The following is a 56,543-nucleotide window of genomic DNA, read 5'->3' on the forward strand; positions in this document are numbered from 1 at the left end:
AGGCACTGCACAAAAATGATATACCTGAAGAGCATTCTCGGAGTGTTCAATGTAAGATTCTAGTTAATTTTAAGCAATTAGCTTTGAGGAAATTTATCTCCCCTACTGTTCTTGGATGTTTTAAGATAAGAGTCATCATGCCTTTTAAAATACCACACACACACACACACACACACACACACACACACACACACACACGTAATCTCTTTATTAAGCATGAATGGCACTTAGTTAAGAAATAATAGCTCTGTTATCAACTAAAAGATGTTTTTCAATTCTACAGTTCTCTGTCACAGACTATGGAATTAGAGGTGTAAATAATAAAGGAGGGATAAGGATGTGCTCCAGATACCAGCATGAAAAATATTCAACAGGAAGTTAAATTAATCTCGAGTCTACAAGGAAGACAAAGTTAAGTTGGGCTAAGTTAACTGGTGGAAGGGGACCCCGTGACCACCCGACACGTTGCCTGGTTTGTGGTGGGTCTTTATCAGACATTCACGTAGAAGGGTGTAGCAAATGTGCTCGGACCCTGCCTGCAGTGACCTGAAAATGTTTTTAAATAGAGATCAACGATTCCACTTAACAATTAGAGGGAAGGGCTGGCAACACCAGCTCAATCCGTATGAATACACTGCTGGTTCTGAAGTCTTTTTGGATTTTGATTGTAGGGATGGGTGAAGAGCCGCAGAGCCCTGGGCCCCGGGCAGCGGGTTCTTGTCGGAGGCAGTGGGTAGATGGGCATGCGCAGCTAAAAGACAAGGTGGGGCCGTCTGGGCACCACCTCCGCAGACTTCAGAGCTGTGTCTGCAGCACCCTAGCACACAGAGAAGCTTGCATGGAGATACTTTCGTACAGATGAAAATGGTGATGGCTTTTTGCTGCGAATCCTGCAGAAAGCCAAAAGCGACCTTCGGTGTCTTAGAGTCCATCCCTTTCACTTTACAGGTGAGGCTGCTGAGGCACAGAACATAAAAGGATCTGCTGAAGGTCACAGCATGAGTCAGTAGCAGAAATACAGCTAGAAGCCAGGTGCCTCATTCATCCATTTAACACATTTGTTAACTATCCACAACTGGCCAGAAACTGTGCCGCTATAATTAGTATTATTTTCCTTGTGCAGTATGCCTGTGTACCTGGTGTATACCTGGAGGCTTCTTGAGGGGGTTGGTTGTTTTTAAAAATATGGTTGACTTCATATGAAAATTGTTTTAAAGAGATTCCACTAATCAAGTTATCAAAGTATACACATCTTAAGCTGCATGTATCGTTAGCTTTTGGGACACATCTAAAAATGGGTTAACCTACCTGGTTTGCTGTATTTTATTACAAATAAATGCAGCATTTTAGTACCCCCCTCAAATCACTGATGAATGATTCTCTACCTGGAATAATGAATCAGACTGGGAAATACTCTTTTCCATGACAACACTGAAAATTTGCCTTCAAGTAAGTGTATAGTGTAAATACCACAAACAAAATTCAACAATCCATCCAAAGTAAAAACCAAAGCAGTAGCAAATCCAGGCTAGTGTCCTTGGTACTGCAGTAGCTACTGTGTCTCCTGAGCCACCTGAGACCTATTTGCTACCCAATCAAAAAGTAGAGTAATGGTCCTTTTTTTTAACCTACATGAGGAAAGTGAGTTTTACTACTCTGGAGTTTTCTTTTCCTTTTGCTAATTCTTCTCTGGGTTGGGTTCAGAGACTGACACTAAGCTGGACAGTAGTTACCCAGGAAGGAATACTTTATTTTTTCTCATTTCCATTGCGAACCTTTATCCCAGGGTTTGAATGGCCATCTGCTTTGCCAAAAAGGGAGTTGATAACAAGAGAGCTGGCTGCCGGCTGAGGGACACCTGCCTGTGCAGAGCAGTAATGTGCTCACAGCAGGCTGGGCTCACCTTTCAGACAGAATAAAGGGCATCTGGTTATACGCCTTGTGCGGGGAGCTTCTGCATGTGGTTCCTTCTTCCCAGGTGAAAAGAACAAGTGGACAAATCTTGTTTCGTAGCTGAGCTTGGCTTACTCAGAAAACGTGGTCTAAACACAAGGTCCAAACCATGACATTGAGTACTTGGTAATTTATATTGTAATAGGGACCACAAAGTAAAGGTTGAAAATGCATTACTTCACTTTGGTTCTTTTCTTTTGCCCAGACTAATCAGAAATGACCTTGGTACATAGGTTCGAGGGGTCAGCTTGGCCATAAAATTGCATCCATAAACTTGGATCTGCAACTGAAGGCAGATGGGTGCAGCAGGATAAAATCCGGGAATAGATGAAACTATGATTCTAGCATCCACGAAAACCCTGGGTCTCTGGGGATTTTTGTTGCTGTTGATGAAGGGAGGCATTTATTTAACAAACATTTCTCTAGTACAAGTACTATGCTAAGCTGTGTAGATCACTGTGTCCAAACCAGCCTTTCATCATCACCTGGGGACTTTTGAAACATATGGCTTCTTCCACTGACTGGGCTGTGGTCTGGGGCCAGTCAGTCAGACCTGGGAACTCTTCTGGCTTACTTCCTGACTCCAGGGGCCTTTCCCTGTCCTCCCTACCTACCATGTCTCACTCCTATGGCGGGGATTAACCTGAGATACTGTAAAGATCTTAGCACTTAGATCTCAAGGGTGGTGAAGTTCTCTGCTATGGGTGCGACTCTTGGCTGTTTAAAAAGCTACCCAGGAAGTATAATGATCAGTCTTAATACCCAAGACTACAAGATGCCTGAAAAATAATCACACCACTCAGCGTACATAGTTACCTTCCCCAGGAAGGTGACCACTTAGTGTGTTTTAAACTCACAGCTGGCCTCTGGCTTGCCTTCAACCAGTATCACAAAATGTGCTTTCATCCATGTTTTTACAAAAACATTTGACTTTTTCCTTCTCCCTAGGATTATTCTGTTAAGAAAAATGAAGCGATAGACAGCTGCTTTGCTTCTGTGGAAACTAGATCAATTTGGAATTAAGTGTAAGATAAGAGTACACTTCCCTCTTTTCCCTGAGACAGCTAACTTTGTAGGTAACTATTCTGACTGTGTGATTCAGGCGCCACTAGAGAGATTTTCTGTTGAGGATTACTAGGATTTTATACAATTTTATATTATTTTTGAAATGTGAGTTCATGGTTTTATGGGGAATAATGAGCTCACGGCTCTTAGCAAAATTAGTATTTGTGTTATGTGCACATCCCGATTTGAAAAGTGGGCACACAGTCTCCATGGACAGAAGTCTCCGGATTACTGTAATTTTGGGGGAAATAGAGTAAAGGAAGGCAAATTAAAATAACAAACAAAAAAGAAAGAAAAATGAAAAGAAAAGAAAAGAAGAGAAGTACTTTGAAGGCACTTTTTCCATAGGAAAAAAATATTTTATTTTTTTAAGAACAAATTCAGTTTGAAACAGATGTGGAATGTGACTTCACGGATTTCATTTTCGGGGGCTAACTGCAATGTGAAACTAAAGCAGATTTAAAACCTATGACAGGCTATTAAAATAAAACAAAGAAAGAAAAAAATATTTATAACTCAAGCATAATACTGTGTTACTTACAAATTGGACAACGAAATTTTAAATAAATATTCATGGTACATAATTACGGCACAAATATGCAGCAATTTGGCAACCTTTTATACCATTTTTTCCTCATTACAGTGCAAAGGGGAATGACACTGCCGTTAAACAAGCTGTAGCTAAATACATTGCAAAATTCAGATTTTATACAAAACATCTTGCTTAGACTTTATAAAAAACCAACATTGCTCTATGTACACAATCTGGGTAAGAAAAGCCATTTCTGTCTTGTTTTCATGTGTATTTTTATTAAAAAGGTGAATAAGGCTACTGTAACACCCCAAATCCATAGACAGTAAAATCTGAACCTATTTACAGCATCTTCACTTAAACATGATGGTGCAAATTCCAAAGTCGGGTGACAGGGACGATCATACAAGCAAGGCATTTACAGTAACTTTCCAAAGCTAAACCAACTTCAAATAAAGGGACAGTTGGTAGATTGTCATATTCTGCACCAGACACAAAACAGACGCACAGAACACTTTTCAATTGGTTGCAGGGAACTCTTTTATCAATTCATCTGATTTTTCACAGTTTAGTATAGAACCAAAACGTAGCCAACTGATGATACATACATTTGATTTCATTAAAATCAGACTATTTCCCATTTTTCCCCTTCTTGCCCCTCTCCCCCATCCTAAAAGTAACTTCTGATGGCTTACAAGAAACTCTTGTACAAATGCACAGAAAGGAGAGGTTGGGGTGATGGAAAGAATTACATATGTACTGTGGCTGGTTACCACGGCAACCTTCCACAGAAATATGATATAGATATATATAATATATATTGTAGATATATATTATACATATATGTACACATGTATACCACACACCCACTCACACATACACACACGCACTTTGGACCAACATCATTTCCAGGTTCAGGAAATAGGGGATCATAATTTCCGTGACAACTCATTTTTGCAGGTACTCACTGGAGGTCTGAGAACCTTCAAATGCTGTCGCTACATTTTTTTCCCTTCCAATTCAGAAAGCAAAGTGTTACCATAGTAACAGGACTATGTTAAAGATGTCTATTTTGCATAGCACATAAAAAGTAGGTTTCCTGTTTACTCTTCTTGTTTCCCAGAAGGGAGGGGGTGCGGGGGAGGACAGGAGCAGGGAGCCAGAGCTAAATTGTCACCTGAAGCCCCCGGTGTGACCTGCTGGATTCTAGAGAACACTTCAGCCCACAAGGCAAGGGAAAACCCAACGCAGAAAATAAATGCCGGAACATCTTGTCATTGTTAAATGTATGATGCAGTCACATCGACTTCCTGGTGTGTGGGGCTTGTACTTCCTAGTCTACGGTTCCGTGAGATGCCTTCGGAGGACTTGGTTATTTTTGTATTTGCTCTCATTATTGTTCTTTTTGGAATGATGTTGTTTTTCCCAGAAGTAACTGTCCAATTTGTTTTTGTAAGCACTGAGCATTGGGACCACTTAATTACCACAAATGAATTTCACATCTTCCGGTGTGTACTGTGTGCAACCTTAAAATATATATTAGTAAAAATCTTTCATTTTATATCCCTTGTGTTCTATAGACCTATTATAAATACATCCTATCTTCCTTCTCCCCCTGGACATCATCATTTATTTCCGTCTTAAGGACCCTAAGAGGTTTGCCGTATGTGCTTCACCTTGACACAGAGCACCTGGCGCTGCAGCCTCCATCAGTACCGGCCCTGCAGCCCTGGCACCCAGACAGCACCGCCATAAACCAAAGTGTCGTAAGGCTCAATCCGGAGGGGAAGGGGGGCCCTGGGGGGAGGGGGATCTGACCTACCTTTTATAGATGAGAATTCTTTAATAACGACAATGATGATGGAATTACAGCCTGTTTGACCTTTGGCTTTTCAACTTTTAGGTCAGATTTGGCTCTCTGCTATTCTCCTAAATGCTTTCCCTGTGTTTAATAAAAATGTGATAAGTATAGCAGCTGAGTCTGCTTAAAAAATCATCCAAAGCAGACCGACTCTCCTACAGCTCGGAGCTGTGTATCTTATTGCCAGTACCACAACAGTCCTGCCCGAATATATCATCAGCGGCCTACTTTCTCCCTTCCCTCCAAGCCTGTTCCTTTCCCAACAATACCCGTCTTTGTTCCCCAGAATGAAGAGGGGCTTTTCTTCCTGCACTTCGCTATTTGATAACAGCGAGCGCCTCCCCGTACACTGGAATCCACTGTGTGTGCTGTCGTGTCTCCTACTTGCCTCTTAAATCTCAGCAAAACCAAAGTGCTGTGCTACCTAATTGCTTTTTTCTTTTTTCCTTTCCAACTTTCTGTTTCAGAGGCAGCAGCAGTGAGCTGCAATTGCAGCCAGCCCTTTCCCCAGCCCCACCCGCTTCTACCAACTCCTAGCCTTCCTCCCAGACAGCCTAGCATCTGGCTAAAGGGCACCTTGTTAGCAAACACAATTTCTATGAACGGATTTACCCATGGACTGAAGCTGTTGTTGCCAACGGCTGGAGGAGGGGACTCCAGACACGAGTGTTCCATTAGTGATACAGATGTGGAGTGGAGGTCTCAGGTGAGGTGCTGCAGAGCCCTGGGTAACAGAACGAGTGAGAGACAGTGAGGACTAAACGCTAGAGATCTTTGCAAACCTTAACTAGCCCGAGGTCCGTGTCACAAGTCCGATATGCACTGCGGGGGGAGACGCACCCCAGGCAGAAGCCGGCCCTTCCAGGCGTGGCGTCCTGGGGCACCTGCCAGGATGCTCACAGCCCTCTCGTCCACAAACCACCGTCTTCTCTTGGCTTCCGCAGAGGCCTGAGTGACCGCAGCACATGGCTTTGGGGAGGAGACGTGGGACGCGGCACAGCAGTCCGAATGGGGCCTTCTGCACAGTCTTCCAGCCTCCAGGGAGCGTGCGCGTGTTCACCAAGGCCGAGTGCTACAAGACTAGGTAAGCTGTCCAGCGCGACGGGCTCTTCCGAAGAGTGTCCCTCTCCCCCGGTGCTGTGCTTCAGTCAGTTCTCCAGCACGCGGGCTCTCAAACCCTCAAGGGAGGCATCGGGACAGTAGGTGTCCTCTGGGAAAGCACAGGTACTGCCAGGGCCCCTCTCAGACCTTGTAGTATATGTTCGCCGGGCTCTGCGGGGGCATCTCCTGCACGATGTACACCGGGTGCCCGTAGTCCCCGCTGACCTTCTCGTAGTGAGGGCAGAAGACGCTGTCCGCAGTCCTTAGCGGGATGATAATGTCACTGGGCTCCGAGCCGTTGTTGTTGCCGCTGCGCTTGGGCGTGGCCAGCGTGCTGAGCGACAGCGTGGTCGTGTGCTGCGGCGAGTGCTTCCTGTGTCTCCTCCGGTACTTCAGCAAGAGGACCACCAGCGTGATGATGATGACGATGAAGATGATGCATCCTGAAGCAATCCCTGCGAATAAGGCCACTTCGGAACCGAGGATGTTGTTCCCCGAATGTCCAGCGCTGTTGCCGTCTGTGCTAGAACCTGCAGACGCGGGGAGAGAAAAGGTCAGAGATGGTTACTGCTGTCCCGGTGCTGATGGACTGCTTTTATGACCCTTAAAAATGTGACAAATAAGCCAGGCTTATTACTAACTAGAAGCTGGACTTTGCCTCGCCAATACCCCGTCTACGAGCTCTAGGGGGGACTTTCCTACCCTCCCAAGCCACAGGGTTTCCTTTGTATCATTATCCAGCAAGAGCACAGACTGTCGGTGCCAGCCAGCCCTTGATCTTGCTTCATCCTCTAACCCGTGTTAACCAGCCTGGGGCAGCGGCAGCGAAGAAAAAGGGAAGTGGCCAATTCTCCAGGTCAGCGGTGAGCGCTCATGTGGTATTGCTCTTCCGCCTCCTTTGAGAAAGGGTGTTTCATGCGATACTTCAAAGGTCCTGCCTTCTAAAGAAGAGCCCGGCCTCCTGGCAGAACAGCTCGGGAACGCGGAAGGAGTGAGGGGGCCTGGGAAAATGTTCGGCTCGTAACTCGTCTGTATTATTTGATTTACACTTAAAATATATTTGGAAGGCAGCAGAAACTCTCACACTGAACAGACTGCCAGCCCAAATGGTAAGCACTAAAAAATTGCCTGGCATCATTATATTATCCATTTATCAGTTTGTCACAAGAATTTGACACATCTTGTCACTGAAAGTTAGAAATAACAACTTCCCTCCTTGACTCTTGGAAAGAGATGGCATATTGCTGCAGATGATAAAGTCGCACAACTACCAACCAAGCACACAGATCCCTAATACAAAACTGCTGATGTCTGCTCAACAGCTGCTCTATCAAACATTCATTAGCATGGCAACAAATACAGAGCTATTTGTTCCAAGACTGTTAAGAAAATGAAGGTCAATGACGGACAATTTTATCTGGTATTCTACGCTTCTGTCAGGGACCTGTTTAATATTTTCTTTTACATGGCAAATGTGAAACAAAATAACGATAACCACCTGAAAAAATACTATTATGCAATATTTAAAAATGTTAGCATTTAAAATTTAGAAGAGGATCAATTAGGCCCTCTGTGGATTAGATATAATTAGAGGAGGGATTAGCACATTAATTACATATACATTAATATCAGCTTTAAGCTGGCATTGACAACCAGCTTGATAAAATGTCAGCCAATGAAACCTTTGGCCTGACAGAGTAGTTCTAATAACTGGCACTTACAGCTCATGAATTCTACTCTTTTGAATGTATGACTTTCATTGGAATGAGTTATTTTGTTCTTATTGAGTGTAATTAATAATGACTCACTGACAGCAAAGATTCCTGATCACTGTAACTACCAGCTAATCCTAACTGGTTAGAAGTCCTTAGACTCTGCTCTACCTTTTAAGATACTACTGAGAATGTGGGCCCCTCCATACACACAGATCATGCTGTTATACCTGGATTTGGTTTTACAAAGGGACTTGTTGTCGAACTTCTTCCGTTTGTACCAGGTTCTAGTTCTGGACGTCTTGTTGGATCTTTATTCCTGGTTGATCCAGCAGAACCTGCAGCTACATGAAAAACAAATGATTAATTACGGCACAGACATCTGACAATATCTAGCTTTAGGAGCTGCATATATATTTCAACAGGCATGAATAGCAATGAACATAAGAGTGTTTATGCAAAGTACTGTGAAATACAAGAATATAATTTTTCTTTTAAAACAAAATGGTTATACTAGTTATTTCAGAGGTTTAGATCGTGAGGCCATCTGTGGAAACTATAGGGATTCTTGCATTTGGCAGGCAAAGCATTGCAGATGACATTTCAATTTAACTGAGCAAGTTGATTGACTACTATACCAATTTTTAATTAGAAGAATTATTTCTTTCTGTGCAATAGGTTATCTACACTGGAAAAGTCACAATGAACAAAACTCTTCTGTAGTCAAGATTCAGAAATGAGCAAAACTGCACAAGCTTTTAGTTTTCATTCTGGATATTTTGATTTTGAACCAAAGTGTTTTGCTTTTTAAAAAGAAATATCTATCTATCTATCTATCTATCTATCTATCTATCTATCTATCTATCTATCTATCTATGGCAATAGACATTCTACCTTGCTGACCTCAACTCTTAGAGAGATCTCCAATAAAAGCTTAGTACATTGACTTGAGGAAATCTGCCAGTGGCTCAAAGTGCAGAAGGGTTTGCTTTGAAAACTAAAGAGAAGAGCGAATGAAGGTGGGCGTCAGCAACACTAGCACCACACTAGCTGGGGGCAACACCAGGTCACAGTGGCGTCATGAAGCAGCAGATGGTCTTTACCTTGTCCAACTTTCATGAGGATCTTCATGGCTCTTGTCTGGCACACCCCTCCCTCCTGGTTATCCAGGCCCTCCAAAGACCCATTTGATGTAGCTGATTAAAAATAAAATGGACAAAACAAAAAAATAAAGAAAAATCAGGAAATCAATAAGCCAAGTTTACATGAACATGAAATGTCTGAAAACAATTTGAAAAATAAGAATTCACTCTTAGTCACAAGTTTTCTGAAAGTATGGGGATGCTGAAAGCCAAAAAGAAAAAGAAAAAGAAATAAAGAGAAATGGATATTGGAAACACTGCCGCATGTATGCTATCTGACTCCAAATTTATTTAGGCACTTTCTCCTTCCTTCACAAATGACTGATTTAATGTTAGTCTATAAATAAAAGGGATGGCATCTTTCAAAAAGTCTATGGACTCTTTTGGGGCCAAACTCAGAAGAGCAAAATAGTTAATGCAGCCATTTCCAAACGTGGTAATCATCCCCCCACACCTGCTTCCTCCACTGCAGATTTCCTGCTTCAAGAACAATTAGCTTGACGCTCTGTTTGTCAAGCATCCAAGTTCTGTAAACACTAGACCAGGAGCCTCCCACAACCCTTGTCTTCTTTCTTCAGCCTTATACATGCTTAAGAAGTATACCAGAATTCAGGTCTTCAAAATCTCCCTTTTCCTCCATCATTTTGTAAATCAGAAGAACACACGTGTTATTACTGCCAATGTCAACCTCAGTCAACCTCTTCAACCAAACTACGTGTTGCAGGAAAACTCTGGCTGAATAGAGGGTTCACACACATGCCCACCACTCGTTCTGGGTCCGGTGCAGCCCTGAGAGAAAGTGGGGACTTTTATCAGCCACTTGCTGGTGTTCACCAACTCCACCTCGGCAGTAAGGAGTGGAAGGAAGGACAGAATCATTTTACCATTTTCAGCATTTTCTTTTTCAACAGCCTATGCTCTATTTAAACACATCCTTGTTCTGTCTCTTTAGACCAGCGAGGTCTCTGAATAGCTTTGTAACTCAAGCTGTACAGAGATAGGCTGCCAGGTACTTTAATGAGACACAGGCTTTGAATTACAGTTCAAGTTCCAGGAGAGAAAAGAAGGTGGAGAGTGCTAGACGTTTTCATTCCCCTAAAGTTCAAGGGGCAAGGAGCAAAAGTGTTTCATATACATTTCTGCAATTTAAATCCATTTTCTACCTGATTATCGAAGTCTTGTCTTGTAACATTGTACTTTGCAAGGACTGAAAAAAGGATTGTTTTTCTGGTAAAAATAAATCCCAAAGACATTCTTCTAATGGGATTGTTTGTTTTCCAAATAGTGGGTCAGCAAACAAGTTCTGTATGCATTTATAGGAGAAATAGGCATTCCATGGAAATTATATTAACTACAAAACTAAGGCACTTATTTACTTGTCTTCTGGTCTTGAACTACTTTTACTTTCACTGTTTTCCTCAAAACAAAGGCTGCCCCTTCTGTGCATACATGTCACTGTGCTTCTCTGAGTGCTTGCTTAACCTTTACAGTCTCACAGTCGCATCTCATTCTTCTGTAACTGTGGATAAATTTTTGCTGGGAAACTGAGCAATAATTGCCATAATAATAATGGTCTTGGAAGGGTAGTAAGAAGCAGACGGTATCTGTTTGTAGATACAAACATTGTAGACTATTAAGAAACTGCTCAGCAGACAGCTTGAAAAAAATACCTAAAAATTTTGTACACTTCTGTGAATCTAAAAAAGGTCTTTTTTTCAGTTTTTTTTTTTTTTAATTATTTAATGTGACTATTAAAAATTTTTTTTATTGTACTTTAAGTTCTAGGGTACATGTGCACAATGTGCAGGTTTGTTACATATGTATACATGTGCCATGCTGGTATGCTGCACCTGTTAACTCATCATTTACATTAGGTGTATCTCCTAATACTAGCCCTCCCCCGTCCCCCACCCCATGACAGGCCCTGGTGTGTGATTTTTTTTCAGTTCTTCATTCTGCTCTTTCCCTTTTCCCTCCTCCAAATATGTGCCTAAATTTCAAAGTATCCTTTCCTCCCAAAGGCTTCAAACTGTGAGTTTCTATGAGCAGACCCTATTTCTGGACCATTTCAGAGCAGTGCCATATCTTCAATTAATTGTTGAGAATTTTCCTGTTTGATTTTTCTAACAAATTAGGATGTGTCTGCATATACAGAAAAGTGAAAAGCTGATGTCTGTATTTGGCTGATAGTTTAAAATGTTTGGTTTACTTAATTCAAGTGGAATCCCAATGTTTTTAAATGCACATGCACATAAATGAACCTACATGCAAAAGTGCACTCAAACTCAAAGTTAAATGACTTACTTTTTGTTGCTGAAAGTTTCAACACTAAGCTGAAAAATGACATAATGAGATCTGAAGGGCAGTGCACAGAAAGAAAGGGGAGGAATATACATTTATTTATTTTAATCTTAAGGGGAAAAGACAGTCAAAGATTCAGATCCAAAAGAAAAACAATTAAATGAATATCATGAAGAGAAAGACATGCACAGTAGAGCAGAGTTAATTGTAAATAGAATTGAGAACTGCATCTGCAGAGGGAGAAACTACTGATGACTTCTACTTCGTCAAACTGGAAGCACAAGAGATGAACATTATTTGACTTTTTTTCTTTTAATTTCTAGGTCAGTGCCTTTTCTGAATATCAATGCTTTTGTGTGGAGCTCCCTAGGTCTACCCAAAATGCTGTCTTGACAACCACAAATGTAAAATCTCTAGAGTATTAAAATTCAATTGGAATCTATAATTTAACATCCACAGACTATAAGACAGTAGGAGGAAGGCTATGTTGCATAAGAATGAAAGCGCTTTGCACCTTTAAGAGTGAAAACTTTTTTATTTCTTGGTTTAAAAAAAAAGTGTGGGGGGAAGAGGGAAACTTTCAAGTCTTAGAGTTGGATAAGGAAAAATCTACAGATGCTGCTTTTGTAGGTTCTTCTGAAGCCCCAGGCTACTGCTTGTTTGGGGGAGGGTGCTTGCAGGGTGGTGAGCAGAAGTGGGCTGAACAGTCTGAGCCAGGACGGTTTTTCAGCTATATTCAGGATTTTACTTCTTTTCCTTTTAAGTCAACTTGTGACTTGCAAAGGTTACTGAAAGATATTGAAAAATTCACTACTAACATTAAATTAACATCCCAAATGCTTGGTTGCTTATAAAGGGGCACTGAAAATACTGTTACACGTTCCACCAGGGAAGATTTTTGCCATAAGTTAGAAATGATCTAAGTTGTCATGAATAACCCTGTTTTAATTCAGTTAGTACGTGGGTACTAACTGAAACTCCAGGAGGTAAACTTTACAAGTATAACATAATTCAAAACGACTTCAGTCTATTTTATACTTGATGTAAGTATAACTTCCCATAGTGAAAATCACCTTTCTTCTCCCCTGCTACATCCTCATCACGGAATGTAATTCTTATGCCAAGCTTCCAAACCCCTCTCCTTGAACAGTGACACAGCTTCAAAAAAAGTCTCCTAACCCAATTGTACCTCCTTCCTGGCAGCGAACTCTGAAATAAAACCACAAGATTAATATTCTGATTTCTCCTGCAATAGTCACCAAGAAGCTTTGAAAGGCTTAGTGGCTGATTTTGAAAAACAACAAGAAAATGCTAATGCTTGGAAATAAAAAAAAAAAAATCTATTTCCATTTCAGGAGACAATTTTGCAATTATTTTCATTGTTCATTTGAATGTACTAGGAATTTTTAACTTAGAGAAAGAGTGAAAATAAATTGTTAGTTCATTATACTTAAGTTTTTCTTTGTATCTTTCTATCAGCATGATCTAATGCAGCCACAATCATAGTATTGCTAAATAGATGAAATTACATTTAATCATTCAGAGACAGAAAAAGTAACACTGTTACAACTAAGCTTTTAGTGCCCAGATATTTTTTCCCCCTTGGCTCAGTAGACTTTATACATTTAAAAATTACTAGAAAAGTTTCTCTATCCAGTTGGAAAATAGGCTTAATAAAGATACATGGGCATTTTACAGCCTGCTTTTAAAAGCTTTTGCTTCAGCAGTCTAATTGCATGTAGTAAGTATACAGAAGTCACTACATTGTTCCCCCCAGGGCCTAATTTCCAGTGGGCAGAGATTACTGCTCAGCCATAAAAGTTCCCTGTGTTCACATCGTCTAAAAGTTCCCTGAGTTCACATTGTCTAAAAGTTCCCTGAGTTCACATCGTCTAAGTTCAGGAGCACATCTGAAACCACACAGCCGCCATCTGCGGTTTGCCATCTATTTGCACCTACAGTTCTTAGTCACTGGGAAGAGTATACTGGTTATCTGAGTAGGAAAAAAAAGAGAACCAGTGAGTAACTATAAAGCAGACTCGAAGGGCAAGAATATTTCTGGCTGTGCTGTTCAGCCCATCCCCGCGAAGAGGAAGTAGTACTCCATTTTCACATGTCTTCATCTGATGTTCACTGCTCCGCTCCCAGGAGGCTAAGCTCCAGCCCCACATCTTGGCTGTGTTTAGTCCACCACATTGCTAAGCGTGTGCTAATCAGATGGGCAGTCAAACTTCTGGATTTGTGCCGATACATGGGTCTCACTGGCACAGAGATTCGAAACAGGGGAAGCACAAAAAAATCCTACAGAATAATGGTATCACAGTTCTTACGGAAAGAATGAAGCACGAAGAAATATAAACCCTACGGAGGGTATTTCAAATTATTTAAAAATGTACTGTATTTGTATAGGGCCGGGATGGAGTAGAGGGCTGATGGACACTTGAAAGCAAGTACTTGTATCAACTCCATTGAAGAAGTCCACCAGAGAGACATAATAAGCATCCAGGGTCATGAAAACCACAGTCGTAAGAATAAAAATGTTGCCCTTACATACAGCTGTACTGGACACAACTCACTCTCATGTGACCACGAAACAAGCAGCATTTTATGAACATTCTCTGTCAGTATCTATGGGAGCTATTCTTTTCCAGCATGTTCTCACATGCTAGCCTTGCTAATTTGGATTTCTTAGGCTAGTCTTCCTACACATCAGTTTCTGTAAGCTCGACATAGACTTCTGAAGATCGGAAGACTGTTATCTTGGCAAACTGAGGAACTAAAAAAAGCATAATCCAGTAACAACATGGAAAGCAAAGCCGTGACTTTAAAATAAACATAAACACAACAATATACCAAACTACATTACTGTTTTCTTCTACCACAGGGATATCAAATCTGAGTGTCCAAAAAAAAAAAAAAAAAGGTAAGTTGAAAAATAAGAAGGTTGATAAAAAAAAAAAAAATTAATGTGAATATACAACCCAGGAAGCTAAGATTTACCTACTTAACACCCTGACATCAATTCAAACTATGTACTCTAGAAACAAGAATTCAATTTCTGAAACTCAAATTAATGTAGTTGAATGCCTTGAGTTTCACAGTTATCTTTTAAGATGCTAACTTAGAAGAAAAGTTCTAAACATGGAAATGATAATGTTCACTGAATGCCAAAAATAAATGACTGTTTCTTTAAAGTTAATTAATAAAATCTTCTGAAACAGAAACATCTATTTAATTTGCCAAAAGGAAAAAGACAATTTTATTCATTTTTTTCTAACTTCTTCCTTTTATGTGTTTTTCACTGTGGCTTTAAAATGAGAAAAATGAGAAATATAATCATGTCTTTCCAAGGGCCTCATTATTTTTGTTTAGCTTAATATATTTAACAAATTCAGCATTACTTCAAATCACATAGCCCTTCATCCTGTAATACCAAATTTGCCTTATCTTAGAGCAAAAGTTTTATGTGGTATACTTCCCTAAATGGCCTCACTTGAAGAAAGAAAAACACAGAAGAATTTATTTTCAAAAAGAAAATTATATTTAGCAAAGTTAATTTAAACAAAACAAGCTCTCTACTTGATGAGACCGTTCTCACTGACATTTGATTATGCATGCAGGGAGCCACAGCTAAAACACTGTATAAACTATCAGTGATTGTAGGATGTGTGAGGTTTTCACCCGTGAAAACATTGTTCAATATGATAGGAAGAATCACTTGAATTAATACCATATTGCTATGGTTGTGTTTTGAAAATTTAAAGCAGTAAATCATGCATTAAGAAGTAATAACTGGCTTAGCTTCAGCGACTTTTCTATGCAACACAATTAATTAGTTTTCTGCACTAAACAGAATAATTTGGAAAAAGTAGATTCTAAAATTGAGTCACAATTTAGACCTCCCCTCCTGTTTGCCAGCATTGAAATATAACTGAAGATGCTATCAAGTACAAATGGATGCTCTTAAAGAAAATGGTACAGTCTTATTTCCTTACTTTCAAATATTCATGATGAACAATAATAGGATATTCTACCCAGAGCTCAGAAATAAGAGTGTTAAAAATGGAACAACTTTGAAGCAGTTTGGTAAGTTGTTTTTGTTTACATGTGCACTTAAAAGGTTTTGATGACATATATTACTTAATTACTTCTACTTGGGAAGAGAAAGGATACCAGCATACAGAACTGAGTTTGCAGGTGCCATCATGCTATGTGAGGCTTGGACACTGAGGGAGGAGGTCAATCTACTGAGAGTACAGTCACAAAATAAAGCAATAAACACCATATCTAGAACAGGAGAAATTATATCACAGCTTTCGCATAAAGCCTTTTAACCATTAAAAACCGTACGAATGTCAAGTAACACTCAGTGAAGACATTCAGGGCCATAGGTATCTTTGACAATACAGACCTGGAAAGCTACTGGCTATAGACACTCAGAGTGAAAAGGTGGAAGAGCAGAAAGCAGTGATGGCAGGTGCACATGTGTGCATGTCCACGTGTGTGCGTGCAAGCACGTGTACACATAGGGGGTATAGATCAAGAAAACATACCCTCCAGGCTCAGTGATGTACACTGACACTTTTCTGAGAAAGACCAGACAGTACTGGCAATAAACGTCACTTCCCCCAACCCTTGACTTTTTTTTGTTTTGCTAGAGACATGTCTAACCACATAAGATTATTTATGGAGTTGTTTCCCCTCAAAATATTGCTTGGAACACCTTGGTGTCTTGGTTTTTAATAAATTCTGTTGAGGAAAAACATCACTTTCTAAGTCTAAGATCTTATTGTTAAAAGTTATGACGATTTACGCAGGTGGAATCTCTCAGTTAAGAAAAAAATTTCAAAATAAAAAACGAAAAAAACAGGCTTTTCTTCTAGTATAATTTAAGGGACTGTTTCTTATTGCCACAGTAATTCAGAAAAACTTAACATAGTGGGAACATAAGAGTCAATGGTAAAGAATAAATAACTTCACATAGAAGAGCCAGCCTTAGACACACCTGAACATGTGTCTTGAGCTAGGGAATCTGGGGATGGCCAATGTGGAGAGTCATTCCTTGTCTAGGAGGCACATCTGAGCCCTCAGCCCATCCTGTGGAACATGGGCTGTACAGGGACTCGAGGTCCTAAGTTCTGGATTAAATGAAGGTTGCCAGGTGGAAGTCATTAGTGGGATGGTTTTAAGTGGAAATGCTATAGATAACTACAAGCCGTTTGCAAGCAGTTGCAGTTTTCCTGCCCAGCTCACTGCCACAGGGCCATGCGGATATCCTGTCCAGCCCATTGCCACTGGACTCTCTCTCTCTCCTGTGTACAAGCCCCCAGTAAAACCCCATGTCTTGGGAAAAAAAAAAAAAAAAAAAAAAGGTCAGCTTTAATATGCTTAATATGGGCCAAAATCTACTAAGACAGAGGAATTGTGTTTTAAAAATAGGTGGCCAGATGACCACTTCAATAGTAATGACTAAGCTCACATTTTTAAAGAAAAGAATAATGCAAGAGTTCTAAAGATAAAAACATAATTCCCTATTGTCTATATTAGCTATACTTAAGCATCAGATTTTTTTTTTTTTTTTTTTTTGAGACAGAGTCTCACTCTGTCGCCCAGGCTGGAGTGCAGTGGCCGGATCTCAGCTCACTGCAAGCTCCGCCTCCCGGGTTTACGCCATTCTCCTGCCTCAGCCTCCCAAGTAGCTGGGACTACAGGCGCCCGCCACCTCGCCCGGCTAGTTTTTTGTATTCTTTTTAGTAGAGATGGGGTTTCACCGTGTTAGCCAGGATGGTCTCGATCTCCTGACCTCGTGATCCGCCCGTTTCGGCCTCCCAAAGTGCTGGGATTACAGGCTTGAGCCACCGCGCCCGGCCAAGCATCAGATTTTTAAAAATGAAACTTCCCAGAGAAGGGATAGTAATAATATCTAATGAAAATATTTGCGACCACGAAGAAGCATGTGTTTGAGTGAATTATTTCCAGCACATAATCCAGTGCCTACTCTCAGGATTTTGACAGTCTCGACCCTTAAAATTTCCTTGCCAAAATACGAAAAGGTCGAGCTAGGAAAGGGTCAGAGTAAAAAGCTCATGGTGGGGAGGGTGCACATCCCACAACCCTCTAGCTCATTCTACTGTCACTAATTGCATGCAATGATATTAATGACCCAGTAATTGCAAGACGAGTGGCACTGAAGTGGAAAACACCCATGGGAGGCAGAGTTCATCTCTAGGCAGTGGGACTTCACCAGCGACCGAATTAATGTCTGCTGACAGTTTAGAATATAACACTGCCGAGGAGAAAACGCACCACTCTCATGGCATCACAGCTTAGATGGACATGTTGTTTGCTTGGACCATTTAGAGACCAGCAGTAATCCCAATCAGGTGCCCCTGTCTAAATTTGCCCTACACATGAACCTTATTCCGTCCAGGGGACATGTTCTATACTCTAAGAATCCAGAGCAATTTCCCATGTTTGCTTCATCTCCTGTTTAACATCAGGAACAACAAAACGGGCTACTTCACCAATGCAAAAAGCCCCTTGCAAAGAAGAACTGTCACCCAGCCTGGCTCCTCTGTAATGAGATCAATTACCCTCCAGCTTGAGGGTCTGCCAATCCATCGGTCCGTCTATCCAGCCAGCCAGCCAGTCAGCGAAACTGTTGCACTTGTAATTGGCTAAGGCAATTTGAAGTCTCATACCACCTCTACTTGTATGTTTGAGAGATTTTTATTTTTAATAACTATATTATGTAGCAATTTTCTACTGAGGGGCTCAAAGTACTTGCTAACACAAAAACACAAAACAGTACAGACTTACTGAAAAAATGGAATTAAGAGTATGTCTAAAAAAAAAGAAAATTCATAAGAGCTAACAAATTGCCATCATAACCACCTTTTCCCCATGGCCTTCCTTTCCTAGTACCCTATAGGATTTTTAGTTGAACTTTGGGGGCAGATGATTGCAAGCTGGTTATATGTTACACAATATATGACAAAGCGTCAGTACCAAAATGTCTGACACAAGCAGCGAGTCCATCCTTTATAGTTCATGAGCTTCTCTGCTGTTGCTGTGCATGCAACATGTGTGTACATATAGTCCGCTGTCTCTGCATATGTGTTATGTATGCTTGCATACTATCTTTACTATTGCTACATGTGCACTTAGATGTTTGGACCCAGGAGGCACTGCTGTAAACTAACAATGCTGGCCGAAGGGTCCAGCGACCCTGGATTGAGTTTTGTTTCTGACATTTGATGGCCAACGGAATTGTACTAAGCTACTCACACTCTCTAAGTTTCAGCTTTCTCACAGTGATAAAAATTGCTCTGAGACCTGTGTCTCTAGACTTCAAAGTGAGACAAGAGTATGTGAAGGCCACAACACTTCCCTAAGTGATCAAACACCCAGCCTGAGATTTTTGAAACTTCAGGAACAAATGTGACTCTTAAGAACTCTATATTTGTTTGTCTGTGCGTCTTGGCTATTTTCGTGTTTTATTTTGCTTTAAAGTTTTATCTTCTGGATGAATGTTTAAAGGTTACTAAAAAAGAAGCCTGTCCTCTTTCATACTTGTACTAGGTCTCCAGTATTGTCCAATTATTTATAAATCCCAGTGAATCTTGAAAAAGCCATAAACGCAGGTGCCAAAGATACCAAGATATATTTTATGAAATAATGAAGGCAGTTTTATTCTGAGCCATTCCTAAATAATTCTTGCTGTCATGATGGCTTAGGTGATGTCATGTAATGTGAACAGAGTCTCCATCCACAACAGCTTCTTCTTACACACTGAGCCATATGGGACCGACATTCCCATGGTCATGACTCCATCATACCTGAGAGCCAGAAGTTTCTCAGTGCAATCTCAAGTTAAGCAGAAGCTGAGACTTTAATCCCTAAGTGTAAAGAATTTATCTTTATTCATATTAAATTCAATAAGGAGCCTCACTGAAACACACTGAGAAAACCTTTAATACAGCCAGAAAAGGAGTTCACATGATGTTAAGAAATAACAGAAACAACGCTTCTAATTATCAGACTAATGGACTGATCTACTTTCCCGGCTAGCCTCAGTGATAACGCAACCCTGACACATTTTCTTCTCTGGAAGACGATTTATACCACATTAGGATGCTGCTAAAATTATCAATAAAGATACACTCCTTTCTTTGTATAACAGGGAACTGAGAAAAAGTCCTGGCAAGGCTGGTGACATGGAAATTGGGAAAAATGATTGTATGTATCTGAAGACTCCTCCTCTGTCTGTCTCTTTTGGGTCTTACAAAGGATCTGCTAACAAGCTTGGGCAATTCCATGAACAAAAAGATACATAAATGCATGTTTCTTGGTAAAGGAAGCTCAAGGACAAAAGAGCTTTTATAACACTCAAAGACGACAGAGAGAAGATCTTATAATTAAGTTATGCAGCATGACTGAAACGTGCAAACTCTCTGGAGTTCCATTTTATGGATGGACGTCAAATCAGCCAAGCTTTTGGGTCCCATCCTCTCCAGCCTGCAGCCGAGCACAGTTCTGCCTCTAGCCTGCAGCCTCATACTTCCTCCCCTGCTCCAAAGTTAACTCTTAGTTATATGCATTTGGTGTCAAGGGTGGAAGTAATAAGCATGTTATATATCCCACTCCATCTGGAGTCCCATCAACCCTGTGAAGCAGGTGCTGTCATTATTCCTACTTTACAGATGAAGAGACTGAGGCAGAGGGGGGTTAAGTTACTTGTCAAAGGGCACTCAGGAACTCGGGGTTTCCAGATCCCAGACTCTCAACCTAAGATGTTGATCTGTTTCTCTTGGACAGGGGGAGGGTGGTGGTGGTGCTGTATCCCTCAAGAACCCAAATGCACAGTCTCTGGCAACATTCTGATGAATATCCTATTACAAAGATGACAGCTATAGGTTAAAAATAAAAATGTGTTTAAATGCTTGAACTCAGCCATTATGCGCAAGGTATCAAACATAAATCCTCACCCCTCAGTCAGAGGACCCAAATGACAGGCTGATGTTGTTGTATCACCAAATGGGATTACATTTAATGATGGAAATGTGGCTTTTGCTACATTTATAGTACATAAATAATTCATCAAATAAAGCACATAATCGCTTTACACAGCCCACACATCATTCTGTATTCTAAAAGAAATCTATATGTTAAGAGGACATTTGAAAGCTCCCGTAACTATCTTGCTAAAGAACAGTGCATTCAGTACATTTCAGTGCTACTTGCCAAACCTACACCCCAGAAATGAGTAAATCCAAAGCAGAGAAGAAAACAAATATATGCTCAACAACATAAGCAAGACTCTAAAGTTCCTCTGTTTTGATTCTTTAAGAATATTGTTTCATTATATTTGTGCAAGCATTTTACTTTGTGATTTTGCTTAGAAGTGGAGTACATGTCTAAAAAAAAAAGCAAAGCTGTTTGTGGAGCCTTCCAATTTTACATGCTCTTTATTAAAAAAAAAAAAAAAAAGCTATAGACAACTGAACCAATGAGGGCCCTAAGAAATGGCAGCTTCTCCAGACTCGTTCAGTGTTTCTTAAGGAAGACTTTGCCAAGGCATGGAGAGTGAGGGAGGCCTCCAAGAGGATGCCATGAATGCCACAGGGTGGATCTCACAGAACCACCTTTAATCAAACAGTCCTTAGAAAAGATGACTTATGGACTATGCCACAAGATGTGTCTTAGCTATGGATTTGCAGCAAAAAAAATGCAAAAGCCACATGAAGCTAAATTGGGAGGTGCTTCTTTAATACCGTTTTCTTTGTCTAACAGCTCTGCCATAGCTACTGTTCACTTGAAAAGTATGAACACAATGGCATTCATTTTTCATCCATCTCTGACTCACATGATTTTGGTAGTGTGACGAAAACCTCTTTGTGGGTTATTTTGCAAGGTTTTATGTGAAGGTAGAACCACCAGCCCACAGAACCTTCATGAGGACAGCTGTTGCAAAGGGCCAACACACCAAACCTGCTGACTCATTCAGCTTTGGGTGTCACCTCTGAAAAGAAACTAAACCAGGCACAGAAAGTGCTGCAAAGAAAACTCTATGGACAAAGGCTGCAAACACAAGAAGACTTTCCCAGTAACAACTGGAGCATTTAGTAAGTCTAAGACACAGCTTCCCTTGAAAATGGGCAATTTCAAAACAGTTATTTCATGAACATTAAAAAAAACTTTAAAGACAATAATAAAAATAACTATAGGTTATATAAATGAGCTACTCTGTTTTTAAGGCAATCAAAGATCTGAACATAATAAGAAAAGGTCTCTTCAGGCCACATGGCCATAATATCTCCATCTTTGCATCACTTGAAGATTAGGAGAGCTCGTTATGCAAATTAGGCCCAGGGCTAATTACTGAAATAGGTCACTTGAAAATGTCAATTCTAAACAGGAATAAACACCCATATACAGATGCTCCTTGACTTAGGTGGGGCTATGTCTTGATACTTGATAAGCACAAGGTAAGCTGAAAAATATCATTAAATCGAAAATACACTTAATACTCCAATAAACCCATCAGAAAGTTGAAAAATTTAAGTGGAACCATTGTAAGTTGGTGACCCTTCATATATAATTTTGCCACAAGTTAAAAAGCAAATAACCATCTATGAGAAGAATGAATGAGGACGCATATCAGTTTGCCACATCATCTCCTAAGGGGACTTAGTGAATACTTAGTGTTTAAAAATACAGTTCAAATTAAAAATTCATATTCATGTCTGAAAGTCACAAGTATGATGACTATATTTTAAAGCAGGTAGCACCACAAATCAAATGAAATGTTTTTAAAGAATTTACAGAGGATCCTGTCCATTTGAAACCACATTAACAAGTGATCCTATATTGGATTTGTATGCCCAGCCCTAAGATGGCTTGAAACTGGAGGAGACCGCCACCATTAGCCAGAACAATGACAACACTAAAAGTGTTTTTTAGAGAAATAAATTAAAGTGCAAAGAAATAAAGTGACTTTCTCATTAAGCTCAGGAAGCAGGACTAGCAAGTAGGACTCTAGGTTCCTGGTTGAATTTTTCGAAATGCTGTTCATGTAGGGGGTACTCCACAGTGCAAGTCAGTCCCTCTGGACTGCTCCTCATTGGTGGAAGAAAGTCAAGCACTCCTCCAAAGCATCAGATCTCTTTTTCCTCTCCATGGAAAGAAACCAGCACACGAAAACATGATATTTATTGTAACACTGCTGGTTGTGAAGGCACTTACCAACTAGACACTCAGATTTGGGGTTAAATCCATTGTAGCATTTATTAAAGCAACTCAAATGCCAATATTACGTACTGTCTCAAAGTGAACCAACGATTTGAAGTGTTAAAAATATACATGTAAATTTTAATACTTTCCGTCATGCTACCTAGCACTATTTATAAATGTACTGATATAAAAATTACTAACTTCAAACACTTTCCTTCTCAAAAAAGCCAGTACAGAGCTTGACTGTGTGTATGTGTGTGCATTTATCTGATACGCAAAGTAGTGACTTTTTAAAATCCATTAATTGTTTTGGTGTCTTGGAACTTTTGCAGAAGCAATACAAAGTCAATATTAATTTCTAAAACTATTTTAACATTTGTTCTTGGCATTTCCCATTTCCTTTCTAGGGAAATTTGTAGATCAATGAGCTTTGCTGTAGGGTGGGTGAGAAACTGGCTTCTATATTTTCCCAAGTATCTGAAACGCCTTCCTCTGCCTACGCCATCGTGGAAGTCTTTCAAGTCTGCTGAAAGTCTAAACTGGACTTCCTGGCAAACTTCTGAGCCCTGAGCCCTGAGTCCTTCACCCAGCCCTTATGACGGTCCCCCAAAGCAACATCCAAATAGCCTCTCGTAGTTTCAAAGTTGAGACCCTCAATTCCATATTAAGAAAGATTCATTTATCCCAGGCTACCATATGCTTTTGCATGGTAAATCCTAACTCTAAGGAGAGCTCTGATGGCCAGAGGAGCTCAGTAACTGTGATGAACCTGTTAGTGCGGTATGAAGAGTTTCCAAAACAAGAAAATAATAGATGCTATTATTGTGTAGATTAATATTAGAAAATAAACTGTGCTTCTAAATACAAATCTCTCATGTATTAATTAAAAGCAATTACTAAATGCTCACTACATTAAGCAAAGAGATGTTGGTAAACAATTCTTTATTTGCATATCTTGTATATTATTTCACACTAAAGGTTAAACTCTTAATGTTTACTAAAATTCCACTTGCGCCCAATGGGAACTTAGAATTTGCAGAGCATTCTTCACGAAGTCATAAGCTAAAGGAAGGGGAGAGACTCGGGGTCTGTTGGCATATCAGTGGACTTGGGCTGCATCCACGCCTTAGGGACATGCATTCACTGCCCTAGGGCATCTCATCTTTAGTATGTGTCCACTATTCCCGTACCACTACCTTCTTTCTCCCGCCCCACCCAGGGGCATTAACCTCCTTAATAAATGCATCTGATCAGTTTCAGTTCCCTGTAAATGTTATGCTAAACAGTAGTTTTCGCTGAAAAAGTCTTACTTTAAAAGTCTCTACTAAGGCCAGGTGCGGTGGCTCACGCCTGGAATCCCAGCACTTTGGGAGGCTGAGGCAGGAGGATCACGAGGTTAAGAGATCCAGACGATCCTAGCCAACATGGTGAAACCCTGTCTCGACTAAAAATACAAAAATTAGCTGGGCGTGGTGGTGCATGCCTGTAGTCCCAGCTACTCGGGAGGCTGAGGCAGGAGAATCACTTGAACCTGGGAGGTGGAGGTTGCAATGAGCTGAGATCACGCCACTGCACTCCAGCCTGGCGATAGAGAGAGACTCCATCTCAAAAAAAAAAAAAAAAAAAAAAAAGTCTTCACTAATATAAACACATTGCTAGACTTCCAAAAGCTTAAAGTTTCCATTTATTTTACCTGGTAACTATTTCACATTTTCAAAGATTTCCCTATTATTCTGCATACTTGACCACCCCATCTACCTGTTTCATTTCAGAATGCTTTTATTTTATAATAATTATTCCTTACTAAGTATATACTCTACCACTCTCTTTTGTTGTTATTGTTACTAATTCTCGGTAAGCTACTCTACGTGTCAAGTTGGCTTTAAAAATAGGTTTTCATTCTGTGCTTTAAAGTGTAGCTCTTGAGCTGGGTGCAGTGCTACACGCCTGTAGTCCCAGCTACTTGGAGGCTGAGGTGGGAGGATCACTTGAGCCCTGGAGTTCAAGGCTACAGTGAGCTGTGATCATGCCACTGCACTCCAGCCTCCGCAACAAAGCTAGACGCCGTCTCTAAAAAAATAAAATAACAATAAAGTGCAGCTCATAGGTTGAGACGCAAGAGTTTCAGTTCAATCACCAAGATTCTCCTACCTAAAGTTTTAGAGTCCACCTTGGAGCAAATAATAAACCAGTGGCAGACAGCAGTTCCCTAATAAACTGAAGTCTATGGTAACCAAGCCATTGGAAAAGTCAACCCAATTATGAGTGTAATTTTAAACCAAATTAATTAAGAAAAAAGACTTCATTGCTTGAATGATGCAAACAGCTGTCTGAGTCGCCTAGACTTTAACAAAACCTGGGGCCCTAGGAATGACACTGACGAGAGATCTGCACATAGTAGGCGTGGGCTCGAAATGTGCTCATCAGCTGACTTCACGTCCTCACGAGTTAGCCTCAAATATGACCCAAAGGATACATACCATCTCTTCCTGAAACAGCGTGTCAAATTACATATATCTACGCAAAAAACAGTAATTCACGGAGAAAACCAAGTTTTGTCTTTTTCTTCTGAATCTGGTTTTAATGTGACCTTCGCCTGTCATCCCCATCTTTCTAATTTATGAACTCCATCTTCTCTAGACTGATAACTTCTTGAGGAAAGCATGCTATTTTACCACCTTTCACTGCTGAATCCCTAGCCCTTAAGCACAGTTTCTGGCACAGAATAAATATGAAATGAATGAGTGAATAAGTGAATGAATGGATGGATGGGTGAAGAGAAAACGCAATGCACAAGATTTACCTATCAAAATCCACCAATGGTCCTTAAAAATGGTTTTGTCAGTAGAGATGCTGAATATATTCATATAACACATTTATTTCAATACTATTAAGAATTCTAGTGTTTTTTTTTTTTTTCTCTCTCTCTTTGGGTATGTATACTTAATGAATACTGCTAGCACAGGGTCCCAAATTCAATGAAGGTTTCTTTGAAAAAAAAAAAAGGGGGGGGGCACAATTTTTCAGCAAAGATTCTCACCAAATTATTTGCCACAATAATTTTAAGGAGACAAAAAATTGATACAAACCTATATAGCTTATCTTAATTTCTATAAAATAAATGAATAAAATTATACTTACATATAATGTAATAATCTTTGTTCTTCTGAAATTCTAGACCCCAGAGGTTAGGGCTGAATTCTTGAAACTTGATGGTGAATTTGATATCTTGGTCTGGTTTGGCACAGTTGAGGAGAGGGGTATTTTCCTTCTTAATAGTGCATCTGTCTGCTTGGTCTTTATCAACCATATAAACTTTATAATATTCATACTGGCCAACAGTTTTAGAGTCCACTTTGGGGCAAATAATATCCAATTTGTCTCCTATCTGTGGGTATAGTACCAGTCCTTGTCCAGGTAGAAATCTAAAAGCATAAGAAAAAAATGCCAATGAGTTGATAAAAAATTAACAGTACTAATGACAGTTACAAGATAGCCAGGCAATGCTGATAATTCGATACTACATATTTTCAGATTCATGCTTTTATGTATCAAAAGTCTCTTCCTTCAGATCAATATGGGATGAATGTATACTGGAATTAAGCTTTGAAAGGAAAAGGAAAGACAGAAAGAAACCACTTTCCTTACTCTAAGCCACAGGACCAGGCTACCTGCTGACATTTCTTTACCACCCCCTCGCTCGTAATATTTCAGTACTCCTTTGTGTAACCTGACAATAACTTTTCCTCCATGGCGAGTCAGATCATCCCACATGTTTGTTATTTTTTAACCACTGGCAGCTTCAGTTTATTGGGCATGCCACAGACAGATCTCATCAATTGGAGGGAACAGTGGATCCACTAATACTTTGTTGTCCTGTTAGTTTCCATTTGCTGTTGATGTTAATTAACAGACAAGTTTCATCAAGAATGTTTCAAATTACTTATCATAATTAGTTAGTCACTGATCAAACAATGGGTTTTTTATTACACTGAACAAAAGAAATGTCTTACAAATGCATAAAAGATAACCAGAAATAATTAGTTGTAGTATTGATTCAGCTGCAAAATGAAGAGTCCTCTACTTGCAAGGACAACAACTACTGTCCCTGCTCTAGAAATCTTTTTTTTCTTCCCTTGAGACGTATTTGCTCCAATTAATTCTCAGAAGCAAATCTTTAGAACTAAGACTACTGATACAATATTCCCTTAATGCTTATAGCTAAAAGCCTCCTTCCTCCCTATCCTCTTTCTTGCTAGCCATGCTCCTGAATGATCTTTCTTAATGGGGAGTTTCTCTGAAAATCTGAAACAAGAACTTCCTAATGAACATCCTTCTACAAGTGCTAACACTAACAACACACTTAGAAATCCCAGCTCGTTCGTAAGCAGCCAAGCCTGCAGGCTCATTAAAATATTAAAGCCTGAGAACAAAGAATCGCCTCTGAATCCTTCCAATTCAACCCTTTTCTTTAACCAGAGACACCCACCAGCCATGATGACTACAGGGTCATAATTCACTAAGAGATAAAGCAAGGATGATAGGGCACCCCCAATTTCAAACCCATACCAAGGGAATAGCTTATGATTTATGCTAATGAATGGTATTAATTTTCTGAAAAATGCATGAGTGTGGTTATGAAGCAGCACAAACATAACAGAAATCATATTATGGATTCATATTAAAAACCCGCACTCTTTATTGGCAGGAAAAATGTATGTGGCTGTTACCTCTTTCTTGGGAATGTGTTACTGTACAACCCCCAAAAGAGAAAGATGGTCCCCTTTTTTTTAACTGAGCTCCTTTAGCAAGGACATAGGACATTTATTCATTCAAAAAAAAATCTTTCTGTGAAACAGAATTAAAAATGAATTTTTATAACAATGATATATTTAAAACAACCATGTGTGTACTGTTGAGAATTCTCTAGAACTTTTGACAAATGCAGATCACAGGGAGCCTCTCTGTGGTATCCCCTCAACCTTGTGAATGCCAATGTGTTCTCTCTAGACAATTTAATCATTTTTATGGACAAAACACAATTCAGTTTCTCAAGTAACAGACTCAATCAGAATGTCTGTGGATGAGGCTAATTTCTTTATCTCCCCCAGCCCCTCCAACATACACACAGTAATTCTGATGGGCTGCTGAGGTTAAAAAACTCAGGCAAGATGCTGGGCAGCAGGTACAAACTAAATTCCATAAACATTAAATTGATCATCTTCCTGACACTTCCTTTTTCTCCTGTCTTATTCCTTGACCTTTTTAGGACATCTTTAAGGTTTACAAACACCGGGAGTCAATTCCTGCCTAGGGTTTCTCATACCACTCCAAACATTTTCTATCCTAGATCTGCTCCTTTTGTAGCCTGCACAGACAGCACTATATAAGGGTTAGCTACTATTAGAGGAAGTATTCCTAAATTACAAGCCCCGGGGGCTTCCCAGGCTTCAGAGATCAGGATCCTTACCAAGCCAGATGTACCCATTTCCTCAACCATTCATTCAGCTCTTTTAAGAAAAAGCATTACACCCCCTTCCAAGCTGTACATCTCTGCAAATCTTAAAACTCTCCCACGTTACACCCTATGTCTCAAGTTTGGCTCACTAAGCTCTTTCTTCATTCAAAATGCTCCCAAGATCCTGTTTCCTTCATGAGGATTTTTTTTTCCTACTTAACTAAAGATTCACAGAGGTTTCCTTCCAGGCCATGCAAGTCACTCCTCTTGACTCTCATCACTCACTGTCTCAGCGACAGCTCTTGCTGGTGCTGATGTGGTGAGGTTGGAAACATGGGATGCAGGGGTTGATGTGGCTTTGGGGATCTTCGTGTTTGAGGCCATATTTTCAGAAGGCATAAGTCACATAAAAATTGAATGAGCCTTTTAATTCATTTTACAAACACTCCAGGCCTTTCTTGATGTAAAGTTTTCGTTCAGGGTGTACTGTCCAACTTTGTGAAAAATCTCTAATGGTCAGTGAAGGCAACCCAGGGGGATGCTTATCAAAATGGAAATGTGGTGGGGAGGCTCACATTTCAATATGCATATGTGATATGCTCGTAAAAAGTAAATCCTGACAAAACTCACTATTCCTGATGATTCCAAACGCATTAATTCACCTTTCGGAACACATTGTGGCAAAACATGAGGCAAGAATTTGATCCTCGGCTCTTCAAAAGAATTATTTCTAGAGCTCATTAAAACAATGATGGCTCCTTTAATTAAATCAATACAAAAGGCCCCAGTACTTGAGTGCTTTAGCAGCTTTTACTTCTTAAGCATATACATAAACAGCCATAGCACACAGTCACTTTAATTGATGAGATTATGGCTTCTCAGTGGACAGAGTGCAGTTGAGCTGAGAGCCTGAACTACAGCTCTCCTGGCCATGTGTTGGATATGTGCAGTCTGCATTATTAGACTCTGCCTCCCGGGAACTCTTACACTTCCTAAAGCACCATGGCAGCAGACCACAGTACTGTGAGTATAACAACTCAAGTAACCTATTTTGTGCCAGACGTTGTGAGTGACAGCAAAGTAGAGATCGCTGATCATTCGGAATTTATAGTCTAGCTCCCCGAGGGCAGGCAAGTCCCACATGTGACTAATTCAATATTCAATGCCCAAGGGGCTGACACAGAGTAGATGCTCAATAAAGAATGTATTAGTTGAACAAAAAATAGGAATGAACAAATAGAAGCTAACATTTATACAAACTGAAGTCGAATTAAGTACCACCATTTGCAGGTCACAGACATGATGGGAATTCTGAAGACAGAACCACTGAGTCGGGACAGGATATACTGAGGAGGAGAGACCGGATTTCCGCAGATGCCCTCCCAGGCACACTGGTGTTTCTGGAGAGCAAGGAGCCCTGCAAATGGAGTTTCTGACCCTTTCTCTCTGAAAAAAGTTGTAAGTATTGGCAGTCTTCTACAATCCCTCTCTACTTAAAATGCAAGGCAATCAGCCACCTCCAGAACCACTAATAATACAAACACAGCTGCTTTGGAGCACTTGCTTTTGGCTCAGCCCCGTCCAAAGCCCCATACATCCCATGTTCTTCATTTCAGCACAACACATGGACCTAACCCACAAAACAGGTGAAGACACACTGGTGCCCAATGAGCATGACAGGAAAAGCCCCCTTTCTCTGCACACTTTTCGGTTTTGACTGCAGCACATTCAACTATAACTCTGGCTTTGGGAAACACATTTTTCCCCCCCGAATCAAGCTGTTCATAGATAAGCCATGAAGTTAAGGGAAATCAAGGGAAAGCCAATACACATGCACATGTGAGCGTCACATGGAGAGCCAGGGAAAGTCCAGCTCCACACCAAGCACACATCAGTGGTTCCTGAAGGGAAGAGGCTCCTTCCAAGGCAGTCATCTGAGACCATGGCTCAGATATGCAACCCTTCCCCAGGAGGCCAGGAACCAAAAGGTGAGGAAGAAACACACCAGCTACGTGGCATTTGTGTTTTACATTTAATATTACATATGGACTCCAGACAATTATGCAAATAGCAGAATATATATGAAAAGCAAATAGGGTGAGTTTCCTAACACTATCATTTTTTTAATGGAAAACAATTGAGTTCCATAGGTTATAATCAGGTCAGTAAACAGAGTTCCTATTTTTGAAGTGATGGGGTTTATATTTGGACTCTGTTAGATTGCTTAGACACATTAATAAATCAAACTACATAGCACATCTATCTATGCCCTAAATATTTTGTAATATTCAACAATACACGTCTCCTATGCTAACTCTGAAAGTGTTAAAAAGAATTATGATGATGACAACTGGCTAATTTTAAATTACTAAACTGACTTGACATTATGGATGCCAAATACAGATTTCTTTCTGTGTGTTCAGACAATGGTTCATTTTGTAACCAAAAACAGTAGAAGGAAACTGCCACAGTTACAACCCATACCGCATGGGGGGAGGCTGTTCTCATCAAACTTCGCCCAGACAGAAAGTGGTTAGAGAGGGGTGTCATTTAATAAAGTCTGCTGATTTTAAGCTCAAATAAAAAGCAAAGACCACCAAGAGTGATTCATGTCCCACAGAGGAGAGAGAACTGAGTCAGACCAGTTCCGTCTCTGAGCAAAGTCAGAGCAGGCTCTCTACTGTCTTTCTGGGAGGGGAAGGCTGCCTCTTCCTTTCCATCAAGAGAACCTCCAGGTTCAGGGCTGCTTCCCAGGCCGTGGCGTGTGGCTTGGTGCATTCTCACTGGAGGGCCTCCCTGGGAACCATGGGAAGCTGCTCTAAGGGTGAGGCATACTGAGTGGAAATAGGCAACTCCAACGGTTTTTCCCAGTGAATCAGTCCTAAGCAAGACAATAGATGCCCTGCCTTGGAATCAGATATAGAGACAATATAATGTGGAAAAAACTGGAAACACTCAAGTAGGGCTTCCAAACTTAACATGCCTATGGTGAAATGATCTGATATTGGAATCTACTTTCCCTCTTGGATTACCTATTGAACTTAATCCAAGCTTTTTCAAGTTTTTCAGCAATTTAGACTCTAATACTTCTACATGGATACTTTGGCTAAGTCTAATAATCTCAATTAGACATAAATATTTAGTAATCTAAACTGGATCTCTATAATTTAGACATTTCAACTTCACAGTCATAATTGTAAAAACTTTAAAAAATAGTCATTATGTTGCCAGGCGTGGTGGCTCACGCCTATGATCCCAGCACTTTGGGAGGCTGAGGCGGGTGGATCATGAGGTCAGGAGTTCAAGATCAGCCTGGCCAAGATGGTTAAACCTCATCTCTACCAAAAATACAAAACTTAGCTGGGCATGGTGGCGGGCACCTGTAATCCTAGCTACTCAGAGGCTGAGACAGAGAACTGCTTGAATTCCGGAGGCGGAGGTTGCAGTGAGCCGAGATCACACTACTGTACTCCAGCCTGGGCGACAGAGCAAGACTCCATCTCCAAAAAAAAAAAAAAGTCATTATGCAACACAATATTCTTTAATATTAATAGACTGGAACATAGCATAATTAATGAAGACAGCAGAAAGTTTTAACCTACACTATGAGCACATGCTTGTTTCAAACACGGGCCTAACACACTGAAAACATAAACCAGTCACTTAAGAGTTCAGAGGTCACGTCATGTGATTTTCATTCACAGACCAGACCATGGCACACTGGGATGTCAAGTCTGGACTTTTCTGCTGACCGGTATTGCATTATCAGGTCTCACAGGGTGCCTGGGAAAAGGATGGAGGCAGTGGTTGCCTGCTCTATTTCTGCACTTTGCCCAATATAATAGGAGGATCCGTGGGAAGCCAGCAGTGGAGAAGTTTATGGAGAGCTGTGTAGTGAACCTGAAACTGCACTCCCTGCTCCCCCTCCCACCCACAGCTACTCCACTTTCCCTGCTTCTTTCTTCCTCTGACCATACTACATGCACCTTAGCACAAACATCTGATGCCTTCTTACAAGTTTTCTCAAGGTTGGCCAAAGAGTGTAGATTAACCGAGAAGAAAACCCATATCGCTGGGGGCCCACCCGATGCTGGTGTAGTCTCTGAAAATACAAGTGAAATGTGTGAACATATACCTGTTGGCTCTCCTGAGGGATGCGACAGATCCATGGAGGGAAACCATGGAAGAAGATGCCAAAGTTTCCAAACAAGGATGAGTTAATATGTTAGTAACTGACGCAAGAATACTCAGCTGACACCGAATAAAGAGATCAGAACAAAAAGATACAAACAGCAACTACAAGTTTCTATGTCCAGACAGATAACTAGGCCAGGTAAACCCAAATCGACACAGACATGATGACAGTGCTTGGAAATGCCGTGGGAAAGCTTCTATTTAAAAAGCGTCAGATTCGATCCAGAGCCACTTCTACCTAATATTACACATGTAAAAATCTATTTAAATATTTAATATTTATGTGTAATTATGGCAGTTATCATGCACTTGAGAAACAGGGCCATGTTACTCATGTAACAGGACAAGGGGAGTCCTGACATGGATGCTGGAGCACGCACGTGCAAGTGGAATAAATGTGTGGGGGGAGGAGGCCCACACATAAAGCTCTTCTACCTCTGGAGCAAACTGCCAAGTAGGGCGAGATTCATAAGTCAATTCGCATTACTCTCCACAAAGAATTAACTTTATTTTTCTTTTCATTTAAAAATTATATCATTAGTGTTTATGGTCATTGTAAGCAGATGGCTGATTTCAGTTGAAAATATACACATCAATAATACATGGTATGTTGTTCTGTTTATTTTGCTGACTGCACGGAGACAACCATAAACAAATGGTCACACCGCCTTTACCTGAGAACACTTTGGGCTACTGAATGGTGGACTTCGAATGATTTTTAGCTTTCTGTGTTTTCTTTGCAATAAATAGTGCTTTTGTGATAATATTAAAACATAATTTTTTAATGTAGTTTCAGAAAAACTGTACTATCTTTCATAACTGACTTTAAAAATAAGCATTTGAAATATTTAATGCCTATAGACTTAAACTTTTGATGCAATTCCCTAGCAAGCAGATAAATAAAATTATCCTAGTTAAGTTGTGACCTATTTAATACATAAATCTCTGAGTCCACAGAAACTGTAGTAACAAACTTGTTTACTCAAATAAGTGAAAAATAGGGAATATATACAATTTATGCTTAATCATTGAACTGTACAAACATTTCAAAGATTCTAAATCCCAGCTTTACAAAGAGGCTCAGCCTAGCAGCTACCAACCAAAAGTCAGTAATATCACAGGTTTATTTTATTCCCAAGCCAGTGTTCTGTATTAAGTACACTTCAGATTTACCCCATTTTGGAAAACATGTACTTTTTCCATAAAAGGCTTTAATTTTTAATTAAACGCCAAAGCCCACAGTGCAGAAGAGAAGTCAGAGTGCAAACTGGTTCGTCTGCAATTCCGAACGCGGATGAGCAGTCTGCAGTTCTGCTGTAATTGGCTGGTGTTTCCAGTCACCTCCTGACAAAGGATGCACGCAGCTCTGGATAAGCCCAAACCCTTGACCCTTCACCCCACCATGTACTTTGGGCCTGCCATGTCTATATGGAGCTAGAAGAGCATTAACACCAAAGACCAAGGCTCCTTTCCGAAGTGCTCGGTGCACTTGGGGATACGAATACTCCCAAAGAAGGACTTTGCATCATGAGCGTGTGAATTTGATGGCACACTTCATCACCAGGCAGGATCTTCAGTCTTGCATGACTTCCATTTAATGCTAGATTGCTGCAACAGCTTAATAAGATATTCTCTCAATGCTCCAAACATAAGAGTTTTGTTATAAAATGAATAAATAAAGGCAGGGCCTAAGAAAGACACAGGCAGTAATAAGAAATACTCGGAAAATGTTTTCTTCCTTTTTTGTGGATAGCACTTTACTGCCCCCTTTTGCACTTTAACATCAGAACAAGTTTCTACACAGACTTATTCTGAAATCAGAGAAATACTGGGGTGTAGCGATAGGGTGTCAGGTTTATACGGAATTAGGTTACCAGATACCACGGCTTAGAGTAAAAAGTAATTACCTTAAAACTTCCAGCGAGTGCACCACTATCTTCTCAGTGGCTTTAAACCTCCAAGAAATAAGGTAGTAATTGGAGGTTTTAATTGACATTTTCTGCTTTAATTTGAATGTATATGTGTGTTGGAACAATTGCCTGTTTTCACAGGTGCCCCTTCTTTCACACTTTCCTAAAACAAATATCATCTGCAACATGAACCTGATTTATTCAAGGAAAAGAAAAGGGGTCTAAGAGCAGGCTATACAATTTGGAACCATTAAAGTGTTATAAATCTGACAGCAAAGACTAGGTGGGTAGGGGTGGGGGTACAATTCACACCAATGACAAGCAACATCTTTTCAAGAAAAGGAAAGATGAGAAGCACAGAAATTCAAACACACAGTGAGCCGATAGGCACACAAACCAGTTTAGCAACTCTTCAAGGTGAGGTGTGTTTGTGCCTCTTCAGCATGCATACCTTTGAAAAAAAGCAATTAAACTACAGTCTAAAGGAAAGTTTCATTTGTCAAACTTGAATCTGCAATAACAGAGCTAGAGGGTCCCCAGTTCCTGGCCCAAAGACCTCAACCTGCATTTGATAGAGGTGCGTGTGATGCTGTGCATCCTTTTATTTAAACACAATCCATTTTCCTCTGTCAGTCTACAATTAGCGTATGAGTCAAAATAGTATTAAATTTCATAGGCCACAGTGCTGCACAAAACTGAGTCCTTTTGATGTTAATCTTGTTTTTTATCTGTGATATAATGCTCAAAATCCTGGTGGCTAAAGTTAATTTGATTTTAAAATGCTCCAAGACAGTATTCTCACAGTTTAAGCTTTTTTTTTTTCTTCAGTAAAATAATAGAAATATTTATTTAATTTTTATCTGTGCCATGATTTTCACTGTCATAAAAGCCTCCAATTCACAGAGGGACATACCTGTATGTAACAGGCAGAGGCTGAAATATCACCTACTTTTGTATTAATCATCTAGAAGTCTAACTTTAAGTGTGTGATCCCCAAATATCATTGTTGTCTTTTCAAAAGTTAAGAGACTAGTTAATAATCTTGGCCATGAAATTAAAGACAAAACTCAACCACCTATCTCAAAATAAAAATGCAGGTCTTTATTTACCCCCCCCCCCACACACACACACCCCAAAAAAACCAGCCCATGAATTTTGCAGCTAGATAAGAAAAAATATGGAGATCTGAAGAGTAAGGCTGGGATGCTATGTACAGTGGGCAAGTGAGAAGGGGTGTGATCTCACAAATGCCACATTTCATCCTATTGGCTTGACCATGCTGGCTCCATTACTAAAAGGAGGATTTCATAACCCTCAGAGACAAGATGCACTGCAGGCTTCTTTCCCAACTGTAATTTGTGTGCACCTGTACGGTCTTGTTCCAAACCACGCTTTTAGCAAGAGTCTATAAAGGAAGGTGGAACTCCTGTTATTTATAGGTGAGGCACCAGAAAGAAAAATGGTTTTCATAGAGAAAGAAATTCAAAGGGCATTTCCAGCTGGTTCTCTGTTCAAATCCATTTGCTCATTTACCTGAGTGGGAAAAATCGCGGAGATGAAAGGCTCACGTAAATCATCTAGGGAATGCCTTGGCATTAAAAAAACGCAAAGAAATTGAATTAAGATACAGTGAAAAGCACAACAATATGACAATCTAAAGTTAGGGAAAGCATATCTTTTGTTTTAACCCTCTGCCCATCCCTTTCCTTCCTACCATCACATTTTTTTTTTAACTACAAAGAATTTTGCCTATTGACAAAAATGATTCACCCATGTATTATTAAAGGGAAACTTCTCCCTTTTGGTGGGGCCAACAGCCCAGCAACGGGCTGCCATTCCTGCTCCTCCAGGATTGAGTCTGTCTTGTTTACCATGCGACCCTCCCTCTGACCCCCAACCAGGTACCTTGCATAAACAGGGCGCTCAATAGGTGTCTGTGTAATTAAAGAATGAACAAATTAATAAGGCATAAGATGAGATAACACTCTCCAAGTTCTCTCTTGCTATAAGAGATTCACCTTGCCAGTCAGGCGTAATCAGCCTAGTAACACAGTTTATAAGGCTGTGTGCAATTGCTTTACAAGCAGGCTGCCTCATATATACCTCCTTCCTGGGCTTCAGAGGAGGGTCAGGGCTAGGTCTGCTGTGGGCGTATGACAGGAGACATTTTCCTGCACGTCTCAGGGCTTTGCCACAGCCCGTGGAGTTAGGGAAGAAAAGGAAGAAAAACAAAGCAGGCTACAAAACAGCCAGGTCTGTAGTGCTAACATCAAAAGGGGGCAAAATCAGACTCGGTTCCTGACTTCCATACAGATCATCCCCACAACTGTGCAACTCAGGAAAACAGAAACAGCGCTCCACTGTAACTTTGTGAACGACCCATTTATTTCCTGCTTAGTCACCACATCCAGCCTGGAATTACCTTGACCAAAACCCAAAAACACCCCAGAAGTTAAATACTATAAGTGATTCAAACAAGCAGCTACTGAGAACGGCATGAAAGTAATTGGACAAGGAGGAGGAAGGAGGATGTGCTCGGGGCCCTGAGTTCTAAAAGGCATGAAGATTTGGTTGCTGGAGACCTCTGGCCGGCGGCTGCGTGGTCTCCAGGTAAGCAGATGCTAAGCATGGTGAAAATGCAAACCAAGGGGCACCACTTGGAGTCAAGAGAACCCCAGGCCCACCAATATTCACCGCCTGGCTTCCTTAAACAAATGGCTCCAAACTTGCAGAACATCAAAAGCCAGATGGGCTGTACTGAATGAATCCACAGGCAAGAAGCCAGAATCCCAGTTTGCTGTAGAAATAAGCCTGGACTTGATTTGAGTCTTCTCAGCTCTGACAAGCTGGAAGCTGGCACAAATCCCAAAATCCAAAATAAAATGGCATTTAATTGTGACTAGACTCTAAAAAAGATGTCATACTATCTCCTTAGCTTGACACACACTCAGCATCTCACCAAATGGATCTCCCCTCAAAAATCTGACCTCTTTTTCTCCCAACAAGGAACAATCGAATGTTTCAATTTTTAAAAGGAAAATGTTACCAGTCAAAGGAATAATACTCAATATATGCATGACTATTATATATTGTAATAACTCTCCAGTCATCCTTTAAATGGGCTGATCATTATTTTGTTTCCATTGGGTATAATCTTATTATACCCAAGATTTGACATAAACTGATTATATCAAAGATTCAAAGGTTCCATTTAAAACTACATGACTATCATAAGAACGTGACTATAAATCAAAATGGATAATGACAGAATTAAAACAATTATACCACAAACTTTTTGATCCATCATGTATGCACTGTTTTAAGCAAATGCATGCTTAATTTAGTTATATGACAAAGACTACTCCATGCACCAAAATAAGCAGGAGGCAGAGGATTAAAAGAGGGACGCTGGCCCCAGACTAGCTGGGTTTAAATCCACTTATTAGTTCAATATGACTTTGGCTAAGTTAATTAACCAATTTGGCCACAGTCTCCCCATTGGTATTATGGATACAATAAAAGTACTTCCCTCACACAGTTACCATGAAGGTTTTAGGGGTATTTCTCAGGCAGTTAGAACAGCAGCTGGCACATAGTGAGTGCTATACACAAAACGCTGTTAATAAAACAACGTCCACCAGTTAGGCAGTTTTCTAAATATCATGTAAGATCCATGTAAAAAATACAACACTGCCCATCCCTCCAGGTTGAATTAATGTATTCATTCAACAACCCAACTGTTCACCGTACTCTCTACTAGAATACACAAAATGAATTCAAAGAGCCTCTGCTCAGTCCACAGTTGCACAGTGGCATGAGAAAGTCCAGGGTTAAAAGTGTTTTAAGAAAGCACCAAAAGTAGGAAAGCAGAGGAGAGAGAACTTAATTTAGCAGGACAAAAGAAAAACAAAGGGTGTCTCACGTAGCAGAAAGTCATAAGGAATGAGTAGAAATTTGGCAGATAAACAAAATAAATTAACATCAAGGAGTTCAAGGTAAAAGTATTATGCTATAGTCTTTATTAACAGAGTATTTTAATTTTTTCCTTGTATGCAAAGGCAAATTGAACCATGGCCAGGCACACAGTACACATTCAACTGACTTTTATTAATAACAACTGGTGTTTTATTGATTGGTTCACTGTGCCAATCACGGAGCTTAGCTCTTTAAATACACTAAATGTTGACCAAAATTGTGTTACTCTTTTATTCAGCACTATTATATTATTGTCCCTATTTTAGAGATGCGACAACTGAGAGACACTAAGGCTACTGCTCCTAAAGCTACACAGCTAATAAATGGCTAAACTGGGATTGGACTCACATAGCCCAACTCTAAAGCATGTGCCCTTAATTAAACTACAATGGCACTTGCCCTACTGTCTTTGCGAAACTGAATAGTCTCACCTATCTATGATCATACTTATTTTGAAAAGCAGTAGGTACTGATAATTCTCACATGAAAAGGTAGCTGAAATCAGTGGTTTAGCTGTTCTTGTGAGGCATCTGTCTTGAGCAATGGCCTGATGTAGGGAATCCTGGGGCATGTTCACAGGTGGACGTGATAGACACAAACTGCCCTTGGCTGAAATACTGTTCCTTTGGCTTGCTTACTATTTTCTTTATTTCAGCTGTCTACTGTGACTTTGCTTAGAGATACCCACAGTATTTCAAGACTCAAGCTCCTCCTCCCCTGGGCTGTTTCCAGACCCCTCCAGGGGCAAATGCCATTCCCTTCTTCTGCGTCCCCACCTTGCACCAGGCACCTACCTCTAAATATGCTTGCTCCCACCTGGGTTTCTCTCTACTGGACTTAGACTTTAAATCTCGAGGGTACAGGTCATTCTGCCTTGTATTGTTAGAGCCAAGTAACAGGCCTAACACTGAATAGTTGCTTGTTGAATTAACAACAAATTCTCCACCATCAACGGTTTAGATTCCTGTTGCTCCCCCAACAAGGCAGGGACCACAGATTTCTTCAGAGATTCCCAAACAGCTTTCATGTTGAGTTGTTTTCCCAGAAAGGCTGGTGTAGGGCGACGGTTCTCAGTGTGGCCTTGAGGCAGCAGTTGGCCAGCATCACCTGGGAGCTTGTTAAACATGTCCATCTTCAAGCTCCACCCCAGACCTCAGGAATCAGGAACTCTGGGGATGGGGCCCAGAAACCCGTGTTTTCTCAAGCCCTGCAGGGGATTCTGGTGCCCTAAAGTTCAAGAGCCAGGGACCTCTGAGCAGTCCCATGGACTCAGGTCCCATCCACGTCTCGTAGCAGAAGGATGACAGTTAAGACAGGGTAAGCTGCCATCAACACAAATCTGGGTTGTCTGTCCATTCCACTAAAGCTTACTGAATGCCAATGCTGGACAGAAGTAGGGACTGATGAAATGAAGGAGGTGTGTCCCTGACTTTTAGGACAGGCAGAGTGGTGAAGACTTGCCCATCAATCATGAGGTACCGTGTAAATGGTTTTTTCTAAGTACATCAAAGTACAAAGCGCTACGGATTACGAAGAAAAGACTTAAAGAGATCACTCTTCATCTATGTCAGAAAGAGACAGAACATGTCTAGGAGAAATCATGAACTTTACTGGATAGTCCATTATAATAATGATTCATTTTCCCATAGAAAGGGCGGATTCAAGGCCTATCAGAACTCGCTTTTTAAAAAAAATATAAAATGTACCTCGAATATATTTCTGGTAGATAAGTAAAAGATGACATTTTCTAACTTCTTCTGCAACTAGGTACATTCTCAGCTGGTCTTGAATGTGATCTGCCCTGCCCCACTCACTCATTAGATAATTCTGATTCTGGGCAAATATTTTAGGGCCATGGTAAGTCCAGGTAAAGGTGTGGAAAGAGCAATGATTGTAATTCACCAGCTATAACCTTAGGCTGGAAGAGATCAACTGAGAAACACTTCTTGCTCTGAAGGTCGGAAATTCTTTGCCACGCACACAGGTTAGGTGCCCCGCAGGGAGCGTGGATTGGGAACAACAGTAGAATGGGCAGACAATACGGAGTTGCGCCCACCCCACTTAAACACACATACACCCCTGCCAAAAATGCTAAAGCATTACAGGCTTTCCTCAAACACAAACATGTTGACTCTACTGGTTTCAAAAGTCTGGGTAGCACTCATAATTATTCTGGGGTGATATGAGAGTGGTATACACGGAAAACTTGGATGAGGCCGCAGTGGCAATGGGTATGTACGTGGGTAGCAAGTATGGGAAGACAGATACAAATATTGTAATTAAAATTGGATGCAACAGGATTTAAATTGAGAAAATATACTAGTAATATAAACAAATAATTATAATATATAAAAACAATAAAATAATAATATAAATAAATTAATAAATAAAGTATGGCAGAACAGCAGTGGTTCATTCACGGGGCTCTAACTGTATGCCCCCCACAGAGCAGTTTGAACGCTTACCTACTCGGGGGTTAGAGAATGAAAAGAGCACACTATTAATACTCCACTACTACCCACTTTTTCTTCCTATTTTGTTTAGAGAAATTACTAAGGGCAGAAACAACTTGTTTAATGGAGCTTTCCCTTGCTATGTTTTCTTATTTGAAATCAGCAAGTATGTACCTACCAGCCACAGAATGTTTTGGACTAGAATTACATATTTGAATTTATACATGAAAGGAAAACATGTTAATAGTCTAGAGCCACTGCTGATCTCTGCTGGAATAACAGAAATAGGTTTGCCTGGCATTCGATGTGCATGGAAAGCATTTTATAACCGGTCACCTACTCTTTTCACTGATTTGCTAGATCTTCCTTCCTTATCTCTAATACTTCTGAAATATCTTCTCACAGGTAGACTGCAAAGCTAAATGTTGGATGAAGGTTAGTAAACAAATGGCAGGGCTTTCTTGAATGATTGCTTTAATCACTTTAACCCTGTTTCTGATAGAAAGCTGGAGGCCAGGGCAATTCAGCTTTTTCTTTTGTCATTTGCCTGCCATAAATATGCACCAGTCTGCGTTTGAAAAGCTGAAGGAGGCGGCAAGCTTGCTGGACATTTATCATGCTCTGTTCCCTGTTAACAAGCAAATACTTTAGTTGAATGGGCCATTAGCAATCATTGTCAAGTGTAGAATGCAAGGTGCTTGGATGTGACCAGCTTGTAAATTAGGGGGTATCCCTTCTCTGATGAAGCTAGACAAATGAAATGGATCTATTAATACAGGTTGCTGAATTAAGTCAGAAAAAGAAGGTAAAGTAACAGGCACTGGATATGGCCAGCCTATATGCAATACTTTAAAAATGTTTTCAGTCTATGAGAGCTACATAGTAGTGGCTATAGTAATTCCCATAGTAATGAGAAAAACAGGCAACAAAGGCAATATATCTACAGCCCCAAACACATGCTCAAGTCAGTTGAGAATTTGGAACAAAATCAGTGAAATGGGTCTAAAATATAATATTTACTATTTAATGACCATTTTCATCAGACACTTAGAGAATCCAAGAGTCTAGAAGGGCCCTATGTTGCTGTTAAAAACAAAAACAAAAACAAAAACACAACAAAAAACAACAGCACTGAATTCCCCTCTGTAAAACACACCAAGACGCACTCCATCAAGAAAGACACTCAGGGTGTTTGCAGCCTTTGGCATTTTCAATGTCTTGAGAGTTCAGACTCTCCCAAAGAAGTGCCAAGACTTTTCTATGATGCCAAATAGGAGGCAATCGAGCAAGTATTTCCTTCTGGCTTGACCCAATTGCGGATGTCACTCTGCATGGAACCCAATCGTGGTTTCAATGACTTATTTTGTTTCATGGCTGAAATGGAGAGTATGGAAGGCAAAAACAAAAGTCTAGCTTATTTACAAGGTTGTTCAGGACAACAACAGCACAGAGATTTTTTTTGTTTTTGACTTTAAAGCTGGGCAGCATTAACATTTTTATAATCCTGTAGTTTACGGTAATGTAGCCTACCCCATTCAACTCAAAGTTTAAGACTCACATTTATGTGTAAAATTACATGTAGGTAGAGCCCACTGCTTCTGGCATCTTGGATTACTATTCATTTGAATGAAAACTGAATTCCCCCCTCCCCTTTTAAAAACTGTATTATATCTTTTTTTCCAGGGTGGGAAAGACAAAACTCCCAGAAGAGCTCTGCGGCTGAGGGAGAGGGACAATGCGTCCTGTTTACCTTTGCTTCTCCCATGCAGCGGGCGAGGGAGCTGGGCCTGAAAAGATGGCTGAAATCAAAAGGTCTCTGTTTTCTTTTCAGATAACCCCAGCCCTACCTATCCCCTCTGGTCTCTGTTCCTTCCCAGCATGTCCCTGCCTGAAGCCCAAATAGATTAAGGCAACGACCGCGAAGTGCAGTTAATCCTACAGAACGGCTGCCGCTGTTAGGCCAGGAGTTAAAAAGGAAAATCTCCCAGGCCCTAACAACTGCAGTGATCTGAAGTTTTAATCAGCCTCGATCTCAATCTATAAAAAAGGCTGTCAATGAAATCTACCTTTGCCATATTATCCACCACCAATGAGCAAGAACTGAGCAGCTTTTCTTTACCGCCTCAGCCATCCCAGACCACAAGTAGAGCTTTCATACTTCCTAATCCCAGTTTCCAAGTCTGTGTGGTTCTCACATAATGCCCAACAGCCTGGAGGCAAGGGCCTTCGTCCCGCACCCTTTTCAGAGACGTGTCATTTCTAACATCAAGCTAATCTATATGTTGCCATGGCTTCACCCTTTATCTGCCTTTACATCTTATGAACTGCATGGATTTACCACATTATTTTTATCTGAAAGACAGAAAATGGTGGTTTTATTGCCATACAATCAGATTACTGCTGCTAGTTTCTCTATGCCTTTTTACCATACTTCAATCAAAAGGGATCAGTTTCTTTATACTCTGCCCTTGATTTACATCACATCTGTAAAGACCTAGTCTGAGTTGTAATCCCCTTATTAACTATGACCAGGGTTGATTTGCCTAAAAATAAAAGCAAATTGTGTCAGACCCTTTCACTTTGTTTTTGATTCGGAACTACAAAATGGATTACTAAAGAAATCTTCAGAGTTCACACGGCCAGTATCGTGCTGAATTTAAAATGGGAGTTAAACAAGTTAAACAGGGGAGGCATGTCAACGGCTTCCACCTTCCATCATGGGAGAAGGGCTGAATTACTTATGTCTTTGTATTCTTTGGCTTCATAGAGACAATGAAGCCACAGGAGTTTTTCCAAGCTGTTCGGAACATGTCCCATTTGCTATCCTTCCTTCTTTGCTGTTCTTATATTCCTCCCCCAGCCTCTTTCTAATTCCCCCCTTAAAAAGAAGGGGGGAGCTCTTCCCTGAAAGAGCTAATTCCTGACTAGAAGCTTATAGTTCTATGGGTTCTGTATATTTTAATCAAAATATTTTAAACAGTTGAGCACTCCTCTTTAAGGCTCTACTCCGCTACACAAAGGGTGAGCTCATAAGCAAATCTATGTAGATGTATATTAAGTGACCTGAAAAACAGGTTCTTTATGTCAGCAGCAAAGGCAGGCAGAGATTAGGCTGATAGGAGGACCAGTTTAATCATCTTCCTTAGAAGAGCACTTCTTTTTTGTCTAATTTGCAATTAAGCATTTTAAGAATGAAGGTTTCATAAAATGTTAAAGAAATACCTTTCCTAAAAATTTCTGTATTAGGGTCTACAATCTGTATTTCCTTTTTCCCTGCCACTCCCATTCCTATGACGCATTACTGCAGTCATGCTGGGATCTAATAGTTTCCCATTAGGTGAACGCACTCTAAAACGTCGCCCGGAGTTTGGTGTCACACTGAAGCTCTCGGGAGCTACCTGGAAGATTTCAGTGGAAGGAAAGACACCAAAGATTTAGTTGCTCCAGTCACATGTTCATCTGAAGGCAATTATCTCACTGATCCACCAACTGAAGGATGTACCTCAGTAAGTTTACAGACAAGAGGTTTTAATATAAATCTACCAATTGTTCTTCAGCTGACTCTACATGGAGAAACCATTCAAACGCGTAGTTTTTAGCTGGTCTTCAGGTCAATGGCTAATTCACCTGTCCACATACTTTAGCTTAAGTCAGAAGCCTTTGGAAATGTTGGAGTCATTTGCATTTCTTTGCATCAGTAGAACAAGCGTCAACAGCTTATGCTTTGTAAAAGATTTAGAACCGAGTGCTTAACAAATCATCTTAACCTCTAGCTCCTGTTTCTGAGGCTTGAAGCTGTAATTGTTGAGGTTAAGATGTGCAGTCCCTAGACACATGATTCTCAAATAAATTCTCATCTGAAAACAAGGCTACCAAGCATGTTGTGAGGTGTCGTTTTTGCTTGGTCTTTGTGCTCTGCCTGGCTCAGTTGTCCTGTAGAACGACGACAGTCCATTACCTACAGTTTATCATCCTGACAAAATGTGAGGAATGTGGATGTGAAAGCACTAACAATTCCACCCCTGGTGCTTTGAGCTTTTTTCTCTCTATATTAAAACCGACAAGATTAACCCAAACGCAAACTGTGGAGCATAGTTCAAGGGGCTATTCAATCAGCGCTGAATGTGCATTTGTTTACCTACAAAAATAAGAATTTCAGACACAATGGAAGGCAGGCTGGCTTATATATGTTATTGAATGGACTGTTTAAACAGCACTATCCATTGTAGTTTATTTTATCAATCTCTGACAGGTCTGTATTTATTCAGAGCCTGATTGTGGTGAAGCCTATGTATTATACGTTATCTGGATATTAGCCAGCCATTCTTTTGTATCAAGTCTTTCTATGTACCAGTATTACATAGAGAAAAAATTACATGGGAAAAGCCACATGCTATGTTAACTAACTAGTATGTGATGCATAGGGAATGGCAACCCCAGACGTAAGGCATGAGTACTCGAAATTCTCAACAAAGTCAGTGTAATGCATTGAAGAACACCATACCAATACAGATTTGCTCACATTAAAATTAAATTAATTTTTGTTTGAAAAAGAGCCTACTACTTTACTTAGGCCAAAATTTTTTCCCTCTTGGAAAAAAATGTTTCACTGAAGTGTTAGTTAAAAATGGAAGATAGGCATTACTGTTCTCTGAATTAAAAAAAAAAACCAAAAAACCAAAAAACAAAAACTTTAAACAACCAAAATGGCTACAACAGACCCAACTCTACCAGAACATATCAAAGCAATGTGAATAACCTAACAGGGCAGCTACTGTTTCAGCACGCAGGACATCTTTCCATTATTACATACAGTCAGCGGCGGGCCAGCCAACAATGTGATTAAAGTAGTTACGGAGACGCTGAATTTACAAAGGGTTTTCTGGACCCTGTATCCAAACAGCTGCTGCATGCTCCCTGTGTCGACCACCTGCTAAAAAAGCTGACCTCTGAATGAAACAAATCTAATTACTGATGGCGGCTTCATTACAAATGAATTGTTCCACAGTTCATAGGAACTGATGTGAAACTTCAATGCATTTGATTACCTTCCTGCCACATCATATTTACCAACTGAAACTTTCCCCCGGAAATAAATATAAAACTTCCCCAAGGAAAGCGACCCCCTGGCATCAGGGCGTTGTATGCATTCTCAAAAACTCAGAGAGGGCTCTTTCCTATGGCTCCTACAGGAAGAAATCTTTCTGATCTCTGGCGCTAGCATTCAGCTGCAAAGGAGACCTTTTCCAGGGACACATTATCCAGTCATCCAGGCAGGCCGTTATCAGGAGAATTTTAAAAGAAATGCTGCCTGTGGAGGACAAGACAGCAGCAGCAACCTCAGCCGCGCAAACGGCAGGCTTCCCGAAACGCAGGGGCCTCGCAGGTCTGGACATAGCTGGGAAAGACACACTCACCTTCATCATCAGAATGCGGGGGGGGGGGGGGTAAATACCTGTCACCTCCCCCCGGGACCCCCCACCTCAACACATTACAAAAAGAAGTTATTAATGTCGAAACCTTAGGTTGAAATAACTATTGTTCTACCTTTCTTTTTCTCTCAACTAGGTATTTCTAATCCTCCTACCGGATACACACAAACTAATAGTTAATAATAACGCAAAGATAAAGATACACACACACTGAACTAAACGCTGAAGAGGCTAACGGAATTTTTTCAACTAGATTTAAGCAGAAATATTAAATCCTTATAGAAAAAAAAAAATCAGCCCTAAAGAGAGCCGGTCAGTGAAAGTGCAGAGTGGCTGGAGCAGGCTGCCTGGGGGAGGGGCGAGGCCCGGCGCTGCGCGATTCCGCATGGAAGAGTGACCTCTGGAGGCACCGGGCGGACAGCTGCGCCGCGGGCTCCCCGCGGCCGCCTCGCCCGCCCGCCCGCCCGCCTGCCTGCCTCCCCCGGACTCCGGGGCCCGCTGCAGCACGAGGTCCTAGCCCGGCTCCTTCCGGCACCACCTGGCGCCTCCCGAGCCGGCATCGATGCAAAGATGCCGCCGCCAGTACTTCATCAGAAAATACAATAATTTACATTAAAAATACAATCCATGCAAGAGCAGACTACATAGAAGGAGACTGAGCTAAGTAACTTATCCGAATGAGCGGTGTTGAAAGTGCCTTCTAGCATCATACAAACATTTGTTTAAACCGATTTGTAACCGACGTTTTTGCCCTTTTCGTAAAGGGATACTTGGTTAACATGTTAGTGAATTTGAAATTTGACACTTTTAAGAGAACGGACACACTCCTTTAATTAAGACGTGATTTCTAAATCAATCCCCCATTTCTTTTCTCCTAAAACCAGGCCCAACTTGCTCAACTTCAATTAGGTCATTGATTTTACTTCTGATCTCAAACGTTTTCTCCAGAAACCAGCTAATGTCTGCATACTTCTTCTCCAAGTTTCCCGAGACCACAATTCCATGATTCTGTAAAACATGTTTTGGCTGTGATTCGAAATCAGGGGATATACAGTACTGAATGGCCAAATGACTACGAGTTATGACCACACAGATTTAGGGATGGATGGCATTTTCTAAATTCTGAATGCACTCTGGTGGCCCAAACTGAAAGTTACTCTCCACAAGGCCTGGCTCGCTCCCGGCTGTAGCGTCCGATAAGAGCGAGTCTGATCCTAAGGATCCCATTCCTACCAGGGTCCCGAGGGAGAAGGCTTCAGGAGCAGTGTCGACTGGGCAGGGCCCTAAGCTTTTATAGAAAGTGCATTACAATCAGGTCGGCTATCGAGACCGCATACTCCGGGGCTACCGGCTTATGAACGAAGCGGGAGGCCGAGGTGCGGCGGGCCCTCAGGGAGAAGCCTAAGGCCCGTCTCCCGGGCGCGGAGAAAAGGGCTCGCCGCCCGAGTTCTCCTGCGAAGCAGGCGAGCTCCCCGCGCACCCTCGGGCTGGCGGCGCGGTGCCAAGGTGCATCGGCTCCAGCGCTCTGCGGGCAGCGTAGCGACCCCAGGCTCCCCTCTCCAGCACGCGCTCCGCTGCCCGCGTCCTGCCACCCCGGTCGCCCGCGGGCCCCGGACCCCGCCGCCCGCGCTCCCGGTGAATGCAGCATCTCCGCCTCTCTCCAGAGCCCGCCAGTCCCTGCGCGCCGGCCAGCCTAGACTGTGGCCATGTCCTTCGTCCTCGAAAACAACAGAGGGTCAGGTATCGCCATCTGATACCTTCCCGGACGTGTCACCGGAGCCGATAGGAGCTTTTAGCGCCCGGGAGCGCTCGGGGGAGGAAAGGCGGGGAGACCGTTCCTTCCAGGGGCGCTCGGGTTGGAAAGGCGAGCGAGGAGTCTCCACCTAGTGAAATGGGGCGGGGGTTGGGGGTGGGGGACGGGGAACCGAGGTTCCAGAAACAGGCTCCGAGGCCCCGCGGACTGACCCCTCCTCCAGCCTGGACGGCGCGGCGGACCCCGGGGTGAGGACCTAGGGGGATCGCGGACGCCACTTACTTGGAGTTCGAGGAATTCCAATAGATAGGCTCTAAAACTATCGATTTGGAAATCGCAGTTCTGCATAAAACCATCAAAACTCCCCAGCAGTACTTCCACACAGAGTCCCTCCTCACAGCCATGGCGAAGCCACTCCCAGCTCCACGCACTCCGGGCCAAGAAGGGACGGACGGGACGCAGGCTGGGACCCCCAATCCTCCAGGGCAGACTGGCGGGGAAGAGAGCAGGCGCCCGCAAGCAGCTCCGGGGCGCGCTGCGCAGCTCCAGCGGTCGCCGGGCCAGGTGCGCTCGCCCTCCAGGGCCCTCAGGGCGCGGGGCGGGAGCGCACGCGCGGGGCGCGGTAGCGCGGCAGACTTGGGGTTCCGGGGCGCCGCGCCAGACGCAGCTCGGACGGCCGACTCCCGTGTGGCTCCAGGGTGCCGGGCCGGCCGCGGCGAGCGGGTGGGCGCGGGGCGGGTGCGGGCTGGGACACAAAGACCCGCAGCAGAGACTACCGGCGCGAAAGACGGGCGCTGCGCCCCGAGCGGGGTCGCCTGTGATTATAGATCCAGTGCAGCGGGCAGCGGCCCGAGTGCGCGGGCGCCGCGTCGGCGCGGTTCCATGTCCCGGAGCACGGAGCGGAGTAGGACGCCTCCGGGCGCGCAGGAGCCTCCTCAGTCCGCGCGGCTCCCGGCCCCCAAGGCAGGCAGGAGGGAGCTCGGTCCCCGCCGCGGGCTCCGGACGTGCGCGGGTCTTTGTGTGCGGGGAGGGCGCCGGGACCCGCTGCGTGCGCAGCTCCTCACTTCGGCCGGCGCCGCGGTCCCCGCCGAGGAGAGTCAGCGCGGCCGGCGCGCTGTCAGAGCGCTATAAACGCGGGGCCCCGCCCCGCCGCGCGAAGGCCATTGGCCCGCGGCTCAGGCGCCGTGCGCTGGTTGGGCGGCCGGTCCGTCCGTCCGCCATCTCCGCCCGACATTGGGCGCCATGAGGCGGGGCTCGGGCTGACAGGTGAGCCCCGCCCCCGGCTCCCGCGGGCGGCGGGAGCGGAGCAGACGCCAGGCAGGAGAAGCGCTCCGCGCGTGCACAGGGCGCCCCCGGGGCGGCAAGAGGCCTCCTGGGCGCTGTGCAGACGGAAACAGCGACGGCAGAGTAGCGGGCCACCTGTCCCCGCGCCCGGGTGCGCCTTCCCCCTCGGCGGAATCAGTGGGCGCGGCTTTACCTCGCGCGGTGCGGAAGGCAACGGGCTCCGCTCGGCGCCTACCCTCCGCAGATGCGGCGCTGCCCCGCATGCAGGACTTGCACTCCGTGCACACCCTTAAAGCTCCCGGCTTCTGCGCGCTTCTCCCAACGCCTCTCGGCGAGGGCTTCCCACTTGATTTTGGTACCAATCGCCTACAGCTCCTCTTCAGTCAGTGGGGCCGGGAATTGCAAGACGATTCCCGCGACGCGGCGCCGGAATTGGCAGCTCTAATCAGGGCCCGAGCGTCGTCGCCTCCCGCCTTCTCTGCGGGCGTCTCCCTTCCCTCCTGGCGCCCCTGGAGCTTTCCCCGCGTGTCGCCGGCACAGGCACGACCGCGGGGACCGTTTCACTAGACCCTAGGAGACACGCGGGCTTCCCAAAGTGACCAGAGATTTAGAGAGTGTGAGATGGAAAAGTCAAGGCATGTGCTGGTCACACGGCGTCTGCAAGACCCCAGAGCAGAGCTGGCAGGAACAACTCACTACTTTCTCGGTCGAGCGCCGGAGCCGACGCTCGTCCGTGACTTCCACGGAGCCACAGCACCCACTAGCGGCCAGCTTTGCTTCTCCGCATCTCGAAAGCTCCGCGGTGCTCCGACCGGATCCAGTATCCTGCAGCATCTAATCAAGTCACAGTTCTAAGGAAAGTCTCTTTGTATGTCCAACAGTAGGAAGAACACGGTAGAAATAAGGCACAGCGCAAATGTACGATTCAGTGTGAAAAATTAAAATATACTGTATGCCCACTTTTTTTTTTAATTTAATGTCGTCCACCCCAGGATTTATGTTTCAAACACAAACTGGGCAGTAATTCTACAAATTATGTATTTTTAAAACAAATTATCCACTACGCTAAATTTAAAACAAAATGCATATGGTAAAAACCCCTTGTTTTCTTTCACTCTTCTTTGTAACAATTTCTGAAGATTTTTATGGTACGTTGCTTTTAAGTATCTGTTTTTAAACATTAGTCTAAGTTAACGTATACATCTCAACTGGAGTGGTAAAAGCTTGTGAAGACTAGTTTAAGATCGAAAACACATTAAGGCATAGGAAGTACTGAATACACTTACTCTTCCAAACAGATCTTTGAGAGCAGAAAACTTTCATAATTTATTTTAATTTTAAATAAGCCTTCAAACTGAGAAAATACATATTTTAAAAAGGCTCCACCACGGTATGCCGATTTGAACAGCGGATTCCCAGGAAGCACCAAAAACCCAGGAAGGAGTAGGCACTATGAATCCTAACTTGAAAAGGATGAGAAAGGGCTAGTTTTTAATATGCTAAAATATCATTTAAGGAACTCATTGAAATGGAACATAAAGTTAGCTTAAATTATCTTTTAAAAGAACACTGGTGTACTCAGTACCTTTTGACAAACTTATATTGTGAAATTTAAATTGTGACCTCTTACCTCACTACATCCTCCTCTCCAAGTAAACTAGAGTAAATACAGGAAATTTGCATTGTCTGAAAATACGACAGCTTCCAAAAATAACATTTTCAGTAAATCGGATAGTCTCACATCCAAAGCGTTTTACCTTGGGACAAATGTAAATATACATTTTTAAATCGTTTCCTTTTCAAAACAAAGTGCGTATTTGACTGAAAAGGAATCCTACACACACAAAAATCTATGGTATAAAGTGTGAGAATACACAGCTTAGTTTCAGTCAACAGAGATTCAAATGCAGACGACGTGAAAACCATCAGCAGTAGCAACTCACTTCCAAGATGTCGACATTCTACTATTTAATGGTAATTTTGGTAGTTAAAAGCATCACCTCAAAGCCATTTGTATCTACTATTGTATAACATGCCAGGCAAAAAGTAGGTCATACTGGCATACACAAGACAAAGTAGAATTTCCAAAGCATGCCAAACCAAGAACCAATCACATCAGTGTCATATCTCTTGGTATTTGGACTTCATTTTACAATTAAATTATTAGGAAAACTTGGTAAAGAAAATTTTTTTATTCACCACACTTTGAATCATGATCAATGTATTTCGAGAAATCTATACTTTTAGCAGATGTATTTAAACCCTCATCAAATGAGATTTTATTTCAACAGAGGAAGTTACTTCACTGTGTTCTACAGTTAGCAAGTTTTGAAGGCCGGGCACGGTGGCTCACGCCTGTAATCCCAGCACTTTTGGAGGCCGAGGCGGGCAGATCACGTCGGGAAATCGAGATCATCCTGGCTAACGCGGTGAAACCCCGTCTCTACTGAAAATACAAAAAATTAGCCGGGCATGTGGCGGGCGCCCAGCTACTCGGGAGGCTGAGACAGAATGGCGTGAACCCGGGAGGCGGAGCTTGCAGTGAGCTGAGTTCGCGCCACAGAACTCCAGCCTGGGCGACAGAGTGGGGCTCGGTCTCAAAAAGTAGTTTTGAAAAGTCAAATAAATAAGGATTTGGGAATTTCAAAGAATACCGTAGTGAGTTATAAAGGTTAACACAAAGCTGAATAAATGTAGAATGAGATGACAAATAATCAGAGCTTAAAAAGAGTGGAATCCCCCACCTCCAACAAAAAATGCATCTAAGTAGTTATGTTCCTACCCCTTTGAATTTCTAGGCATGTTTTTGTCTTTAGAACTTATGGTGGTTTCTTGTATATTCCTTATACAGTATTCCATCATTTCTAGGACGTATTTCAAAAGATGTAACAGAACTTCTACAAAAACAAAAGCTTATCTAAATATAACATTACACAAAAATAAATTTGGTATGTGTTGACTAAGTGTTGTCCAAGCCATAAATTTTCTTTTTTTTTTTTTTTTGAGAAGGAGTCTCGCTCTGTCGCCCAGGCTGGAGTGCAGTGGCGCGATCTCAGCTCAGCTCACTGCAAGCTCCGCCTCCCGGGTTCCCGCCATTCTCCTGGCTCAGCCTCCCGAGTAGCTGGGACTACAGGCGCCCGCCACCACGCCCGGCTAGTTTTTTTTTTTTTTTGTATTTTTTAGTAGCGACGGGGTTTCACCGTGTTAGCCAGGATGGTCTCGATCTCCTGACCTCGTGATCCGCCCGTCTCGGCCTCCCAAAGTGCTGGGATTACAGGCTTGAGCCACCGTGCCCGGCCAAGCCATAAATTTTCTATGTAGCTTGTAAGCCTCTCGCAAAATCATACCCTTTGTTTCCTGGCATTGTATGCTGTTTATTTCATACAAGTCACTGACGTTTTCAGCACTCTTTAGCAAATCACATTTTCCCCCATTTATCCTTGAGGGAAAGATCTGACAGGAGAAAATAAAACTCTTTCTTAACATCAACTTTGCTGGCCGGGCGCGGTGGCTCACGCTTGTAATCCCAGCACTTTGGAAGGCCGAGGCGGGTGGATCACGAGGTCAGGAGATGGAGACCATCCTGGCTAACAGGGTGAAACCCCGTTTCTACTAAAAAATACAAATTAGCCGGGTGCAGTGACGGGCGCCGTAGTCCCAGCTACTCGGGAGGCTGTGGCCGGAGAATGGCGTGAACCCGGGAGGCGGAGCTTGCAGTGAGCTGAGTGAGACCTCGCCACTGCACTCCAGCCTGGGAGACAGAGTGAAACTCTTGTCTCCAAAAAAAAAAAAAAAAAAAATCAACTTTGCTAAACACCCTTCTCCCATCTGCTTCTGAAATTCAGACTGTTAAAAGACTGAAACATTTTATATTAGAGTCTATTTGTTCAGCAGGAAAAATATTACATTAGGCTCTTGGTCAAAAGAGAATCATTCTTCTCTCTGGGAAGTTTAGAGAAAACTCATACCTTATAGACTATCACATATTCCCTATGGAAGAAAACTACTGTACTTTCCACTAGTATCCTTTTTTTTTTTTTTTTTTTTTTTTTTTTTTTTTTTTTTTTTTGAGACGGAGTCTCGCTCTGTCACCCAGGCTGGAGTGTAGTGGCCGGATCTCGGCTCACTGCAAGCTCCGCCTCCCGGGTTTACGCCATTCTCCTGGCTCAGCCTCCTGAGTAGCTGGGACTACAGGCGCCCACCACCTCACCCGGCTATTTTTTTGTATTTTTTAGTAGAGACAGGGTATCCATTTTAATCTGAAGCTCAACCTCTCATTTCTTTTACAGCATTATTAATGTAAAAACAGCATACATGGAAATACGAATGGCTCCAACAAGCATGCACATGTGGCATGAAACTTCATCTCTTTATTTGCAAACCAAGTGTGGAGGACCAAACTCCACTCCTCATTCCAAGCTGGATTAAGAGGTGTGGTGGACATAAACGAAGGATAATGGTTAGCTAGCTGTGCACTCTCTTGATTGCATGATTAATTCTAATATTTAACCTCTCTAAACAGGATTTTTCAGACTGATTTGATATAAACACACATGAAAATTTTAAAGTTAAATACTCTTATAAGGAAAACTTCTGACAACAATCATTAACAGATCTCCTCTTTTGGGTCCATAAAATCATTTTTTTTTTTTTGCCTCCTCTTTATACTACTTAACAAGTTATTACAGCTACAACAGTACTTAAAACCAACTGCAATAATGTATTATTTTGTTAACTCTTTTTTCTACTTGTCACTTCTTTAATCCAAAGTGAAAAGCTAGAAAATGACAATCATCCAAATGGTAAACAAACCCATTTTATTCTAACCCTAATAAGCCTAGGTTTGGTAATCAACAGTGTTAGCAATCTTAGAAATCACACTCCATTAAAAACATACACTTTTGGCCGGGCGCGATGGCTCACACCTGTAATCCCAGCACTTTGGGAGGTCGAGGTGGGTGGATCACGAGGTCAGGAGATTGAGACCATCCTGGCCAACACAGTGAAACCCCCTCTCTAGTAAAAATACAGAAATTAGCCAGGTGTGCTGGCGGGTGCCTATAATCCCAGCTACTCAGGAGGCTGAGGCAGGAGAATCGCTTGAACCTGGGAGGTGGGAGGTTGCACTGAAACGAGACTGCACCATTGCACTCCAGCCTGGGCAACAGAGCAAGACACCATCTTGGCGGGGCCGGGCGGGAGGGGGGGGTGCGGGGAGCGGAAATAAAACAAAACAAATACACTTTTATAACATTGATGCAAAAACAGTGATGAAACAGCTGGATCACTGGAGTTGTTACTATTCTCTAATGTACTGGCTCTTTAGAGGTAGAGCAAAAAATAAAAAGTATAAAAATAGAACTGTCCCAATATCCTCTGATCAACCACTGGAGGTTCAGAAAAAGATAAATCTTCAAGTATGACATCCAATGAAGTTTTAATTTCTAAACTCAATAATGACTTAGGTATAAAAACACTTATCATTCCATTTGCGGAACACTTACATAGATGTAAAAGCAACCATTCTGATTTGTATTACTTTGTAAAATCAGAAGAAAGTTCCAAGGAAATACTTAATGGAGGAAGAAGCTAGTTATTTCTCTCTCCCACACAAACCCCTTAATTAGGTCTTCTGTATCCCCCACTTCCACTGTTTCCCAGCACTAAATCAGTTACTGTAGAACCAATACTGGATGGGTGGATGGATGATGGATGGAAGAAAGGATGGATGGATGGATGGATGGACAGATACACAGACATATTAGGTAATACAATCCACTCATCTTAAGCATATCTACAAAGTGAACAGTGTAGTTTATCAGCAAATGCAAATCTTCTAGATTACTGCACATTTTTCCATCATCACGGACAACGTTAAAAGCCAAAACCAACACAAGAGTAAACAAAAGACATTCAGATAACAAAGATAGTGAAAGAATCAAGACCACTGTTAAATGGCAATTCAACAAATCAAAAAAGTAGGGCCTATTGCCTGGGCTTCCACACTCATTCTAGACTTCTAGGTTGAGGCCTTTTTTTTACTTCAGCAGTCCCTTGAGGTCCTCTGATTAATAACACTAGTACTTGTTCACAAGGCTCTCCTGGAAGGGGAGAGCCTCAAAAATTAAGATAGCCTGTCTTCAGTATTTCTCATGGCCATTAATACAACAAAACAGATGAATGGTTTTGGGTGTAAAGATGCAGAAAATTGAGACAACTGAAAACAGACGCACTAACGGACAGAAATAGCTTTTGAGAAATGTCAGTGAAGTGACAGGCTCCTCATTATAAAATGAGGCATTGGAAATGACATGTAAAGTCTAATAAGCCAGGATTCTGTGCTTACTATACTTAGACAATTGAAAAAATACAAACCACTGAAAATTCTTAAGATACTGCTAAATCTAGGACAAGTGGTGATACAAAAAAAAAAAAAAAAAAAAAAAAAGGCTATGGACACATACCAGCACAGTAAATGAATACGGAGATTACTGGGGATAGAAATAGTCTGATTTGCTGCATCTTCATAAGGGTAACTGAAGTAGGTAAAAATCTCATACTACAAACCCCTTCCCCAACTTAAAGCATTAAAGAGTCCTCACACCAAGCTAATTTAAAGGTTTAGTTTATACAATTGATAATTCTGCAAACCACAATATGTCAATAACTACATACTGTAATAAAAATAAACAAAGTCATAGTTAATTCTATAATGCATTAAGAATAACCTAAAAAAAAATTGTGAATAAAGGCATATTTAATAAATTAGGGAACATCTTAACTGCTAACAGACTGGGGGAAATTTTTAAGTTTTCTATGTACACAAAGGCAGTGGGAACAAATGAAAAAAACAAATTACTACATTGTTGCAGCACATTAAAGACTGGATGGTGTGTATTAACAATTACATCCTCTTTCCTATAGCCTGGCAGAGAATAGTTACCAAGCACAGGAACAATTTCAACATCTCATCTGAGTCTCCAACAGCAAGCAGATACTGCAGTATGTCATTAAGCAACTTACTGTCATTTCACACCATATGTGGCAGTAAGAAACTTAAAAAAAAAATTAAAAGGCACGCATAAGCTGATTTCAAATATTTTAAGTCCAGGCCACTCTCTTTAGATACAATGTTTTGAACACTTGTATAGAACAGTTTTTAAATAAACATTTCCAAAAACTTGA

The 56,543-nt window shown here is 41.7% G+C and overlaps 1 protein-coding gene across 3 annotated transcripts; it reads right to left on the reverse strand.

Annotated features, from left to right (window-relative positions):
• Window positions 1–3,355: 3,355 nt before the first annotated feature.
• Window positions 3,356–49,176, reverse strand: EFNB2 (ephrin B2). Of its 3 annotated transcripts, XM_050766648.1 has the most exons (5): window positions 48,357–49,176; window positions 26,041–26,324; window positions 9,328–9,420; window positions 8,455–8,568; window positions 3,356–7,042 (listed from the first exon to the last, which is right to left on the reverse strand). In XM_050766648.1, the coding sequence occupies exons 1-5, from the start codon at window positions 48,476–48,478 to the stop codon at window positions 6,654–6,656; spliced, it is 1,002 nt and encodes a 333-aa protein (XP_050622605.1). In that variant the 5' UTR covers window positions 48,479–49,176; the 3' UTR covers window positions 3,356–6,653. The 3 variants fall into 3 exon arrangements, with proteins under 3 accessions (XP_050622605.1, XP_050622606.1, XP_050622607.1); XM_050766649.1 differs by lacking the exon at window positions 9,328–9,420; XM_050766650.1 differs by lacking the exons at window positions 3,356–7,042; window positions 8,455–8,568; window positions 9,328–9,420 and adding an exon at window positions 15,279–20,576.
• Between the last annotated feature and the right edge of the window lie 7,367 nt (window positions 49,177–56,543).

The sequence above is a fragment of the Macaca thibetana genome, chromosome 17 (assembly GCF_024542745.1).
Source record: "Macaca thibetana thibetana isolate TM-01 chromosome 17, ASM2454274v1, whole genome shotgun sequence".
In the NCBI taxonomy this organism is placed as follows: Eukaryota; Metazoa; Chordata; class Mammalia; order Primates; family Cercopithecidae; genus Macaca; species Macaca thibetana.

What these genes read in the sequence shown, in the direction of transcription:
- EFNB2 (XM_050766648.1), bottom strand. Translation starts at nt 48,478, where the DNA reads ATGGCTGTGAGGAGGGACTCTGTGTGGAAGTACTGCTGGGGAGTTTTG. An exon ending in TGGAATTCCTCGAACTCCAA is followed by an intron (nt 26,325 to 48,356) that starts GTAAGTGGCGTC and finishes TTATGCTTTTAG; the next exon opens with ATTTCTACCTGGACAAGGAC. An exon ending in CCTCATGAAAGTTGGACAAG is followed by an intron (nt 8,569 to 9,327) that starts GTAAAGACCATC and finishes TTTTTCATGTAG; the next exon opens with CTGCAGGTTCTGCTGGATCA.